The sequence below is a fragment of the Pseudochaenichthys georgianus genome, chromosome 13 (genome assembly GCF_902827115.2).
Source record: "Pseudochaenichthys georgianus chromosome 13, fPseGeo1.2, whole genome shotgun sequence".
Taxonomy (NCBI): Eukaryota; Metazoa; Chordata; class Actinopteri; order Perciformes; family Channichthyidae; genus Pseudochaenichthys; species Pseudochaenichthys georgianus.
Window position 1 is genome coordinate 26,656,583 of NC_047515.1, and position 72,089 is coordinate 26,728,671.

The window sequence follows — 72,089 nt, forward strand, 5'->3', positions numbered from 1 at the left end:
AGATATCACTGTGTAATCATTTGACAGTGTAGGGAATACTTCTGGTTTTATTATGAAAACTTCGAGCCGGAAATACTGTTTTCACCCACGCTAACTTTACATGGAAGTTGCCCCATATACAGTACACGTTCTCCTGGCGAGACCTCAAATCATCTTCGTATATCTATCAAACTGTAGATCCTACACATCCACTGGACGTGGATTATAAAAGTACAATATACACTTCTCGCTAGAAATCTAATAAAAAAGCATTTTAATGGCCAAACTATTCCACAATTTAGGATTTTCCAGAGAGGGTTATTTGTGAATAAACGACCCTCCGGAGCGTTTGCAATCGACAGGAGCATGTTGTTTCTTACATGACCACTAGAGGGGCTACACTTTAAAACGTGACTGGGTCGTATTTAGCTGCTGAACAATCGACCTATATGGTCGTTTTTTGTAGGAGGACAGGCTGAGATATTCTGAACAATATGTGCTGTTGTATTTGCTGTAAAGTGTCTCTACTGTAGGCTATTTTTATTATATGTACAGCACTTTGGCTCGACCAAAAATCGTTTATAAATGTGCTATATAAATAAAACTTGATTTGATTTGATAAACGTAACCATGTTGTAGCCTGAGAAAGGCTAAACCATATCAAATAATTCATTTATTAACTACATTATCTCATTTAGCTGTAACTTTTATAAACAACAAAAAATACGTAGGCCTATTGACCAGTTGTTGAACCAGGGACCCTGCGGTCGTGAGTCAACTGCTTTCCAGCTGAGCCACAGCCCCACACTGAATCTCCCTGAAAACACTGCACAATATTTATTCCTGTATTTATTCATTTATTTATTCATGTTTTTATTCCTACATTTATTTATGCTTGTATGTATTTATACTTATGACATGTTCCGACCTCTATATAAGTGAGGGTCTGAGCTCTCTTAATTCCATCGTGTCACCGGGCCCGGGTACAGGAGGGGTTATATTGTTCTTATTATACATCCATGGGTAATATGAGCGTTGTGGTTCAACCGATCTGAATCGCTTCCTGAAGCAGTCACGTGGTATCGACAGGCAGCGAGGCTTCGTTTGTCATCGATGACGTCACTGGCCCAAAATGATACAAGCCTCGATACATGCTTCACAAAAAGCTTCGGGGATTACTTGACACACGCTCCGAAGCCTCGGCGCAATACGTAACATCACCAGTCATCGGCTTTTTTTTTGTAAATTAAAGCTCGCTTTTTGTTAATATTGCATTTGGGTCCTACCTTTTCCACGCACCCTGACAAAGATGTGTCATTGGCCTTGTAAGTAAGTATTTCTTCTGATTGTTTTTTTTAAGTCCGTATTATGCTTTGTGGGCTGTTATAATAAACACAGGTTTCTAACTTAAACCTAACTGCTTTTTTCATTAGGGTTTAAACTTCGGGTTTTTGCTAATGTTTGTATATCATGCAGTCGTCAACGATTTTGCCAATAGATGTAATTCCTTTAAGCATATTTCTTAGAGGTAGTATATTTACATTTATAATTCTGGAACATCTAGATGCTATCAATTACGACATGTGTGCTCTTTTATATAACTCAATAGATGACATTATAGGGTGTTTTGCATTGTGCACAATTGCGGCCTTTTTTCAGATTATAGCTGTGTGGGCTCTGATGGCAATGTGCTTAAAGATTTCCATTGAAGCTCCGTACAGAAAGCATGACAGACAGGCCTTAATAATCAGTGCAGCGGTGAACTCACCGATCAATGCTGATGGCACAGAGATTGAAGATGCTGGCTGTACACATCATCACATCCAGAGTGACAAAGATGTCACAGTGGATCTTGCTAAAGCGCCACTCTCCCACTACCTGTAAGAAAAAACATCAACAAATAGCAGTTTACAAAAACAGTCAACAGAACAAAGCCACTGCACCGTAAGAGGTAACACCTGTGATGATGCGTTATACTCCAACAAAAAGCAATCCTGACAGTCAAGCCTTCTTGTATTTTTTTCCGTATTATTTCCTCACCAGTAACATCAGAAATAAAGGGCAAAACTGAATCATAGGAAGAAAGAATAAATGAGGTAAAAATGAAAAAGCATAAAAAAAGATCTGAATGCACCGAGTTGTGAGTGGCATCTGATGGGAAAACAAATTAAACAGACATACTGTAAGCAATCTGATAAACTGCAGGAGAAAAACAGCTGGCATATATATATTTTGCAGATACAGACTCCAAATGTTCTGTTACGTTTATTTTACCAAAAGAATCCTGACATCCTGGATATTGACTGATTATCTGATTTGACTATGCAGTGACTTACTGACATATTTTCAATGACACCAGGTGGCTTTTATTTTTGATTTGTTCGTGTTCGTATCTTGGTTTCACTCTGATCCAGGATCAAACCCCAATATAAACCAACATGAGTGATGCTTTGAAAGGTCTAAGCCCACTCTGCACTACATCACACCTGTTTCCCCCTAAAAGGGTAAGAGAGATGAATGTGTCGGGGGAACGACCCCGACCTCATGTGGCAGATTAATCTTTGTCACTAGGCAATGTGTTCATGAAATTAAACGCCACGTTACATTTCCTATGTCATTGCTGGTGTCTACAACACAAGTGGTGATAGCAGAAATATCTGACAGCCTAATGAGCGCCCTTCTCCCTGTTGCAACCTCTCCTCTCTTTTTACATTCTTCCTGACCTTTTGCTCCTGACATTTGTCTTCTTAGTATCTCTACACTACCTTCTATTTCTAGCTGCCCCTGCCATCACTCAATTTCTTGTTCTTGATCTTTATAGGACGATCTGCTGGTTCCTCCTCTCATCAGCTCCATGAAAACAACCATACTTTTTAACCTCATCAGTGCTGCAACCCATAACAATTTAAATGCCTCATAAGAGATGAAAACCATTTCAGCGCCTCACAGTTGAAACACCACTCGTTTTCTATCAGCATGGAAAAAGCATTCAGTGGATATTAACTTGCTTGTCTCAGGCAATAAAATCACAACAAATATATGCTAAAATAGGATAATTATTATGAAATGTTTACTGTGGGTTTACAACTCCAACGTCATTTATAATTTGATACTCTGTATGTGCATCGCAAATCATAATTTACAATGTAACTGTGGTATGATTTAATTTTTCAAAGGTAAGGTTTGAGGAAATTGAAAATCCAGTGATGGGTGCTGGGGAACTCAGTAGAGGCTTATCAATTCTTAAATTTCCCCTCCTCGACTCCTACCCTCGAGACTTAGTCCCGCCCACAGGAGATGCGAGCGGAGGACTGAGGAGGGGAACCGAGGAGAGAGAAGGGGAAGCAGCAGGCGGTTAGAGAAATGAGAACTCCTCTCCTCTGAGCAGTGATTTTAAAGAGACGTCCATCAATGATGACAGGAGGCACAGCAGCCCTCTGTCTGATGGACAGATGTGTTCATGACGACATCATTTACTTTGATTCATTCACAGTGCGGTATAATGAGACAATAACAGGCTACAGATGCGGACATACACACACATATATTTATATAAATATATACAATTTAAAGTATGAGAGCACTCTCATAATAACGTAACACAATCAGAGACTGGATATATTACTTAAAAGTAAGCAGAGGACACCAAACCAACTGAGACCCATCTACGCACTGTACAACACACACACACACACACACACACACACACACACACACACACACACACACACACACACACACACACACACACACACACACACACACACACACACACACACACACACACACACACACACACACACACACACACACACACACACACACACACACACACACACACACACACACACACACACACACACACACACACACACACACACACACACACACACACACACACACACACACACACACACACACACACACACACACACACACACAGCTCCTAAAGCATAATCAGGATACAGCCGTTGTGTATTTTATTATGTGAAGCACTAAATGGTCTTAGAAAAATATCGACTCTTTGTTTGTAGTTATCTACTAAACTAAAGCAAATAAAGAGAGTAGGCCTGTTATACTGAGTGATATATATTATACACACTGCTCTGCTTTCTGCAGGGACCTCACAGCTGTTCTCACTGTAAACGATGAGAGCAGTTTCGAAAACAATATCCAGGGGATGCATGCAGAGCTGTCATTGGCTGAGATAAATCCGGCCGTGCGTCACGCCTCCACCGTTCCCGGAAATGCATCCGCGGAGGATGCATTTCAAATAACCGTAGACAACCCTGTCTCCTAAAAATTACGTTCCCACAGAACTAAACTGCATTCTCAATTACGTTTAGCTAGAAACGTATTTTCTCCCACGTTACGTTAGTTATGAACGTATCTCAAATACGTTTATTTTCTACATATCTTCTAGAAACGTATTTTCTCCCACGTTACGTTTGTTATGAACGTATCTCAAATACGTTTATTTTCTACATATCTTCTAGAAGCATATTTTCTTCCACGTTACGTTAGTTATGAATGTAACTTAAATACGTTTATTTTCTACATATCTTTGCCATTTATTGTCTTGCTTATAATAATGATAATTCGTTATTTATAAATATCATTTTAGAGCACACCTTTGAAATCGACAATCGGGCTCGATATATATAGTTAAATTAAAATCAGTAGGCGAGGCTGTAATTTCGCTAGCTGTTACTCTCATGAGCGAGGCAGAACATAATAGTTTTAACATGCCAAAAAGCTGCTGTGTCGTTTATTGCACCTCAAACATTAAAACAAATCCAGAGTTACGTGTTTCTGTACTTCCTCTAAGAAGAAAGGACAGTATCAGAACAGAAGAGCTCTGTGACTTCAGGCTTGATCGCCGTTCAAATGACAGCGCTGGTTTCCCCAAAAGTGGGCGGGGCTGTAAAGTGAAGTAGATTTACTCTCATCTATTATTCAAAACCATTCTATTTATTCTAACGTAAATTACATGCCAGTGTTTTATCTTTTATTTATTTGTTTTTATTTTAAATCGTATAATGTCTGACTTTTTTTCCGTCTGTGAGGAAAAGAAATGGGGCTCAGAGCCTCAAAATACTGAAATCTGTATTTTTTAAAATCTTTTCCTTCTAATTTATTATTCTTTTCTAAATAACACACTGTTATTTACTCAACAATAACACACAATTATCCTTGTTTTTATTTATTCATTTAATTCTATAATCTTGGGCTTTTTAGCCGTAAATAAAGTCACCGGAAACAGACGGGACATTTTGAGCGATACACACCACAAACCCACTAAACTGATTACCCAAGATCCTCAGCTTGAAGCTTGTTGATTGGATGTTTTAGCCGCAATGCACGCTGGGATATGGTGTTGATATTATATGGAGATATGATATCCGACAACGAAAAATAAAATAATACCTAATTCAGAGTGTGCTTGCTTTTCTCTTTGGAAGTCATCACATAACGGCATTGTAATACACGGTTCGGCTGCATTAAATATTACACATCTGCCGTAATTCTTTATTTATAGAGAGAGACAAACAGGAGAACTGCTGCCAAAACTGAATACTTGACGTGGATCATAAATATATCAACAATTAAACAACATCTTCAATTTCTTTTCACAAAATACGCCTCCTTGCAGTATCAATAGTAATTCGGCTGACTTTTATATTTGATCCAATTGGTATATTGGTTATATTTACACCATAACGGTGCACAGCTGATAAAAAAGGACTTGTAGTTTTTAAAGATATTACTGATTTTCTTTGAATATAAGAATCTAAATACTGAGTTGAGAGAATAGTCAGGGGATTTGGGTGATGGGAGACACACCTATGGAATCACAATTTCAATAGCTTACTATTAAATGAAGGATAGCCTATGCCTTTCTGTCTGTGATGTTTTACAAATCAGATATTAATGTGAAGAAGTAAAACAAGAGAAATAGTATAGCAATATCCTGTAAAATTATGTAAAAACATGAATAAAATTACACATCTTCAGATGTTATACATAAGTGTCTACACTAATAATACAAAGTTATTATTAGTATGCTGTGTGTACCTTGTGTGCACCGCCTAGTGGTTAAAGCATGTTATTGAATTATTTTTGTTGAATAATCTTATTTGATCAAAACAATATTAAGAGTACATACTTTCATAGGGGGAAAGTAGAAGGTCAATGATAGAAATATAGAATATAAAAAGTCAAGAAGATACTAAGTGATCTCTACAATAAAACAGTTTAGTGCTGGATGTTCAAAGATATTAATAGGAGGATGTGCAAAACAGAAAAACGAATTAACCTTTATTAACACATTAAAAAATACTTTAGGTTAAGGTCTTCTTTTAAACAAGAAAAAAGCTCTGGGGGTATCTATCTACAGATGAATATTAAGCCTGACAAAGTACTTAACGTCTAAAATATTGCTTTCCTGCAATGTTAACTATGTTGAAACACTTATTTTAAATGATATTATACACATTAATTATACTCTTATGTATGTAGATAGAATAAGAAATGTGCAGAATATGACAGTTTAATGGTGGAGGTATACAGTACACACATATTGATAGATGTCTGTTGAGGAACCTGCGACCCAAGTTGTGTATAAGATCAATACACCTTAGAAAACCTTGAAATCTTGAAAGGGATATGCAAAATAGCCATTATACAGTTTTTAATTAACTATTAGTAGAGAATAACGAGTAATGAATATACTTTATAAAGATCTGCAGATAAATGTTTAGTCTTCTCAAGCACCAACTATCAAATATCTCTCCTGATTGTTGGCACTTGACAATCACCTTCCCTGAATTGTATTCAGGTGTAACTAAAGTCTGCTTTAAGGGTTGTTTATATTCCACATCATTAATCAGAATCTGCAAAGTAACTAAACTAAATGTAGTGGAGTAAAAATACCAGGTTAACCTCTGAATTGTAGTGGAGTAGAATAACAAAGTAACAATGAGCTGTCGTGTGGGTATATATTAATGCTGCCCATTATGGATACAAGCGATTTTCACCCATTTAGTAATTACATGTTTTAAATGTGTACACACCAATGTGTTTCCTATCGCCTAAACCTCCAGGGCTGTACACAGTTTAATACTGTCAACTTCTACATTTGGGAAAAAACGTCTTTTAAAACTACAATTCCCAGTAGAGACGTGCCATAGAGAACATGTTGCGAAACACAATAGCCAGCATGTGTAGTTCTGGGGGGGGCGTTCGAGTCCAGTTTTGAATAGTCTGCCGTGGTTTCGTTCCATTTCAAAGAGCTTGACGCTCGGCGTAACCTTGGCGCAACATCACGGGGTTTGTCAACGGGACTGTAGTCCCAAACGATAGCTGGGGATTATGGGTAGTGTAGTGTCTTGGGCCATCCTAAATCTCGAAATGTCCCGTCTGTTTCTGGTGACTTTATTTACGGCTAAAAAGCATGCTAAAATGCCCAAGATTATAGAATTAAACGAATAAATAAAAACAAGGATAATTGTGTGCTATTGTTGAGTAAATAACAGTGTGTTATTTAGAAAAGAATAACAAATTAGAAGGAAGAGATTTTAAAAAATACAGATTTCAGTATTTTGAATCTCTAAACCCCATTTCTTTTCCTCAAAGACGACAAAAAAAGTCCGACATTATACGATTTAAAATAAAAACAAATAAATAAAAAGATAAAACACTGGCATGTAATACGTTAGAATAAATAGAATGGTTTTGAATAATAGATGACAGTAAAATCTACTTCACTTTACAGCCCCGCCCACTTTTGGGGAAACCAACGCTGTCATTTGAACGGCGATCAAGCCTGAAGCCACAGAGATCTTCTGTTACTGTCCTTTCTTCTTAGAGGAAGTACAGAAACACGTAACTCTGGATTTGTTTTAATGTTTGAGGTGCAATAAACGACACAGCAGCTTTTTGGCATGTTAAAACTATTATGTTCTGCCTCGCACATGAGAGTAACAGCTGGCGAAATTACAGCCTCGCCTACTGATTTTAATTTAACCATATATCGAGCCCGATTGTCGATTTCAAAGGTGTGCTCTAAAATGATATTTATAAATGACTATTATCATTATTATAAGCAAGACAATAAATGGCAAAGATATGTAGAAAATAAACGTATTTCAGATACGTTCATAAGGAACGTAACCTGGGAGAAAACATGTTTCTAGAAGATATGTAGAAAATAAACGTATTTGAGATACGTTCATAACAAACGTAACGTGGGAGTAAATACGTTTCTAGCTAAACGTAATTGAGAATGCAGTTTAGTTCTGTGGGAACGTAATTTTTAGGAGACAGGGTTGCCGTAGAGGCTGTTGTCACTAGGCTTGTTTTTGAGACACATTGCGGCTCGTCTCGAAAGTAGACGAGAGTAGCCGATCGCAGCCGGGGGAGGTGTCAAAAAGCTCGCCTGAAGTCGGACAGCTCCGAGTCGGCTTCTTCTTCTTCATCTTCTTCTTCGCATTCTTCTTCTTCTTCTCTCGGTTTTTTTGGCGGATTGCAAACAACTTTAAGGTGCATACCGCCAGCTCCGGAGTCGGCTTGACTCGGTTTGCATTTATAAAGAATGCACACATGTGTTTAATCGTTAATGTCAGATATGTACTAAGTAAATACATTTGTTCCTGCTCAAGATTAGATTCAACTTTATTGTTATTGCACAGATTACAGGTACTGAGACAACGAAATGCAGTTTAGCTTCTAACCAGGTGCAACAAGCAGTAAAGTGAAAAGTAATGTACACCATCTACAGAATAAAATATAGAATGAATTGAATGATGAATAAACAGTGAGGGGTATGCATACACTAGATATCAGCCTGTGAGCAGTATGAACAGTGTGTATGAATATGCTAAGATATATAAAGTATGAAAACGGTAAGCAGTATAGTATAAAATATATAGATATTAATTTCATGATGATAAACATTGTGGAACAATGATGAAAAATGGGAATGGATGTGGCGACATAAAACTGACACAAAACAACAACACACTTTTGCCAGCCAATTGGAGAGTTTCATCAGCAGCACGTGGTAAAAACCACCAATGAGCGCTCAGCTCGAGATACCAGCGAGCCGTTTCCCATCAAGCATTTCGCTTCCGCAGCTCGTGGAGAGCAACTGCGCCAACTCGCCTCGCCTCGCTCTCAAGGCTGCGGGCGTCTTTGTCCCGCGAGATTTCAAAGTCTCATGTGGGCGAGCCTCCAGAGCAAGTCGGACAAAATGACTAACCATCATGCAACGCACTAGCAAGACGTTGATCGCAACTGCGCAGGTCTGCGCAGGTCTTGCTTGTCTCAAACAAGCCTACTGTCACTACCAGATCCGTCCCCCTGCCCGATCCATGTATGTATAATAAGAACTGGATACAGCGTGGGAGGCGGGGCCTCATTCATTCCTATGAGAGTTGCTCCATAGCCGCGTTCACACTGCGGTACTTTTCCCACAAAGGTTCATGCGAACTTAGTTCATGCAAACTCTTTAGTTCGCATGAACTACAGTACAGATCGCGTTCACACCAGAAAAAGTCCCTGGGGGAGGATTAGGCAAATGAAGCCGCTGACGTCACTTCTTCTTCTTCTGCTTTGGGTTTACTGGCAGGCCGCAAACCACTTCACGGCGTATACTGCCGCCCAAAGTCCCCGGCCGGAAGTCCCCGGAGTTGGGGACTGGCTTCAGTAGAAGCTGCTGGGAGTCCCAGCAGCTTCTACTGAAGCCTTCCGAGTAAATCGCCAGAACGCCGACACCTCCTCATCTCCACCGCTCCCATGTCTTATTTTGTGTTGCCATAAGTTAGTCTCTCTGCATTTCTGCGCTGGGCTAATGCTAATGTTAATAATGCTAATGCGAGGATAATAAAATGGCGGCTTCACAAAACTTTTTGGGAGTTTTACGGGGCGTGGTTTGCAATCCGCCCAGCCAATCAGAAATATAGCTCTTTTCTCACAAAAGAGCCGCTCGAAAGTCCCTGCTAGAGAGCAGGGACTTTCGAGGGGGTAAAAAGGTTCGCATGAACTACTTTTAGTAGGCTACCGGCTCTTTTTGGTGTGAACGCGATCATGAACCTTTGTGGGGAAAAAAAGTACCGCCGTGTGAACGCGGCTAATGGCGCATGATGACAAAATGGCCCAACTTTTGAGAGAGCGAAACGTCACAGATTACCCGGCATGCCTGAGAAGTACCCATATGTGCACTCATAGAGCATGCGCAACTTTAACCACGCCGCCCAAAAGGCTTGTTCACATTAAGCACGTGAATTTGCGTACACGTAACAGCACCGCGCTTTCATGACAGCATGGTACTGGATTTATATTAACGAGGCGGCAGTTAGCAGCTAGCGGCTAGCTAGTAAATTATGCTAAATTACACATCAATCGTTATGTACTTTTATATTACGCTGACGTCAGGATCTAGTGATATCCAAGCAACAGAGCTTCATTTAGCATGATACTTGTGTGGGTTGTACATGAAACCACTTGGTCATATATAAAAATGTATATGTTGAAGCCTGTTATGATCAATTGTGAGTTCAAACTTTATCTAAAAAGTAAAGCTGATGATGGATTACTGTGGTGGAGTTAAAATAACAATAGCCTATTTCTTTTTGAAATGTGATGGAGTAAAAGGATAGTAACTGTGATTATTCATGTTAAGTAGCCCACAAGTAACTAAAACAATTGCAAGTGCAATAAGAAGCTACAGGAACGTTAATCTACGTCGGTAATATTAACTTTATTTAATACAACATTTACGGTACAAGATTTACATCATACAGCCATGTAGTATAATATTTTACAAATGATGAATTACAGCAAACATGTGCAATATATCCATTATTACAGCTCTGTGGGCTGGCAGTAAGGCGATATGGTCCGTTGTTATTGTGCATCCATGGGTAAAGAGAAACTCATGTAGTACTGAACACGTAACATGAACGTGCCGGGCGGCGCGGTCCCGTGGGTTTGATGCGCGTTCATAATGCCGAGGGAAATAACTCTCAGAATAACGTTATTAGCACATTTTTACAACTTGAGGAACGAATATTTTTAACAAAGGCTATACAAGTTGTCATACTGGGTAGTTAATTTAGTTTAAAAAAAAATTATCCAACGAGTTACAGACCACTCTTTCCCAATGTAAGTCAATGGGAAAAAGTGTTTCCGGGCCCAGCAACCTAAAAGAAGTGTAGTACCGCCGTTTGACCAGCACGAATATTCTCATCAGACTCCGGCGCACTTCCTGGGGGCTTGGCCCGATCGGTACTGCGCATGTGCGAGATGGTCCGCCATATTGGACAACTCCCGACGGCAACTCAAGATGGACACTTGACACAGTGGCTTTTAGCAAAGCTCAAAAAGAAAACTCGAGAGAGATGAGTTATTGTTATTACAATGTGACTTCACTATTATTTAACAACTCTTTTTATTGGGTTGTTTTATTTGGGGTTAAGTACATTGTCAGAATAAGTGAGAAATAAATGTAACTTCTTTTAGACAGCTATATGCCGTATATATATATATACAGTAAATATGTATTCAGTATGATAGCTGTCTAACAGAAGTTAAATCAATTTCTCACTTATTCTGACAATGTACTTAACCCCAAATAAAACAACCCAATAAAAAGAGTTGTTAAATAATAGTGTAGTCACGTTGTAATAACAATAACTCATCTCTCTCTCGTTTTATTTTTGAGCTTTGCCAAAAGGGCGCGGGGCTGCGCTTGGAGGACGTGGTGTTCGGCGACGCGGGCATTACCCTCCTGTGTGACATTTTCACGGGCCTGACGCGGCGTGTCGTCCCTGCCAGCTGGAGGCGCTCTGTGTTCGAGGTGGTGCACGGCCTATCACACCCCGGCGTTAAGCCTTCGGTGCGCTTGGTGGCCGCGAAGTTCGTCTGGTATGGGCTAAAACAGGACTTGAGCACTTGGGCTGGTGAGTGCGTGGCTGGTGAGAGCGTGGCTTGTCAGCGCGCTAAGATGCACCGCCACACGAAGGCCCCTTTGGAGCGTTTCCTGGTGCCTGAGAGGAGGTTTGACCACGTCAACATCGACCTGGTTGGTCCATTGCCCTCCTCTCAAGGTTTTTCCTACCTCCTCACCATGGTGGACAGGACGACCCGTTGGCCGGAGGCGGTTCCTCTCGTGTCAACGTCAGCTGCAGACATTGCCCGAGCTTTCATTGCGACGTGGGTGTGTCGTTTTGGCACCCCGTCAGACATTTCCTCGGACAGAGGCTCACAGTTCACGTCCGAGCTCTGGAACGCCGTGGCGAGTGGTCTGGGGGTTAAGCTGCACAGGACTACCGCTTATCACCCTCAGGCTAACGGCCTCTGTGAGCGGTTCCATCGCTCCATGAAGGCGGCCCTCAAGGCCGGCCTTACGGACGGGAATTGGGTCGACAAGCTGCCCTGGGTGATGCTGGGCCTGAGGACTGTGCCTAAAGAAGACCTGCAGTGCTCTACGGCTGAGATGGTATACGGTCAGCCGCTGACGGTTCCTGGGGATTTCCTCCCTAACGCATCGGCTCCCTGGTCGGCGTCGGCCCAGCGAGCTTTCCTGCAGGACGCCGCTGAGCCCTTTGCTCCGATCCCTACTACTCAGCACGGTACTCAGGTGTCCCGGGTTCCCGCAGAGCTCCGGCGGATTTAGGACCTGTTGTTTCGGTCGCTCCTCTTCCGGGATGTTGCTTCTCCGGCTCCCGTGCTCAGGAGTCGTGGGGGTCGGCGCGTCGTTCCTCCCCGCCGCACAGACTTTCTTTACATGTGAATTCTGGGGGAGGCTTGTGTGGTGCCACGTGATGGGACATAATTCACCTCTGGTTATTGTGTTGCAACACGGACCTGTTAGAGAGGGCACCAGAAGCCAGGTTCATTCATGCTAGCTTCACAACAAGTAATAAGCTAATGTCTTAACCTGTCTGAATGTTCTTTGATAATAAAGTGTAGAGTTCCATACTGAACACACCGCCTCCGACCCTCATTCATCGGCTCTACAGTATCCACATTTTAACTACACCCAATCCTGCTACAGCATGCTATGATGTTTAAAAGGGCAAACGTTTATTTATTTTTAAGAGTATTAAATCAACACGAACTTTGTTTAGCATTCAGCACTATCATTTGGGCTATGTTGTTATATAGACTAGAATCAATTGCTCATTACAGAGTCAGTAAATCTTCCAACAGTTTTAAGCTACACCTTTTTACCTTGTCTTTTCACAGGGACAGAGGAGGAAACACTGACCCTTATTAAAGTGAGGGTCGAGAATAACGAGCTTTTCACAGGCCGAAGGCACACTGCCAAGAAAGCCTGGGAGTGAGTGACATTTTCCTGGTTGGGAACATATGATCCTTAGCATTTACATATTGGTGGTTACAATTTGTATTTTCATATTGTCTGCTGAACCTGTGAGTTTAAATATCGATTGCTTTGATAGATGCACCTGTTGCTGCAGACCTTATTAATTGCTGAAACATCTCTTTTATCACTCAGGGAAATTCTAAAGGCCCTTGGGCTATTCGGTTCTGTAAGCCCCACACAGATCGGCAAAAAGTGGGAAAACTTGAAACGAAAATACAAGGTAATTATGTTGTCATTTTTTCATTTACTCTTGTGTGTCTGTAACCATGGTTGTGTCTGCTCAGCATGCTGATGTATAACTTTACCTCTTGTTTGTGTTTTTGTAGGAGTTGAAATGCCCCCCAACCGGGACAGGGACCGACAGGGGAGAGGCCACAGCAGCCACATGGCCATATTTTACGGCCATGCATGACGCCATCGGTGGGAGGCCATCCATCGACCCTCCCACCCTGATGGACTCGGCCATTGCTGCTTTTGCTGGCAGTGGCTCAACATCCACTGAGGCTGTCCAGAGCCAGGCCACAGTGGAGGATGAGGAGGCCGCCAAGTCTGGCTCGGACAGCCAGGAGGATGTTGAGCCATCCACCTCTGCCGGTCCCCCTCCCCGAAAAGAAAATGCCGTTTATTGCAGTTCCTGGAGGCGGAGGCGGCCAAGGAGGAGGACCGCTTCAACCGCCAGCAGGCAGCCAGTGAGGAAACCTCCAAAAGATTCCTCGACTTATTTGAAGCGTTAGTTCGAAAAGAATAATTTCCGTTCTTTGTTTTTCGTTTGGTTTGGATTTGTTATATTGTTTTGTGTGAAGTTTATGAAAATATTTAAGTTTGGAATACAAATTAAGTTTGTCGTTAAATCAGTAGCCTTCTTTACAGTTCGAAATACAGAACAAAAACCAACACATGTTTACTGAAAATATACAAGGACATCCTTATTTTATACAAAGCTCAATATGTTATGATTGTGACATGACTAAAAAGCCAACGTTTTTAAACTCATTGTGCAACCCAAGGTATACTAAAACTCATAATGACCACTTTAATTTCTGAATTGTAAATCTCCTCCTCATATTCTGCGCCTAAACCAACCGTGTGTAAATTATCCAAATGCAATATCAGGGATGTTTTATTAATAAATCAATACAAATTGAGTCAAGTTACAGCATCGCTCAAGCCCTATAAGTAGCTACAATTACTAACACATGTATCTTCTTTCTTTTAAAGTTCAGTCAAAGCATACCAATATTTTATGACTGAACATGACTCGAGCTTCCTATTCACGTAATCCTGGCCAGTGGGTCCGGATGGGGTCCTGATGCATATGTGGCACCCGTCTATTGCACCCACACAGGAACTGAATGCCGGGCTGTTGGCCAATTGCTGGAAGCCCTGCCCAACCTCCTCCAGCTCTGGACCAGCAGGCAGCTTGATGAAGGAATGCCGGAGAGCAGCGATGTCCTCCACTCCCTGGTGGACCAGTCTGTGGACCGTGGAGAGGGGTACCTGAAAGGCCCGGGACACCACACTGTATGACAAACCGTGTGCCAGCCAGTACACGGTCGTCAAGACAGTCATGTGGTGTCCCCAGGCCTGTCTCCTCTCAGGCCCCAGACACCGCATCAAGGCCTCCAGGGAGTCTCTGCGGATCCTGAAGTCCTTCAGCAGGCACCCATCACCCTCGAAGTACAGTTTAAGCAGTGGGACACTGTTCAAACGTTTGTACATGCTGGGAGAGTGTGGTGCTGAACCTACAGGAAGAATAACATGTACAGAGGTCAATACCTTTATCCAGCAAACTAAACTCCTTTATCCCGCAATTTAAACTGCACATAAATATTCTGTCATAAGGAATAAAGCCATGGCTAAATCTGGCACATTTGATGGTCTCAAGTGCTCGTGTTAACTAATGTGCATGGTCCCTTCTTGAATAAATAATCCAAAACACAACTGTCTCTTTGACAAACATGCTTTTTCTCTGACTCTCTGGCTTAGGCCTATATGTGTCATGATTGTCTTGCTACAAGTAGTTGGTAATTGTTGTATTCCAATTAAAAAAGCCAGCTATATTTCAAACATTTGTAAACAAACACTCATAAATACCTCAAGATGAAGCAGGATGGCATTGCGCATTCTCGCTTTCCAGCGCTGGGAACGGCGTCTTTCCTCACGGGATTTTGCTTTCTGTAGCTCGTGCCACTGCCATATGGCACACACTATTGTGGTCTTCATTCTCAATATTGAGAATATAAATCAGAGGTGTGCCTGGAATTGATTAGAAATTCGGTGCAGGTGTTTTGTCAAAGAGGTGTGACTTGATGACTTATCATGTCATTAAGCCTATAGTTTAAAAAGGTAAACATACTGTGTATAGTGTATAGACAGTCATTGGGTTTTTTAGGCATTTGTGTGTGTGCATGTGTGAATATATCAAACGTATATAGCACTTTATTGGGTATTTTCATACTAATATTTTAGTGCGCCACAATACAGAAGAGATGCAGGCCTATGTGTTACATTATACATATTCATACATTCTTGACATACTATGCCTTGTTGCAAATTGAATTAAAAGTAAATATGTGGGGGAACAATGTTCAGCTGATCTAACAGAGATTATAAAATACAGCGCTGTGACAAAACACTCGACAGCTGATGCAGCTGTTGTCACGTAATAATGAACGGACGTCGCTTTAATATGACCGCTCAGAGGAGAGGAGTTCTCATTTCTTTAAAAGTCTGCTGCTTCCCCTCCTCTCTCCTCGGTTCCCCTCCTCGGTCCTCCGCTCGCATGTCCTGTGGGCGGGACTAAGTCTCGAGGAGGAGAGTCGAGGAGGGGAGTCGAGGAGGGGAAATTTGAGTATTGAGAAGCCTCTCATCAGTGTATCCTCGGTTATAGCTCCTCCAGAGAGCCTCCTCGACGCTCGATCCTCGGTGTGCATTTAGAGAAATTAGATGTCCTTCAAAATGGCGTGCTGAAATTCATTTCCGGTGGTAGGAAACTGCAGTTTGAGATGTCAGATGAAATTTGGGTGAAATTAAACTAACTTACTCTGCTGTTTCATCTAAAACTCAGCTGTCTTTATGGCATTCATAATAAAAACAATAAATGCCAAACTCTATAACTACTCGACCTTTTATATCTAAAATGCAGGAGCATTCATAAACAATTTATTATGTACGGTGAAGACAAGTATGCTGTTAACAGCATTCCAACTATCTGTTATTCTACTCACGAAAAGTTTATTATTATTCCGAAGGTATTTTTCCACGCTTCTCCTCCCGCATTGAACATCGCATAAACTCCGTTCAAACATCAAAACATTCAGCTCGGTCGGGAATCGATGGCTATTACCTTTCTCATTCATAACTTTCATAATTCCAGAGATACATCCCATAATTCATCACATTTTTAACATTGAAGTCAATGGAGGAAATCTTCAGACTTCAACAAATCTTCATGCTACTTCAACTGCTAACTTTTCATTCATACTTTCACTCAGAAACCTCATTCCAACTTTAAAATGTTACACATCTTTCTGACAATATTCGTGTAAGACAACTTTTAAATCTGATTCTTACTTTTAGAGATATTAAACATTGTTCAGACCTTGTTAAAGAGGATTTCTTCAGATGTTAACATTAACTAGAGTGCGTCACAGGGTAAAACATCTTGAAATTGGCCTTCATATATTTTTTTAAAACTGCCATAATTCCCAAACCCTACATTCCTGAGACATCATTTTAAATGAAAAAAGTAGGAAAACATCTCATAGCTTGAAAAATGACAAATAATTAAGCAAAAAATAATTAAACCAAATGTCTCTTGAGGGCATGAGGTGACAAAAACGTTCAACATTCCTCCATTAAAGCCCATTGTAATTTAAGGCAGATATTTATATTTCAGCAGCCGCACACCTTTAGTTAAACTGCCTAAAAGGCCACATTATTAACCCGAAACTACACAAAAATTACACTTCAGATACTCAACTTCCTTGACATGCTTCACGTTTTGAAATTTCACAGATATCTGTTACGGTTGTTCCACAAAACGTTCACATGTAAGAGGTTTATCTCTCGTTCAGAACAATAGAAACCTTTGATCTCTGCATACCTCATTAGCTCAAATATAAACACCTGTGTCATGGAACACGATGATGTCATCACTCCAACTGACATGCTCAGAGCAGCAGACTTCAGATAAAGGTTAATGGTGCTGCCCTCAACAGCTCTACGTCAATTATGGGGTGTCATCATCATATGCCGAAGAGGGAGAGAAGAGAGAGAGAAGAGAGAGAGTAATGTAAACACGGTTTTCTCATAACTTCAGCGAAAATACTCCAAAACAACCTTCACAGGTTTGGTAACAATGCATATTATGGGGTATCATCAAACTGCCGTTGCCATGGCGACAGACAACTCGCCATGAAACAGGATGCCGCTGTAAGTCCAATTGACACGGTCCAATCGTCCCCCAATCTTCACTTGTATATCACCGGTCCATACCTCAACAGCTCTACGCCAGTGCTTCTCAAAGTGTGGTCCGCGGACCACTGGTGGTCCGTGAGCGCCCCCTAGTGGTCCGTGAGTATATTGAAATTAATTAAAGTTTTCCGCACTCTCGCGGGGATATCTCCGCAATGGAGGGAGCTTAAGTTTCACTTTCGATTGCAAGATATAGCCCAGATAAACACCTTCATCACACATGTGGCCACTTGTTTGTACCATTTGCAGGCGATTTGTAAAAAACGATGTATTTTTAGATATTTGTGGAGTTAGGTGGTCCGCGAGTGTTTTTTTTATTGGTTAACTGGTCCTTGGTATGAAAAAGTTTGAGAAACACTGCTCTACGCCAAATCTGAGATCTCACCATATGCCGTTTCGCCATAAAACATGATGTCGCTCCTATGAAAATATTTAAAAAGTGCTCAAACTTCACATTTGTGCTAACAGTCCAGCCGTGAAGACATCTACGGGACAGTTTTGAGATTTCTTCAAATGTCGTTGCCATGGCAACACAATGCTCGCCATGAAACACGGTTTTCTCATAACTTCAGTGAAACTGCTCCAAACGTCCCAAAACTTCACAGGTTTGGTAACGATGCAGCCATCAACGCATCTACGCGTATTATGGGGTGTCATCAAATGTCGTTGCCATGGCGACAGATAATTCGCCATCAAGTTAGTTCAGAAGTTTGCAGTTCAAATATTCTGCTGCTTTTCCAAGCCTTACTTTCTTTTCTTCTCTATACACATTCAAGCCCCTAGTGTTCATGTATCATTTCAATCTAAATTATTCACTTTCTTCTTACACATTACATTTCAGCATAGCAGTTTAGTGTCAGCTTTTCAGCATAAAGCATTCCCACTAGCAATTTCTTCAGGAATCGCATTCTCTAGTTGTAAACTGCACTTAAACTGGATTTACTGTCTGATGTTTAAAAGACTCGTAATTATTTGCAATAATTCAGTTTTTTAGCCTGGCTTATGTTCCTTCAATATGCTCTCTCTTCTCCCACTTGGCAGAAAGCAAAAGCTGCAATAATGAATGCTAAGTCAGCTTTTGATAATAAAGGGCGAGTTAAATGCCCTTTTCCACACTGTGTGACTAAGCTCTAACTAAAGTTCATTATGATACATTATTAACAAGATGAAACTAAGTCATTGCCAAAATCAACGAGGCTAAGATTAAGGAAGTGAAATATCTGCACATGGATATAGAAGAAAACAGTTTTTCTGTATGCAGTTAGAATTGGTGTGTTATTTGTAGTAGGGAGACAAACCATAGACACATTTGTATCCCACGCTGAACACTAAATTGTTTGATTGTTATTATTTGAAGATGTACATCACTCTGATGGAAGAAGAATATACAGTATGAACTCTGTCAGAGGCAAAACAAAATTATATTCAAGCACATGCTGTCTTGAGCTCTGCACAATTTGTACACATAATTAACAGTGAACTGTCATTATGAGCAGCTCAACCTGTCAAAAGGGGTTGACTAATGTCAATTTAGGCTATATACTGTAGACCGTTCTCTAAAGTCTGAGAAAATAAACCTGAACCTAAAATGTTGTACAATGGAGTTTGAATGACGTGAGCTTTTACAAAGGGTCAAAGTAAATGATCATTTTGATTTCCATTGTGGTAAATGTAGGATTCTTGAGCTGGATTACATTTCAACATATTGCAGTCTCTGTCCCTTTGATTTTTTTCTGACTCGTGATGCCTCTAGCCTTATGAACTAAATCCCTGAACCACTTCTTTAATCCACAATTTCTGATGCTTGCCCTGCCCTGGTTATGGTTATAAAACATTGGGTTTCCACGAAACACAAACAGATCACAAATCAGCAATATAAAGTTACAGGATGTAGAAGTTTTAAATTAGTGTCTGAAAACATGCTGTGTCAGAGGAATTCCAAGGCTCACTCAAATTGAAAGTCCACCTAATGCCATTAAAACACTTATGCTTTCATGGACACGCTTTCTTTTGCTATAATATTTAATTAAAAAGGTTTTATGGTAGAATTTTGGAGCATTGATACGATGCTGCACTGAGACATTGCAATTCCACTTGATCGTTAACGAAATACTTTAAAGTGGTCCTATCATGCTATATTTGAAAAATATATTGTAGGGCCATACCTATATAAAAATTGTTTTCAAAATACCAAACAGATCACCCATTGTAGCCATGCCTCTTACTGCTCAAACCCCTCTTTTGAAGCCCTGTTAGAGAAACGCGGATCTTGGGTCCTTAGCTTGAAAAAAGAAGAAGAAGAGGAGGCGGAGCTAATGCCTGATCAGAGTTCTACCGGAGATAAAGTTAAATTTGGTTGTGATAAAACGCCATCCTGTTTAAACCACGTCAAGGATTATTTCTGAAATAGTATAGAGCTCAAATGCCTTTTCTCTTGCAGGTTTATCACAAGGTGAGTTCTTTTTTTATTTCCTGCTTTTTAAACACATGTGCTCGACAGTACAGGTTAGCTCTGAGTGTTAGCGAGGCTTGCTAATGTAAACAAAAACCAGATTACGTCCAAAACACGTCAGGCATTGATTCTGATAGCAACTTTCTGTGGGTCCGCCGGCACCGACGTCCCAGCGGATGGAAATCGTCACAGCGGATGGAAATCTGTATCCGCTCGTTGTACACCAGTTTTTAAAAGATTTGGGTACGGAGGAAAAGAGAGAGAGTTTTATTTCCTGACGCTGCATTAGTTCCCCGACGCACCGGGGATACATATTTATGTATAAAAGACATCACAAAGTGCATTTTGCATGATAGGTCCCCTTTAATGTAGGCACCTTACTCTGCCCACATCAAAAGAGTAAATGTTTGTGATAAAAAACAAACACAGCAGGTTTCTTACTTTATGGATTAACAAGCTTTAGGCTAATAATTGGTCCTAATGATCACACACATAAAAGCAATGAAAAGGTGACTTATTACACTTAAAAAAGTAATAATATCTCTGAAAGATTACTGTTAAAGAGTGACACATTTCCACTTTCCACTGTGCTGTAATAAACATACATGGAGTCAGGAGTTTTTTACTTGCACTGGATTTATATATAAATCCATGCTGTATGCATAATTTGCTTTGTTATTTTCTAACCACAATATTCCCAACTGAAATCTGTCTTAAGGTAACTTTCTTGGTATCAAATGAGCCTCTCTGTTTTGTTGACAGTATTCACATCTGTTATATAGGAGATAGTATAGAAACAAGAACTGCTTATTATACAACAAGTCTGCACACCACTTTGCTTTGTCTTTGGTATAGTATGTACACAGTATACTTGTGTAAATGTTGTGTGGGTGTTTGTATCTGGTATCCTACCTCCAAGTAGACGACCCATGGCATAACCAGCGTGGCCACCAGAAGGTCGGCGACCGCCAGGCTGACGATCAGGTAGTTGGTGGTGGTCTGAAGGGCCTTCTCTCTGGACACAGCAATGCATACCAGCACGTTGCCGAAGACGATGACGAAGATGAGCAGAGTAAGCAGCATGGCATAGTAGTTGTAAGGGTGCTTGTGCTCTTGATCTGTTTCGTTGAAGCTCCATGTTCCATTATCATTGAAACTGTCATTGTAGGCATACTGGGTTAAGACATCCATTAGCTGTGAGTGACGAAGGCCAAGAACGGGCCCTGCAAAACATGCAGAAACACAGAGAGAAAACAGCATTTAAATGTAGCTGCATTCATGTGAATGTTCACAGTAACAGTTTATGAAGAAAGCACACATTTGTTGGGACAATCTGTATTCCTGCAGTATTTTTGTCTTAATCTCTAAAACCCCGGTGGACCAAGTTCATTTTAGAATATTCGGGATAATCCAAAGGTGTACAACACAAAGTAGAAGGTATTTACCATATTTCCATAAAACTACAGCCCTGAAAAAGCCCTGACTTCAAGAAAAGCATTAAGTTAACTGGCAGAATTTTAAATGCATCCTGTAGTTTCTGTGGCCTTTAGAGAAAAACATATTGTGATTTCCAATGGGTATATTTCCCCAGTGCATAACGTAGCACCAATGCTGAATATTAATGTGCTGGTAAATGTGCTTTTCCTTCTTTTTGTAAGGAAAGAGGTGCTGCAAAAGGAATGATACTCAAAAAGAGATTTCAGAACATTTTAGAAAAGATACACTATAGAGTTTTCTTGTATGCAAATACAGTTGCTACAGTTATTTGCACTTTTTGGTTATATTTCATAACTTTTGAGATACAGTACAACAATATGGGGAAATGTTCCATAGCACTACAAAAAGTGATAGTGTTACTTAGGACATGTACAGTAGTTGAATATCAGGAACAGGTTTGCATCCAAAAACAGCAATTAGTGCTGCCAAAGTGTTCAGTCTTTAAAACAAACAAACAAACCCACAAAAAAGGGGAAAGATGTGTTGTTGTCTCCCCTTGACAGACATATCACCCGAATATCGGAAACCCTCATTAGCAGAATTGGTCCGGAAAAACACAACACAAGAGCTTCTGTGTTATCAAAGGAATCATAGTCAGCGCACCCGTGATATACATCCATTTGAAATGACTAGAAAAGCATGACTTTGAAACGGCAGTTAATTTTCTTATGACTTGCATTTTCAGACAGGAATACCATTATAAGAACTTCTGCTTAGCCAATATGTTACAAAACAGCCATATTGCATCAATATGCACCATTACTGTAAACACTCGAAGGACCTTGTGACAGTCAGTAAAACAATGCGTCATTGCGACAAGAGATTCTGATTAACATATTTACTGAGCTTCTGCAGCCATCAATCTGCATTTTGCTTACAACATCAAATACAATGTGAGGAATGTGATTACAGCCTGGATATTCCTGCGTCTGTTTATTTAATCATTTGTCAGTGTCATCAAAATGAAATTTTAAATTGTAAATTGTGTGTCAACCTCACAAAGTATATAGTTCATTAATATGATCCTGCTCTCTTTTTGCCACAATACTGTGAAGCTAAAATGAAAGCAACTTAATAAAGCTGTACGTATAATCTCTGTGTACGTCAGAAATACACAAACACATTCTATTTTGGAAACTATTGGCAGTGCCGTTCCCTCATAACTGTATAGATTCATGTTTATGTAATCCTCCACTTTCCCAAATACATTTGTGTTCTCCATTGGTGCTGCAGCAATGTCTCCACTCTTGGTCAAATAAGTTTTCACACAGAAGGTGGCCTGTAAAGCTATAAAGTCCTGGTACGATTTTGACAACACTTTCAGTTCTCCCATTTAGCTAATTATCTTCAATTAAGGCCCTTAATTGTTGACTTTCAAAACATAAATAAATGACACTAAAATACACACTGCTTTTGGCTGCTATCATACAGTAGTTCCTCCTCTTCATACCGGCAGCGTATGTGGCAAAGACAGAACCTTTTAGTTCAACCTTTTTTAGTTGTTAGTGTGTTATTATTTATTAGCTCAACCACAAAACAGAACAACAAAGTACTGTCAAAAAGAAGAGGACATTTTTTAAATAAAGTTGCGACTTTGGGAGATATCATTGATTTTCTACATATCTCCTTTACCATTAAGATAAGGAAAAACAACAGAAAAAACTGTTTTAATGTAAATGGTTTTTTTTTAAGAACACATGACATTTTAAGCCATGTTTTGGTTTAAGTCTTTGAGGCAGTGGATTTCTCCATGGTGACCTCAATGAAGAACATATATATCCCTCAGGGTTTTTTTTATATTGTAGATGTTTAGAAACACACTCTGCCCTTCGGCTTTGTTTCACATTCTTTATCTTAATATGGAACTCTTTAACTGAATGTCGTAGCGACATTTATTATCATTTTTAACATGAATCGCTTCGCAGTAACTGTGAAATGTATAAGGCTTCATTTTTTCAAAATGCTTTTGTGCCCTTTCCATCATTACATAATGATGTGTATTTGTCCAGAGGTATATGAAAATCTTGAATTTGAAGGACCTCGAAAATGTTCAGGTCACGTTTTACTGGTGAAGGACGGACACTTAGCTATCTGTGATTTTTTTAATAGGGTCAGGTACATGCAACTTACAATACATCTGAATGTCACTGCACTGATTAAATTATCTTTGACTTTCAAAAAGGTTTGCACACTAATTCTAACATTGAATGTGAATTTTCATTTTAGAGAATCGATACAAAAAAGTGAGTAATAGAGGGAAATACACAAATAAATACATACAATACATTACAACACTAAACATCTACTATTCAGCCCAGAACACGGCTGAATTCATTACAAACGTTACAAAAGGAGGCTAGAGGAGAGCCTCAGTGCCGAGAGAAGGATTCAGAGAGTAAAAGTGAAAGAAGAAATAGAGGGTGCGGGTGAGCAGAGAGATCTCCTGTTGGGACTCATAAGCATTGCTCTGGGGCAGCAGTCTCTGTGTGTACCCTGCAGATGCCCTGTGCTGTCTAATCTCATTTATTTGCCCGCAATACTTCCTCACTTACAGTACATGAGACTGTTCTCATTGCTGTCCTAACAGCGCGTGCTAGCTTGTATAAAGCAACCTCTGCTCTCTCACTGCTGCCTTCAATATCTTCCATTATTTAAATGGCTCCTCTGTGACATGGACATGATTATCATAATAACAATGTCCTCCTCAGTTGAGGTCAGATAGAGGTCAGGGTGCATCCCCCTAAACAGATTCAGTGTCTTTCACTAGGAATCCCCATCAGAGCCCATACTTGCTGAATGCTAAAACCTGAACCGTTGTCCATTATTTAAATGAAGTGTCGATATTGTAATAGGCAACTGGACATTCAAAGAGTCTAACACCAACAAAGATCAAACCCAGGGTCATACCATTCATTAGGAGCAGCTAATGTTGAGGGCACCTGGCCAAGCCACAGGATAGACTTTTCTTGTGACATTGGCGCCCCATGAATGCCTTTTTCTTGGTGTCATCCATATTTTGATATTTGAAGCAAGCAGACAACCCAGCCTTGCGAGCTGCACTGCAATACTGACAGTGCTTATGCAAATATACATAAATGATTTGGTCTAACCCAAATGATTGTCAAGCCAGCCTGTGTTTATACCACAGTGCTGTTGATTATAGTCCCTGATAAAAACAAATGTATCACGTTGTGAGGAATGTTAGCACACATTTTGTTCCAAATGATCCACAATGATAACCAACTGGGTGTGTAATTATGTTCAGTCTCTTTCTTCAGAACAATTATATAGAAATAATCAGATCTCTCAAGGAAAAAGTAAAGATGCTAGGCTGCAAAATCATTAAATAACAAAGAATGTGAAAGTGAGTGTCGTCATTTTTTGTCTGGTTTTGGAAAATCATTCTTGAATTGTCTTTTACAATATTATAAATGGGAAATATGTGTGGTTTAGTATCCCTCTATACAAATGTATTTCAACTTCAATGTCTGTCAATATCTAGTTTAAGGTGGGATCTTTTTAAAAAGGCAATGCCTGTCAAATGTGGGGTTCCCCAGGGTAAAATGCAGGGTTATCTGTTGTTTTTGTTTTAAAATGACATCAAATGTAATTGCAATAATTATTCTTTTGGGTATTTGTTCCATCATAATAAGGCCACTTAAGTGTCACACAAACAGAAATAAATCAAACAAGAAAGACTAGTTACAGTGAGTGAGATATATAAAGACCAGATTACAGAATCAGAAGACAGGATTATGTTTTGTTTGGATAAAAGTTGAGAACATCCCCAAACTGTAACAGAGCCAGAATGCTAACAACAAACATAGTGACAGCGCAGCGTCATACTTCATGAATGAAAAGTAAACTATAAAATATTAGACAAATATGAAGAAGTTAAACTTTAAACATCCATGACTTAACCAGGATAAAAGCCACATAGTCTGCACCTGCAAGGTGAATACAGCTGGTAAAAGAAAAAGTGTTTGAATGCGTTCATTAACAGTTTATGATATCACTGCCCCGTCTAAGACACGAGTGGATCTGACTTTAATTGCATTTGAGTGTTTCTTCAACTTAACGTGTTGCTTAAAATAATACTTTGGCATTCAGTATGTGACAATGTAAGTGTTGCATGTCCAGATACGGCTCAAGAAGCTGACTCAGATAAGGAAATATATGATATGTAATATGTAATATGAATGATAATGGGACACATCGATGTCTGCACTCAGTGTCGCGGACTGCTCCGGAGCATAAGTTACCATGGAGATCTACCCCGGTAAGAAGTGAACCAGCGTCGTAGGACCGGAAACCCAGAGTTAACCCTGAAGTTACCTCGCTAACCGAAAATCCGGCTTCGTAGTACAGGGCACAGGAGATGCTTAATCTACTAGATGAAAAAGATTTGGATCAAAAACATCTGAAGAAACACAGACAGCCAGGAGAGAAAGAGAGGTCCCAGGACAACAGATGGTCCAGTTCAGAGAGGTTTAGAAACAGAACAAAGAGGAGAAACTATGGAGCACACAGATTGGATGCTTGTGTGCTTGTGGAACAACAAACAAACTAGGTTTAGAGGTAAACAGCCACCAATCTGCCAAAATGTGATGTTAGCAAGAGAGGAAGTAATCGGAAATAACCGAGATACTTTTTTAATTTAAAGCCTTAACCTGTTGAACCCCACCCCAGCATTAAAAAAATATTATTACAGCAAACAGCTACAGTTACCATGGTGATTTATCCAGGTACAAAGAGCGCCCCCTTCGCAACATCGGAAACTCTGGCTTTAGGATCAATATAATTGGCTTAACCACTATTCATACTTCTTAGTAGTACTTTAATATTTTACATTAGACTTAAAGATAAAATACAATTCTAAGGTTAACCTAGGTGAAATGTAAATTATACACCAATTATAAAGCAACAATAACAGTGAACAATGTAGTGATTTTGATCAAATAGTCAGGTGCAATTAATAGAAAGTTTACTCTCAGAGTACAAATTGTCTTTTACTTCGAGAAGGTTTACGTGTTGTTGATCAGCAGTTTATCTAATAATTTTTTTCTAGGTGCTGCAATTTCCTGCTGTGAAAAGACACCTTTCCCTCCCGGCTTTAGAACAAGCATGCACTTCTGAAACAAATAATATGGGGCTAAAGCAGTAGCGTAGGCAAAAATGTACTTTAGGGTGGGCCTGTAAAAAATAGGGTGGGCCAGATTTTTCTTCTGCGCATCAGAAGCTAACAACAATCCCCACCGGTACCGGTGGCAGATTACTTTTAGAATACTTTTGGAATACCTTCTTTTTCTATAACAGATGGGTATGTTTTGGGGAACAGGAGACACGTATTTTACTGTTTTAATGGCTTATCAAGAGCACAAACAACATCTTGGTGTCATTCTGGACAGCTCTCTCATCTGCACCACACATAAAAAACATCACCCGGACTGCATTCTTGTACTGTCTTAAAACCTTTCCTTAGAATATGTTATGAATTGTAAGGTGTCCTTGGGTGCTTTGAAAGGCGCCCCTAAATAGAATGAATCATCCTTATTATTTATTATTATTATCTGAAATGATGTAATAACTTTTAAAACTTTTTCCAGTCACTTGCCCCATGCATTCAGCAGCAGCAGGCCATTCACTTTGATTTTATCCCGTTATAAATGTCATCATTTTGACAATAAAGAAATGCTACATAAAGTTATCTTGCACATTTTATCTAACCATCTCCGTTTCTAACTTTCAATATATTTTAAAAGAGATCTCTCCCTCTAATCTGCGTGCGGGGGCGGGGCCTCACAGACATGCTGCAGCGCTGTGCAGTGTGCACACAGTTCTGCCGGTAATGAATATTACATTTTGTGAGGTAACTTTTCCACCAATAATTCCAATAAGTATTCCAAAATGTATTCACTTCAGGTTTACGAAAGTAAATGTAATCAGATTACTTGTTTTTCAAATGTAACGCCAGCTGAATACACTTGATTTTTGTATTCTGATTACGTAACGCCGTTACATGTATTCTGTTACAACCAACCCAACCCTGTGTAGATCTCTCCGGACTGTCCACCAGCAGATGAAAAACACCCACCTCTCCGCCTCTTCCCAGGGACGAGGGAACCGTGCGGCAGAGTTTCCGTTAACATTTTTTTTTCTTCTGACAGCCCAGCAGCAGGAAAGGTGGGGAGAGAGAGGCGGGGCTATTTCATCGTTATCAGAAAATGATCGTATAGATCGCTGCTAGATGAGGGCAGTGGGAGCTCTTCTTGGAGTCTGGCTTTTAAAAAGAAAACAAAGTTCATTAGTGAACTTTGAGACATCATTTATTTTGCAGGCAGCTCTCTGCCTGTCTCACGTTATTATGGCGTGCGCTGGAACCAACAATCAGTTTTTACCGTAAACGAGTTCGGTTCAGTGGACAAAGCACATACAACATTAATTAAACTCGATATTTGTTCACTTGAATTTCACTTTGAATTATTGGATATTCTCAATGGGTGAATTCATTTTTTTATTATAATAATTAAATAATTAAAAAAAAATTAAAATTAAAACATTTAAAAAAAATTAAATGACACCGAAGCTTTCTCAGGGTGGGCCAATGAGTAAACTGGGTGGGCCTGGGCCAAGACATTATTGATAATAATTAACATTATTTTTGGAGTCTCTTGATGTGTATTGTTCTTTGAAGCTCCCAGTAACAAGCCATAATTTCCTCTTTTTTTTTAAGGCCAGACACTTCCATCCTGTCATCTAAGAAGCTGCATGTGTCGTCTATAATAGCAAAACCGTTAATAGACCACTGGTAGGAAATCTCTCACACACAAACCCAGAATTCAAATGGGAGCTTTAATGTGGAGTGCAAAATCACAGATAGAAGCAAAGTGGGTGTTCTTCCTCTTCATGTCCTAATGAAATAAATCTGCAAAGCAAAAAATGTGCGGCCTAGCGCCCCCCAGGCGCCAAGCCTCAGATGATTTGAGGCCAAATCTCATATTTAGACTTTTTTTTTTTTTTACTTAGAATTGTAACGCAATACATGATTGTCACTAAAAGCCTTGTCTCTACATTACAATAAAATATAAAAAATAATTGATTAATTAGAATACAAATTCAAGTTAGTAGCTATTAAAGGCATAAAAAGACAGAAATGTATAATTCTTTCTTTAATAGAAATGTTTCTTCTGCCCGTAAAGTGTTTACTTCTGACAGAACCAAACAGCATGAGCTTCAGAACTAACGATAGTTACGGCTGTAACTACGGTTCTATGAGTCCCGGATGACCGCCAGAGGCGGTGCTTTAGCACTGGATATGTCCATCGCGCGCATGCGCAGCTCGAGTACCAATAACAACAAAGTAACCTGTGACCCACGTGACACCGGCTATATCAGCCGGCATCGTCAGAGGATCTGTTCCCCGAATCTTCTCGCGAGCACACAATCATTCTGAGTGACAGGGAACTCTGGCGGTCATCCGGGACTCATAGAACCGTAGTTACAGCCGTAACTATCTTTCTATTTCGTCCCTACTGACCGCCAGAGGCGGTGCTTTAGCACTGGATGACTTATACCAACAATGTCATGAAGAATTTTGATATACTTTATTAATCCCTGTGGGGAAATTGTTGCTCACCCTTGCTCACCACTGGAAGCAGCGGAGCTCGGCAAAAGGACCACGCCCAAAGAATGGGGAGTGGCGACATTGACCTGATGACAACTGGAGAATGTGCCAGAAGACTCCCACTACGCCGTTGCGCAGATGGTCTCCAGGGGCACCCCTCACAGGGCAGCCCAATATGTTGAGATGCTCCTTGTAGTGGCATCTCAGCCTGTGGGGCAGCCACTGGTTAGAGGGCCTAACCTCCTTTAGTGCCGCCAGGGCAAACTCAAGAGTTGCTCCTCCTGCCGTATACAGGCAGTAGCCTTGATATACACCCTTTGGGCACCCCCAGGGCACAGCAACTTCGATGTGCCGTACTCCTGAATGTCAAAGCGTGCCAGCTGGGCAGGCTGATTGAAGTGGGTTTGTGGAAGGACCCCGGGCGGGAATGCCACATTTGCCCAAAGGGCAACGCCTGAGAGTCTCACCTCGGGCATGTATTGTTTATGGAGAGGACATGCAACTCCCCGACTCGCTTCCCTGAGGCTATGGCAAGCAGAAATGCTGCCTTCGTGGGCAGCCACCTAAGCCCCACCTGGGCCAGGGGCTCGAAGGGAGGAGATGATAGGGCATCCGGCAGCAAGGGCAGGTCCCAAACCGGAGCCCTCGGGGTGCAAGGGGGACGCTGCCGTAAAGCCCCTGTCATAAAGAGGGACACCGACCTGTGGCACCCCGCCGTGGCGCCGTCGACCCGAACATGTCGGGCAGAATCGCAGCCACATAAATTCAGAGTGGAGTGAGAACGTCCACCATCTAGAAGGGACTGTTGTCTAAGCAACAATGTACATGCTGTCCCCAAGGAACACGCACATTCTTGCCCCCCAGTTGGGGTAGAAAGTGCGTGAGTGCAAGCTGCACGGCCCGAAGCTCTAGCAGGTTGACCTGGCGCGCACTCTGCTGGGCAGACTGCTGACCCTGAACGGTCCTGCCCTGCCGCACTGCACCCCACCCTGAGAGACATGCACCTATGGTGATGGTCTCCTGGCGGGATGGGATGGCGCCCATGGGCACGCCTACCAGGAGATAGGCCCTGCCCCTCCAGCGTGACGGAGAGTGGAGCAATGCTGCGACACCCTGACTTCACTGTGCCTGTGCCACTTGGCGTCCAAGTGAAGGCTGTTCAGCCACATCTGCATGGGGCGCAACGACAGCGGGCCTAAGGGCCCAGCGGCCGAGGCAGCTGCCAGTCTGCCCAAGGGCCGGAGGAACTGAATATAAGGCACCCTCTTGCCCGGCCCACGTGGAAGTAGGCATCCCTCGGTTGAGAACCACTCCACCTGTGCGTATGCAGTAGTCAGCATATAGAATGGCAGCACCTTCAGGAATCTGTTGATTCCTCTGAGGTCCAAGATCGGGCGAAATCAGCCGACTTTCTTGCTCACGAGAAAGTATGCCGAGTAGAACCCCCTGGTTAAGCAGAGGGTCTTACTGGGTTGATTGCGTCCTTGGACAAAAGGACGGACAACTCTTGGCCCAGAGGTAGGGCCCCTGCCGGATCGCTGACGACTGTTTAGACCCAGCTGAAGGCTAGGGGCCGGAGCTGCGGTCCGTACCCCTGGGTTAAGGTGAAAACCACCCAAGGGACGGAAGTACAGACTTCCCAGAAACTGAGCTGCTGCTGGGAAAGCAGCCGCCGACCACCCCCGGGATTTTAGGGCCCAGCCTCCCGGACCCTGGAGCCTCTTGGGGGGCTCCGGTAAGGCTCTGGGGCACAACAGCCCGCATAGAACCGTGCCTGGTTACAGTAGTAACCGCACATGCCGAGCACACAGCACCCGCCGTGAAGATGTTCTCTGCATATCATCCTAGTGCTAGGAGTCTAGTACTAGGAGCAGTAATACAACGATCTAGCGCTACTGCAATCAAACCCTACCGGGAGCGGGAGCACTGCCCTGAGTTAATAGTTAAGCTCAACAGCAAGGTGTTAGCCAAGCGGCTGCTGCTAACAACCAAGCGACCAAGTCAGAACACAAATGTTAAGACCAGATAATAGCTTCTAAGAAATAGAAAGTACTTACCTTACTTTCTGCATCTAAACGAAACACGGGTTTAAAGTATGACCCTCTGGGATTCCATACTTGATTGAATGAGGGACGCAGCCAAGCTGGGACTCAAATGCTAATGATAGCTCGGGCACAACGCCACAAGCAGAACTTTCAAAAGAGCATAAGGGCAACTTTATGGGAGAGGAAGCGGGAACACTGTCGTCACCAGAAAGTCTAAGCCACAAACAATAAGACGGTAATCAGGACAACTTGGCTGGGAGAGGGTGCGGAAACACAGCCATCACCAGCAACAAGCTGACACCAACCTGTCTGTCGAGGCTCTGCACAGCCGGCCACAGCTCCTGGAGGACGCGTTTAACGACCCGTAGCTCCGACTGTCAGTCGCGAAGCTGCACGCGGCCAGCTGTTTGCAGAGAAATCCCTCAGATCAAACGTTCAAACCTGAATGCTGTAGGCTACAAAAACGTAGCCACGGTACCCTCACGCAGCGAGAAGATGAAAGGAACAGATCCTCTGACGATACCGGCTGATATAGCCGGTGTCACGTGGGTCACAGGTGACTTTGTTGTTATTGGTACTCGAGCTGCGCATGCGCGCGATGGACATATCCAGTGCTAAAGCACCGCCTCTGGCGGTCAGTAGGGACGAAATAGAACCCAAGTTCCCATCAGCAAAAACACGTGGGTTTGCTATCCTGGCTCCAAAATAATGAGCTCCCCATTGACATCAGGACGGCAGAAAGCTTACACACCTTCCGGCGCAGACTGAAAACTCATCTCTTTCGTCTCCACCTCGAGCGATAGAATTACTAACAAATAACTACTAACAAAGCACTTATATACCAATAAAGGACTGGCTTATCTATAGCCAGTTGAGTAGCACTTGAAATACTTGGCTCTGTGAAACCTGATGTACTTATATGATTCTGTTTTCTTCAAGGTTGTGTCTTCCTGGTCGAATGTACTTATTGTAAGTCGCTTTGGATAAAAGCGTCAGCTAAATGCAATGTAATGTAATGTAACTACTACCACAACTTAGTCACAAGAAAGGCTGGTCAAAACCAGAAAGGCAATTCAAACAGGTCATCTACCTATACTATATGTCCAGCAGGCTATACGTTCAGCAAACAAAGGCACAAACCCATGAGGCACAATTTAGAATGGAATTGAGACAAAACGACTGCATGGCTGATAAGGAAATGATGTGCAAATGGGTGGGGAAATGGACGAGGAAGCTCAGGTGAGGGGGATGAGGTGATTGCAGGGCAGAGGGGAGAGACTACTCCTGGGATGAATGGAGGAATATCTGAGGGAATCTGGTCAAGAATAACACTAATTGGGTCATTGTGATGATTGTAAACCACATATGTCCAGTTGCAGAATGGAAGCTTGACAGTCATCGAAACAGTTATTATTAATTACACCACCAGAATTATTTGTGGTAAAAGATACAAAAGCTACTGTATCATGAGGCTAACATCAATGAGAGACTGCATGCAATCACTGTGCACAGCTGGTCCTTAAAATTATTGATCACAAGGCATAACATAATTCCAACCGTCCAATTATTTAAGAATTGGGAGTTAATTCAATCATTGTGTAAGCTGGGAGCTCTATAACTGAGAATGCTTTCTCTTACAACACAGATCAAATACACAGAGATATAACAAGTAAACTGTGAGCAATTTTAGCTACAAAAGAGTATTTCCCACGTTATTCTACAGTATTAATGTGAACGTTTAATTGCAAACAGCTGGATTACGAGCAGCAGCTACAGTGTTTCCATCATCATTAAACAGATTGTATAGTGCTTGAGCCTACCAAGTGACCTCTTAATTGTGAACAGTTGACCTGTGTTGCATACAATCCTTAAATAACCTCACTTTCTACCCACAATCCCTCAGTCTCACATCCAACCGCATCCTCTTATTCCCATGTGACCCCATCACTGATCTATGAAAGCAGGAGGCATTATCTGGCTATCCTGGATTTCCACAGAAGTGACAAGGATTTTCTCTGCAGACAGGCGAGGACCCCGGCTTCAATTGCCCGAAACAACAGATAAATAACAGAACAACAGATAAAAAAGCACTAGTGAGGGTGTTTGCTTTGTTCTTGTTACACAGATGCAATGTAGCATATGTCTTTTTTCTCTCTTTCATCAGATAAAGTGTACAATTACGTTCCAAGACCAAATAGAAAATGTTATTTACAAAAAGATTGACAAAAGCAGAGACATGTTTGAATAAATAAAGAGATTAAATGTTTTCATTTGTAAACATAGATATTAATGTTTCTATTTTTATATTATATTATAAGATTATAACTGTTACTTTATCTTTAACAGTATGCATATATGAGTGATGTTAGTTCTAGTGTGTTTCATAGTTTACTTTATGTTATTGATGGAGATTGCAGGCAACACATTATGGTGTAATTATTTTTGTAATAATGGGGCAATTACAAAATAATAAGAAGGTACAATTATGATATCATTGGGGAGCAAAATGGTCATGACAGTTTCTTATAAAAATCCAACCATAATTACTTTTTAATTCCTCCATAAATACACCCATTGTTGTCTATATTATTGTACCCTAAAATAATAGTACTTCTAGCATTATTTATGGTTAGCAACATTAGGCTGCTTCTTACAGAGCAACTGTTTTGAAATAATAATAATTGAATCTCCTATAAAATATTGAACGTCTCTGAACAGGCATCAGTCTGTGAAAAACGAATTGCTGTTGAGTGCTAATCTCCTCCAATCACCAGCGATTCAGTCATCAGTTTATTAAACCTTGTAGTAAACCGCACTGTTAATCTTACAATAAGCCCCATTTAATCAACAATTTGGTTGTGTTGAATCACTGCTATTCTAGAGCCCTGAAATATGATTGTCACACACACACACACACACACACACACACACACACACACACACACACACACACACACACACACACACACACACACACACACACACACACACACACACACACACACACACACACACACACACACACACACACACACACACACACACACACACACACACACACACACACACACACACACACACACACACACACACACACACACACACACACACACACACACACACACACACACACACACACACACACACACACACACACACACACACACACACACACACACACACACACACACACACACACACACACACACACACACACACACACACACACACACACACACACACACACACACACACACAACAACAGAACTGAAACACACCATTTACAATAGTGCCTTGAATACCACAAAACACATTTCAAAGTTACTATACTATTGTTTGAAACGCTCCGTTAACAATGTTTTCTGGGTTTGGAATGCGAGACATTTTCATTTAACACCTGTTTTAAGGGCAATTAAAGATACATTATTCCAACTGGAACCAAATAATCTATTAATAAATGTAATTTGTGTAGATAATATGGCGGTGCTAATGTTCTCTTTTCATTTCTAAATTATTGCCAGTTATGTATACCTGAATTCTTATAGATTTGTTTGTGTGACACGGTTAAACGGACATCCAGTTCTAATGGTACAGATAGGACATTTAGATTTTGCTAACCATGTCCACATGCATCATTTAATCCTTTACAAATCCCAGTACCTGCATATGCAAAGGGAAAGTAAAACCTCAATCTGATATCTCTTGGTCAATACTGTCAAAGTGTTTGATTCCACCCTGCGATAGCCTTCAACCTAATTCGTTTTCTATCTACCACATCCCCTCTTAGAAGGGGGCCAGAATCATCAATGCTGAATAAGTCAATGGCTATCTTGTGAATTCCCTTTCTCGTAAAATAGCTTTTGTTACTGTTTGAGTGAAGAGGCAACTCCTAACAATTTCCAAGCCTCTTTCTACAGGCTTGCTATGTATGAAGCTGCTATGTCTTTAAGTGTGCTGAAAATAAACCTGCTCATTCAGAGTAGCAATTACAGTGTCATTATCCTGGAGTTCCAATTATCCCTCTTTTCTCGCTGCACATACCAATACGAAATATTTTCTGGTAAAATCCTTCTTAAGTAAAGGTTCAATCAGTTTTGTTTGTCACCCTTTTGAGATGGGGCAAGACAAAATGGATAAGATGGTGAATGATTCAAAAGACATATATTGAAGACGTATTTGTCCTTTCTATATGAAACATAAAAAAGCACTCTTGCAGCCTCACTGTTGTGCCCTTAGTGGTACACCGATATGTTCATCAAACAGCTATAGTAGTAGAAGAGTTACAGTTTCAAAGACAGTGTTTGTAAAGATGATAAATCAATTCTATTTTTCAGGCAGTGTGCATCTCCCTAAGAAGAGGAAGAGAAATAAGAAGAGACAGCAGTTTATTCTGTCAGGATGCTGAGCTACAGCACTTGACATATACAAAAGTACAAAGGGACCGGTCGGTAATTTATTTGACTGACGTATGCAATAACCTGTATCACTGAAAATGGCATTCAGAGCAGAAATTGTAACTCTGACAAGGGACTTGGAATTTGGAGATCCTGTCAGAAAGAGGTGAAAATAAATCTAATATGAGGAACCAAACAGGAAGTTACAAGTCACATTGAGAGAAAGGAAGGAAGATATAAAGGGCTAAATAAAAGGCACTGAGACCAAATCCCTCTGGGCACAAATTCCACCTATACATCAATGTTATTGATACAGTACGACATAAAGGTTATTGTAGTGGCAATTCCAGCCATTACCTTCTCAAATCAAGCCATAAGGGTAAAAATGGTAGAGCATCCGCCCACTGGAAAGAGAGGAGAGGGAGGTTGGTAACAAGCCTCCATTGTCCTCATTAGGTTGTAGGGAAGCTCTAACCTAACAACCGGTCTTGTCTCTTGTGAGACACATGCACACACATACGTGCATGTACACACACATACAAAAAGAACACACACCTAGCTACTTTTCCATTACAGGCCAACAAACATGTAGGAACGGATGCAGGTGTACACAGACATCCATACACAGCTTCCCTCGACAGAGGCTTGTAAACCCCGAGTAAATCAAGTGCTTCTGTGAGCCCCACTGTACCTGTCTGCAACAACGGTGCTGTTTATAGTAAAACATAAAAGGTGAGGTTAATAAAACTGGGTTGTTCATGTCCGATGCTTGTCTGAACTTATTGCACAGTCATCTCAGTCATCTCCATAATCCTGTATATCCCTACACTATCCTGGAAGGTGCTGTTGGCTGTGGAGTGAACACAGATGCACTGAAGCAGGCAGATTATTTGCACTTGTGATTAGCAGATCAATGTGAAACCGTGCCAACATGTATCTTTTTGTATTTCTCCCTCCTCCCTCTGTGTTTGGCAAAGAGATACAGTCGTTTTTTTGTCATTATCAGTTTGAGGCTACATAACAGCATTGTTATCACCCACTGTGAAATAGGATATTATCCGTTGCCAGGTGAAAATGTTTCATAATTTTGACCTTTAATAAAACCGTTGTCAGCTTAAAAATGTGAAGCAGAGCCATTTACTTTAATTAATGGCCATGCAAGGGAACATTAATCGGAAGAGGAACAGTATGACCCAAACATTATTGATAGAGCTGTTATTTGTCACGATCTGTCTGTGTTGTATTTAGTCTAGATCTGTCTTTGGTTTTCTGTCTGCGTTGTGTTTTGTCTTGTTTAGATCTGTCTTTGGTTTCCTGTCTGTGGTTGCGTTCCAATAGTCCATTTAGCTTAGGAACCTTCCTAACCAAGTGAAATGACCCGGAAGTACGTCACTGGCAGCCATGATAAGTGCCGTTCCAATTCTCTAAATGAAAGGAAAGGAGGTTTCAAACTTCCTTTATAACCTCCTTTAGTTTAGGAACCACTGGACCTCTCTTGACGAAAGGAGAGGAGAAAATTCTGCCCCACAATGCATTGCAGCCGCAGCATTTGCCGTCAGTCGGCCGTTCACGGAAACAACCGATTATGACCGAGAAATGATATCATGAACGTTACGGTGCTTATTAAGCACTTTAAAACTTATGTGGTAAGTTGCCAAAGTGCTTTTTTCTGAACGTTCATCAGTATTATAATCAAAAAGAGAAATATGAACGTTAGTTTTTACTGAAATGATCAAATAGTCAACATTTCACAGTCTTTACTGAGCTGTGTGGAGTTTGGTCAACTTTTAAAAGATGTTTGAATGGTGATATACACAGTGATAGATGTTAAGGACTAACGTTTATAATAAATACATTTGTATTGATTTTAAGATATTTGCATAGTTCATATAATCATACGTATTGGGATCATTTGTATTAATGTGGACCGGAGGGGGTGACGAGCATAAGTTTCACTTTCCTTTTTTATTTCAATTCCAACTTTGGTCATGAAGAATATGTTTCTCTGTTGTCCACGTTCATAAAGTATAAAGCAACAGCATCAGAGCACGGTGCAGAGTCTCTAGATGAGTCCGTCGTTCTTATTAAACATCCATGTTGTAGTCCGCTGTATAGAAAACTGTAGTTTCCATAGTTTCCCCAGAGCAGCAGACGCACATTCATGACGTCCGCTGGCGCATCATAAACACGTCGGATAGTGAAAGTGCATTCGGATTCTCTAAAGTACCGCAGTCTCTTCTCCTAAGTCCTTTTGAATTATCCTATCCACTATCCCTTAACCCCGTGACGTTTCACTCAGAGGTCAAGGAATAGGAGATAGGGTTAGAATTTAGGAGCTGATTTTTGGATTATCGGAACGCAACCTGTGTGTGTGTGTTCCCTACCTGTTCCCTCCTACCTGTTTTCTTGATTGTGTTCACCTGGTGCCCCTGTGTTTTCTCCTCCCTCCTCACCTGTCTCTTGTTTCCTTGATTAGTCCTGTGTGCATTTAAGTTCTGTTTTTTCTGTCTGTCATTGTTGGTTCGTCGTTTGTCTGTGACTGTGTTCACAGGGGAGTGTTCTGTTTATCCGTGTTATCCTTGAAATAAAGGTATTTTCAGTGTCATCTGCATTTGGGTCCTGCCTGTTTCGCTCACCCGTAACAGAACCAACCAACCAAGGATGGGCCCAGCAGATCCATTTGAGCAGGAATTACTGAGTTTTTCCTTTTCTTTGGATTACTGCTCTGATCGGTGGAGGGGAACGTCCGGTGTTCAGCAGCGAGAGGCTGCTCTGGCAGAGGCGCACCAGATGGCTATTGAGAAACCAGGCTTAGTGAAATTCTTACCTGGCTGGATTTTGGACTTCCTCTCGGTGTGTGATTCCCGGCCTGCTGGCCCCAGGCGTGCTGTCCCCCTGCCTCCCGGTTCCCAGCCGGACACCATACGTCTCTGTGTGTTCCGTCTGGAGTCAACCCCTGCTTCTTCCCCATGTCCTGCTCCTGTCCAGGAGCCGTTCTCTGGAACTCGTCTGGCTTTCGGAAGTCCAGGCTAGCAGCCCGAGCCCCAAGAGCCATGGTTCAGGCCCCAGTTCTGGCCCCAGCAGCCATGGTTCCAGCCTCAGTCCTGGCCCCAGCAGCCATGGTTCCGGCCCCAGTTCTGGCCCCAGCAGCCATGGTTCCGGCCCCGGTTCTGGTCCCGGCAGCCATGGTTCCGGCCCCAGCAGCCATGGTTCCAGCCCCAGTTCTGGCCCCAGCAGCCATGGTTCCAACCCCGGTTCTGGTCCCAGCAGCCATGGTTCCGGCCCCGGTTCTGGTCCCAGCAGCCATGGTTCCGGCCCCAGTTCTGGCCCCAGCAGCCATGGTCCCGGCCCCGGTTCTGGTCCCAGCTGCCATGGTCCCGGCCCCGGTTCTGGTCCCAGCAGCCATGGTTCCAGAACCCGGTTCTGGCCCCAGCAGCCATGGTTCCGGCCCTGGTTCCGGCCCCAGCAGCCATGGTCCCTCCTCTAGTCCCAACTCAAGTCCCTTCTCTAGTCCCTTCTCCAGTCCCTTCTCTAGTCCCTTCTCTAGTCCCTTCTCTAGTCCCTTCTCCAGTTCCTCCTCTAGTCCCTTCCCAAGTCCCTTCTTTAGTCCCCTCTTTAGTTCCTTCTCTAGTCCCCTTTCAAGTTCCCTCTCGAGTCCCCTCTCCAGTTTCCTCTCCAGTTTCCTCTCAAGTCTCCTCTCCAGTTTCCTCTCCAGTCTCCTCTCAAGTCTCCTCTCGAGTTCCCTCTCGAGTCACCTCTCGAGTACCCTTTCTAGTCACCTCTCGAGTCCCCTCTCGAGTCCCCACTCAAATCCCCACTCAAGTCCCTACTGAAGTGCCGTTGGAGGTTCCGCTGGGGGTCCTGCCAACTCCATTTCCTGTCCCGTTGGGGGTCCCGTCCACTACTCTTCTGCCAGGGGTCCTGCCAACCCTATGTCCTGTCCCGTTGGTGGTCCCGCCGACTGCTCTTCTGCCGGGAGTCCTGCCAACCCTATGTCCCGTGCCGTTGGAGGCCCTGCCGACGATTCTTCTGCCGGGGGTCCTGCCAACCCTATGTCCTGTGCCGTTGGAGGTTCCGCTGGGGGTCCTGCCAGCTCCATGTCCTGTCCCGTTGGGGGTCCTGCCGACTACTCTTCCGCTAGGGGTCCTGCCAACTCCATGTCCTGTCTCGTTGGGGGTCCCGCCGACTACTCTGCTGCCGGGGGTCCTGCCAACCCTATGTCCTGTCCCGCCGACTACTCTTCTGCTGGGGGTCCTGCCAACTCCATGTCCTGTTCCGTTGGAGGTCCCGCTGAGAGTCCTGCCAATCCCATTTCTTGTTCCATTGGAGGTCCCGCCGTTACCTGTCTCGCCGGGGGTCCTGCCAACTCCTGGTCCTCTTCCATGGGGGATCCTGCCGAAGCCTGTCCCACCGGCTCAGGTTCCTGTCCGGCCGACACCGGGTCCTGCCCGGCCTCCGGAGCTGTCCCGTCGCCGCCTGCTTCGTCCCCTCGAGCCAGGCCCCCTGAGAGCCGCGGACTTCGCCTTCAAGCCCGGCCCCCTGAGTGCCGCGGTCTTCGCCCTCGAGCCCGGCCCCCTGAGTGCCGCGGCCTTTGCCCTCATGCTCGGCCCCCTGAGTTTGCCCGCTGTGGCCTTCGCCCCTCCATGGACTCTGCCTTGCCCCCGGGCCGTCCGCCCGAGACCCCCTCCATGGACTCTGCCTTGCCCCCGGGCCGTCCGCCCGAGACCCCCTTCATGGTCTCTGCCTTGCCTCCGGGCCGTCCGCCCGAGACCCCCTCCATGGTCTCTGCCTTGCCCCCGGGCCGTCCGCCCGAGATCCCTTCCGGATCCTCCGCTGTGCTCCTGGGTTGTCAGCCCAAACCCGTCCTCCTGACCCCCTCCACCCACCCTGGTGGCCCTAGTTTTGTATCACTATTTGCACATGCAGATGAAGGGGCCTGTTATAGCATGCTACAAACGAATGAGACTGGAAATGTATAATTGACACATATTAGTACACTTTAAAATCTGATTTTGAGCTGCTTCCACCAGTTCTGCAAGCATAAAGAAACGGACCACAGAGGATAGGATGCAACAAGTAAGCCTGGAAAAAGGTCACAAGGCCTGATGGATTGGTAGTGACAAAATATCTTGTGGTGGTCATTTTTACCAGGCAATTGAAAGGAATTCGTGTTTTCTCATTTGCTTTCAAGCTGCTCTGTGATCGCTGAGAGGTGGTCAAGACGGGAAATCTATCTACAATTGGAAGAAAATAAATATTACATTGGTGATTTAAGAGGAGAAGATGGAATATAAAAGAATGTATTCAATCACTGCTTCCAGTAAAAAAGCGGTAAGAAGTGGTGGGTGTGTAGGGTCTATTACTGTAAGTGGAAGCTTTCACTAAAACGCTCAAATGATTGGTATTGAAAATTGTAATCTACCTAACTATGAAGCAAGAAATGTCTGTGTGTGTGTGTGTGTGTGTGTGTGTGTGTGTGTGTGTGTGTGTGTGTGTGTGTGTGTGTGTGTGTGTGTGTGTGTGTGTGTATCTCTCCATCTCCTCCTTTCAATGGACTTCACCCATGGCAGGTAATGCTTGGAACCGAAAGACGAGCAGTGTTCAAGCTGTTCAAATTTGAATGTTCAACACATACTTTTAGGAGTCAAGCAACCGGCCGTCCCGAACAGGCACGCAATCCTAACAGGCACCCCCCCACAACACTATAAGCAACAATACAGGGAGCTTGGCAAACGTCCCTTCCAAACGGCCCACACTAGAAACTGTTGATACTGATTTAATATCAATCCCATGCTGACTCAAAAATCTGGATGTATTGTTGACAATGCGCCAACAAGCTATTAGACTCAATTATTTTAATATAAAACCCTTCACATTTATATATATATATATATATATATATTGATTTATAGAGCAATGTTTGAGTCACACCTGCTGTTGTCTGACACCTTTAAGAACTATCCTGCTCACTTACACTCATGTATACAACGTGTAAATAAAAAGGTTTAATTGGTTTATCACAACATTCAATTGGTGGCCCTAACATTTAAATGAGAGAGTCCCTTATACTGCCAGATGCTGTATACTTCAATTATATGTATCCTATACACTGTGAGCACAGTATTATAAAAACAGTCAACATATTAGATCGGAGATGACTTATCACCTATTAAGTATTACCCACTCATCTTTTGAAAAACCTTACTGTCAGTTTTTTCAAATACGGGGTGCCTGGAGGCTTTGCTATTTTCAGAGATTAGCAGTTCCTCGTTCCTCGTCTTGTGTTGGACAATAATTTATCAAAGCTACGACCAAAAGGTCATACAGACAGGAGAATCTATGCTTGCTTTGTTCACCCAACAAAACACTAAGACTCTTGAGGAAAATGTCAAGGAAGCTGCCACTGAGGGGCTGTTTAGTAAAACCCAGCTTTCATTTGGTACTTGACACAAGAGCTTGAACAATATAGTTCAAAGTGATGCGTGATTCGTGTCACGGCACGCTTGTATCTTACACATCACCCCACTCCATCTCACTTTCACCTTTTTAATGTTTGTCCTTTTAAAGACTGATTTTCAGAGTGTTTGAGTGAGCTGTGTAAATATGTTTTCTTTGTACACCACGATGGTCTTAGTGTTTCAGGCACCATCTGGTGGAGTTCAAATTATCTGGTCTTAGTACCACTAAATTAAAGTCCACAGGGAGAAACTCTTAAATGGACCACACTTTCAAATTTCAGCGTATTCAGACCAAACACACTCTATATTGAAATAATTGGGAAGACATTTCCTTTCTCTAGGGACAAGCTGTTGCTTCTTTCTACTTTTGCTTATAATCCTCATTGCTTCCCCTCTCCTCTAATAGACACCCTGTCAATTGCTGCACATAGTTATTTCAAACATTTTACCTTTGATGTTATATCAAGCTCTACAGGAGCCATAACTAATTAAGAAATGTCCAATCCAATTATATTCATTGTGTGTATGTATGCAATGCACATGTGTCTTTAATGCACCAATTGTGACTGCTCGAGAGGGTGTCTTATATCCTCTGATAATGCAGCCTTACTGTAGCTAAAGCACGTTCACACCTCTCAGTGCATATATTGTGTGTGTATAACTTATTTTTGTCTGCTTTTTACGGCAATGTAATTATAAATGTGATGATGCATTTGTTAAGGTGTTAGTTATTGTCAAGTGTAACTGCACCATAAAGGCAAATAATACAGTGCTGTGTGAGTGCACCTCTCCATGAGGATGATATAATATATATATAATAATTACTGTTAAGAAAGAATTTTCTATGAAACACACACACAAAGAGAGCACACTTATGGCAACATAATACAAACCCCTCATTTAGGTTACAATCGTAACTCGAACACAATGCAACATACTGTATATATACACAATCTGTAGTAATGTGTTTATATCATGGACGCATCATTAATGCACACACCAACCTGCCACCATAACTTTGAGAATATAACTGTAACATGGAGCATTATCAGATCCTGATGGATTTCTTATTGGCTTTAGGACCTAATTGACTCCTCCATCCTTTCAGTGATGGTGCCAGTCCCTAGTGTGTGTGGACGTATTTGACATGCTGGGGAATGGGTTTCAGGAGAGAAGAGAATGTAGGCCAGTCAGATACATTCACATAGATCCAATACCATTACATTATTAACTGCTCAAAACACAATGGGGCTGCTGAGCCACATACAAATACAGGAGGAGATGCACTGGTGTTTTGGTGCTACGTGTGCATTATGCCAGATTATTGTGAAACCGCTGCGAGTCGGAGGAGTCTGCTGTGCGGTTACACTGGTTGTTATTTTGAGGTCATTTTGGGTTTTAGTGCATCAGTTTCCGCTGAAAATGTAAACTATTTATATTTCATGTTAACTCACTTATGTTCTAGACAGAACCGAACAAAAAGGTCACCAAAGCTCTCTTATCCACCATTTCTTAGCCTTTTTTGTTTATCATGGTCCAAACAATGTTCCCTCTTAGTTTTTTGTATTCCTCTTCAGGTTACATTGACATAATTACGGTTAACATCTACTGCTTTTAAAACTCTGAGACTGCTGTAAGAGCGGGGCTTTCCGGGATTTAGTGTATACTAACATTACTATATTACATAATACCAGGGGCGGCGGGTACTGTAGGCTAGGGAAGGCTAACGGCCCGTCTACACTACAGGCATCAAACAAATCTTGAAGCTGGGCGTGTCTGAGGCTTGGCGATTTCTCGCGCCCAAGGCGACAAACAACCAATCAGGAATCTCCCGCCCGCCCCCGGCATACAAAGCAATAGCAATATTAAAACGAAGTAAACTGGATATAAAATCCCCAAACAGGTGAAAACCTACCAGTTTCATCCACTGTCTCTGCCACCTCCCTCCATGCCTCGCTCCTCCGGTTTGTATCCCGGTAGATCAGGGGTGGGGAACCTCCGGCCTCCGGGCCGTATACGGCCCGCGAGACAATTTGGTACGGCCCTCGAGGTAATTTATAAACACACGCAAAAAATAAAAAAATGAAAGAAATCTAGACCGCAAAAAAATTAAACAAGCGAGTGCCTGTTTTTCCTAGCCAAGGTCAGGGTCCTTGAACACAACACGAGCCTAACGTGTCATCACGTGGTATATGTCTCGACTGACAGGGGTGCAGTTCTGACGGAGAGCACCAGAACGCCACTCCAGCACTTCAGAAATTGCAGTACCGATAAGTCCATACTCATGCCGCAGTTTCTGCGTGTCTGTGTCTTTAGTTGAAAGCCCAGTGGCGATCTGCTCATCTCTCATACTGATCAGACAGTCAATAACTGTGTTGTTATCATTAGCATCTGGTTAGTTAGCTATGCTAACGAATATAAGAAGCTTTGTCTACAACCAGTGAGGTAAAGGCACATCTTTATATGATCATTATAGTTATAAAAAAAATAAGAGAATAAAGTAAACAGGTATAAAATACTATATGACAGTTATTAATAAAGAAGAATACAGTTTGAAAGGGCAGTGATTTGTCAAATATCCATAAATTAAAAGAAAATCTGCTTACAGTTGTGTTTGGGTGTTGAGAGATGTGTCCATAGATCTCCTAATGTTGCTCTCAAAGTGCACCAGATTGATGCTTTTAACTTCAACATTTAAAAACAAATCTTCCCAGGGGAGCACGCCACACCCTGCACGTGCATGCATACGCGAGTCATGGTGAGATATCTGGATTAAGAGGTTGCTTTTTCTTTGCACAGAATGAAATGAATGGGCTGTGATTTTAGTTTTTTTAAGCAGAGGTCAATAACTTGTACGGCCCTCTGAGGATATTGTAAAAATTGAAATGGCCCTTGAGAGGAAAAAGGTTCCCCACCCCTGCGGTAGATGAACAGAGACTGATCATACAGCACCGGGTGATTCACTACCGCTCCATTTTTTTGAATATGAGGAAATGACCTGCGTAGTCTCTCCCAGCATACACGCGGTTTGATTGGCTAGCGCTTGTACTGTCAGATTTGCATACGCGGGATTTGATTGGCTGATGCCAAGCATCGAGCCGATAGATGCTCGTGATGCTTGCAAAGCCATGCCATGCTCCCCACAATGCAGTTCGGCGAAGATTCAAAATCTTCTACGTCACCCCATTCAAATGAATGTGCGAAGCGTTGAAAGCATTTTTCGATGCCTGTAGTGTAGACGGGGCGTAAGCCTTCCCAAATATTTGTGTCACTGCATCCTGGTAAAATAAAAATATATAATGTAGCCTATAATGTTTGTGTCTTTGACATTAGCGCTGCTATGCAGCCAGTTCAACAGACCCTGGATATGTTTGAGTTATCTTAACTAACCCTAACAAACGAGATCTCGCTAAGCGGTCCTTCGACGTGGTTATCAACTCGGTAAATCAAGCCAGGGTTTCTCTCTCCAGCTGAGAGCGCGTTCACGTGAAAGGGGCGGGGTTAGCTACATTTTACCAATCACAAACAGGGACAAGTGTATTGACAGCGCAGCGTCATACTTCATTAATGAAAAGTAAACTAATATTAGACAAATATGAACTTTAAACATCCATGATTTAAACATATAATCCAGGATACAAGCCACATAGTTGCACCTGCAAGGAGAATACAGAACAACTGGTTAAAAAATAAATAATCTGCAGTGTTTGAATTATAGGTTTGAATGCGTACAACAGTTGTATGATCACTGCCCCACACATGAGTGGATCTGACTTTAATTACATTTGAGTGTTTCGTCAACTTAATGTGTTGCTTAAAAGAATACTTCTGCATACAGTATATGTGACAATGTAAGTGTTGCACGGCCAGATACGGCTCGAGAAGCTGACTCAGATAAGGAAATATTGTGATATTATATGATCGATGATCTGATTGATGATGTGATATGAATGACAAGCGACACTTCGGCGTCTTCTCTGCATAGGTTACGGCAGTTTAAACTGTATTTCCTTTATCCTGTAATATGACTTGATAGATTTAAACTCCGCACACTGAGCTCTGATTGGTCAGCAGGCGGTGCTGTCATTGAGTTGATCTCTTTTCTATAGACGCCGGAGGCGGGCAGCGTCAGGTAAAAAAAAAGTTATTTAGCCTTCCCAAACCGGAGCCTCACGCGCCGCCTATGCATAATACCCTGACATTTCTGAAAGCACCACATATAATCATCTCAAATCATAAAGCATCAAAGTATGCAAGATGCCAATTAACTTCATGGCATCATCATGGCATAGAGGACTTTATTATTAAACATTGGCTTTACTTTCCCAAATGGGTAATGCCAGAAGAATGCTTCTACAAATAATAACATTACGAACAAAAAATATGTTACGTTTTGACATTGCAGAGCTTTTTGTAGCATCTTGTAAACATAAACTAATGCTTCAATTTGAAATGATTTGTTACTTTATTCTAATGGCTTGACCCCTGTAGCACATATGGAGAATGGCTTTTTTTGTGAGTGTCTGTTTATTAAATGAGGTTTTTATTTTCAGAGACAAATTTGGGCGATACAAGCCTGTAAACAAACAGGTTTGTAATTAAATGTAATCACGGGCCCAGGCTGAAACACGGTGTTGTTTTTGTTGAGTACATGTCATCTCTCTTGGGAGCAGTGTGCTGAATTGAAATGTCACTATTGACTGACCAGCTGCATCAAGTGATTTGGCTTTAAATCCCTTAACTATTGTGCTAATAATGTGCCTTATCCACTTAAGACTGTACCACTATGATGTAAATATCCTCATGTAGGCTTATCTCTCACAACGTAAAGCTATAGCAACGTCCTAATGGGTGTTGTCTTTTCCTGATACTAATCCATCTAAATCATGACGAGATAAATATCAGTTTTTTTTAATTAATAGTTGTCTGGAGGCAATCAGGAGATTTGATTCAATTGTAGCTGTCTGGCTTAAACAGCTGGACTTGACAAGCGCTACTTCAGGCAGCCCTTTCGTCGCTGTTTACTTCACAAGGTGTGACACATCACAGTCAGGAAGACGTAGAATCCATATGAATGAACATTGTGTCTGGAAAACTGTCACTGGACAGACAGCAAATTGACACTACATTCAGTCTCAGGAGTTCCCTTGGTATTTGAAAGATGCAAACACTTGGAGCAAGCATTTCACATTTCTCCTTTAAGAAACCATTCCAATTGTTAATTGTGGCCATGTTGAGCTAACAAACCCAACTGTCCCTGTCCACTGGTGGTCCTTTTTGGTGAAAGCACAAATTCGGTTAACAGAATTGAGCTATCCAAAAGACCATACCTTAGTTGCTGACCACATGCCAAAACAGTTTGACATGAGCCATCTTGTTCCCAATCACATTTTTCCTTTTTTCAAATGTTGTCTTCAGTTACTGACTGAATATCAATATCTGCATCATCATTATCACCATTCTCTTCCATCTGTTTGGGAAATGGCAAACTAAGCATATTTCAACAAAAATAAAACAATGCAACAACATCATGCTACATGTTTTATTATACATGCAATTAAATACATACATTACTTAAAGGCCACTATCAACTCTGTGACAGTATGACTGATAGGTTGTTAGCCCACAGGTTTCAGACAGCTGCAGATAAACCACCCAGGTCTGTTCACCTAATTTATATTGCCTGTTAACTTGTGAAAGCTGCTCAGCGAGGGTTGATAGGATACATGACGGGTTGTTCAGCCAGAACAGCACACACCTGCCCTGCACCGAGCCCTGTGTCGAGGACGCGCTGCCCCTGGAGAACCTAGCACTAATTACAAACTGGAAGGCACAAACAGATCTCAAATCAGCTCCGTGGGTTGGAAAGGAGAGCTTGACACATTGTCACATCTCAATAATTAAACGACAACTCACTTAGAGCACTTTTGCTGGGCTCCTAATACGGCGGAGAGCAAATGTTTGCTTTCAGTTGTTTTACACCGGAGACCAACCCGGATCAATACTGACAACAACATACCTGCTATACAAATAAATCTTCCCGATAATGCGTCTGTGACACAAACACTGTTGATGTGCTTTCGCCCTCACACTCGCTCATTCACAGAAACGGTCTTAAAGTGTTAATTTGCAAATAGACAAATATTTCGAGTTTGGATTCATCTTAAAATAGTCCCACAACAGCAAATTCATTCTGAAAGTTAATAGTTTAGGGAATCACACCCAATAAATCACTTTATATCACCCCATATATCTCAGTAGGTATAGGTTTCACTGGACCACCGAACCCTGCTGGATAGAATATGTTTCACATATATTCACAGATCCAAGCAAGATAATCTTATTTTTGCAAATTTGGCGCATTACACAGGGAAACAAATGTGTCTTACCTTCACGCCATAAGTTTGACTGAATCTTTGTTTTTACGGGTTAGATCCAAGCGCACCCCAGTTAGCTCCTACTGAATCCGTCATTTGCTTTACACATGGTTTACTCTTTGAAATGGAAACGAATCGGTGCGGCGGTTTGGGTCCGAGGCATTAGTACAGGCTGTTGGGGGACAACTACACTGGCGATGAGAGCCTGAACATAGGATGCATACAAAACATAAATAAATAAAACTGCTTTAAATATTTAACTGTTTCCCGGTTATTTGGCGAAAACCTCGAGGAAAGCGTTTCTTCCCTCTCGATCTCTAGAGAAGCACGCTGAAACCGTACGGTGTCCGTATGATGTCCAGGAGCTTTACGCACGGAGTTACCTTCGGCACTGACTGAGGAAGGCGAAGACCCACAGACTGTGGAAAATAAAGGCGGGGTTACATCTGTTTAAACCCTGGAAGGGACGTATATTTCCTTTACGGTCACCGTCCTTGGGGGCAGACCTTGTCACCTTATGTTTTCCTGACATTTTCAGTACTGCGTGCCAATTTACGCCACAAGCTGGATCCAAAGGATTCCATCCACTGGCGGACGAGAGTGGACGAGATTTGAAAAATAAATAGTTTGCTACTAATTTAGTACAAATTCATTTTAGGCGGTGAATCGTGATAGACTTAGTGCATGACGTGCATGCATGGAAAATGGCAATGGAGTGGGAATAACACTACATTTGTACCCATATACACATATTAACAAATCTCTCTCTCTCTCTCTCTCTCTCTCTCTCTCTCTCTCTCTCGCTCTCTCTCTCTCTCTCTCTCTCTCTCTCTCGTTATAAGAATAATACATATTATATTGAGGATAGTAATAATCATCATCATTATAATGATAATTAATAATCATTATTATTATTATTAATAATAATATGATATACTCGTATACCAGTAATCATTTAAAAACCCTTGTCATTATTTAATAACTGGCCTCTCAGTACCCAGCACTCTGCTTGGGTTTTGTATTTAGTTTACATGTGGTCATTTTTAAATGCAATTAACTAATTGTTAAAATAGAATAAAGTTACTGTAGGTGCCAATCGGAACAATATTCTCAGTCCTCAGTCTCTGCACATACTCTATACAGTACAAGTGGAGAAGAGTTTGATTTTAAATGCAATACTCTTGTGTCAGGACACACTCTTGACTTTGTTCCCGATCAAAAAGGTAATCTGAGTGTCAATATGATTGCTCTCCACACTACAGCCCAGGTATTTGAGAACAGATACAAGAACATATGATGCAGAATTGTTTATTTATGTAGTATGTCAGAAGTAGCACAAGAGCATTTTCAATAGCAGCACACATTTCTCACATTTCATAAACTGTATAATAGCAAATGTAAGAAAACCATTGCTGAGTGATGAAACATTTATGTAGAACCACTGGCAGAATTGTTAAGTGTATTAACTCACATTCATTGTGTTTGAATACATTGTCTTCATTTACTGCAAACAATCAAAACCAAAGGCATTTTGAGAAAGGAAACAAAGTAATTATAGCATGATTAACTAAGACAGCCACAGGGAGATAGCAAAAAGCTCAATTGCAACCCCCCAAAATCCTCACAATGAATGAAATATTAGACACTAGTGATACTACCTGACTGTGGCATATTCCTGTGTGAAGCTTTGCAAAGTGGATTTCCTCAATTCTGTGCTCTTGTGGTGACATCTGCTCTCAAGCAGATAGCAATATCACAGTTTAGATTTCTGATTCGCACATGAATATATACACACTAGGATTCATACACCATTACAGTAACAGTACACATACAAACTTGCACCGTCCCTGGGCTTGTTGTGGGAGGCACAAACACATATAACTGCTGACTGCCATAAGGCAACATTGTAGCCTGGTGCTGCCTGATATGGCCTCTATCAACTTCAGTTGATGAGTGTATCTTGGCAGCATGCTAAATAAATCAGAGCAACTTAGATGATGGTGTTTAGTTCATGCTATTTCACACTAAGGCTTCACCCTTGTGTCATGCCAATAACTGTTGAAATCCACCAAGGAGAGATCCACAATATTGCGTATAATCTGAATGTCTGAGGGTAAATTCACTTCAGCGATGGAATTCTTTTTCATCCTTATGTCGAACAGTACTTGTCGAGACAGATTAGATAGACACGCTCCTCTCTCAGCCTGGCCCAGGCACAGAGCCTCCACTGGTAAGCGGATGCCGACTTGAGGTGAGCCGGGGAAAGGCACACACCTGGCAAGAAGGAGGACACGACTGTGACATAAAGGGTTCTCGCTCCCTCTTACACTCACACACAGCACACACAGCCTGTGCCCTACATTGACTAATCCTGAAAATGAATTACAGTTTATGCACCAGGCATCATCACTTTAAAGTTCACCTCACCTATATAAAGAATTGATGATGTTATTACTGGTTAGCACTATAAGTATGGTTGACATCCTCCACTCATAACACTGAGACTCATTCCCTGGCTGGCACTCGCTCCAGACATACTGAAGTTTTGGCCCAGCTGCCAGTTTGGATGAGGACATGGACACCACAGGTACCACAGAGATGAGTTAAGGAGTGATGAGGACACTTTTTGTTATTGAAAGCATATAAGCATAAACATAAACCAACAATGGATTGATGCTATTAGCAAAGAATGTGCAGCCAAGGTCTGATAGTGCTTATTCCTCTGTGCCATATATAATAGCTCTATTGTTGTCCAAAAACACTACGAAACAGTGAGCAACATCATTGCACTGGGTATTGTGACATACGCATTAGTCATGTAGTTTATATAGAGCCTGTCCCTGCACAGAATATATGTTCTTCCCCAACTAAAATCGGTCCACAAAAGAAATACAGTAAACACATGTGCTAAATGCTACAGTTCCCAGGGGTTTTAGGAAAGTGTACTTTATGTGTAGCCAGTGGCTTGACTCAGATGTAATTTTCATTTTTCCACTCAGTCACCTGACAACTCTGCCCAACCTGATCTCACCAGAATGCGTGACTCCACCACGACTCCTTAACACCGCATTGCGTGGTAGCACCATGCATGCTACATTTACGTGTCGGCACCACGCAAACAACCCAATGTAAAGTGAATGAGGCTCTTTTGTCGTGGTGCACACACGCATTTCTACCCGCAGTGAGCTTTTATTCTATAAAACGTTTTTAAAATCTACTTTATAGCTTGTAGTAACTCACGGGAGGCTTCTTTTATTTTATTTGTATTCATAATAATTTTAATTTTTCGTCAGAATGTAAAAATTACATTAGTTACGTATTTTTGTTCTCAAAAAACAGTGCATTGTGTGTAATACAACTGTGATTTTTACTAAATTAGTTAGTTTTTAAGGAAGGCCAGAGCTTCAGCTGTGTCAAATAGATTGTTCCCTTTAGTTAACGTTATTTAAAAGATAATGATCATGTCCCCTTTATTGTATTACGAGCGTCCATTCCCATTGGATAACGGAGGATTTTTCACCCGGAAGTAAGTATTCTCCTTACTGTCGATTGATTTTACAGTGATATCTGAACTACTCATCAACTCAAAAACACCAAATTATCCTTGTTAATTACACAACATTGATTGGTTTAAATTGTGTACAATGCTTTTGTATTTTTCCCCTTCGATTCGGAGAAACGAATATTTTTTCTGAGCTTTTGGATGGCAGAAGATCCATAATCCTCAGCTATCGTTTGGGACTACACCATGTGCTTAGCTTGACAAACCCCGTGATCAGTCCTCAAGCTCTGTGATTGTATGTTGGAGTGGCAGTGCGCAAAGTTTACACGGAGCGTCAAAAAGCACCTTGAAATGGAATGAAACCCATCGACAGCACACTATTCAAAACAGGAATCGAACGTGTCCTATCCCCCCCCCCCCCCTTAGGTCGCAGGGTGCTCCAATAGTGCAACACAATAAAACAGATACACAGAAAAAATAGTGAAATAGTGCAATAAGAGTCTATAAGTGATTGGAATCTTTTTATTTTTTTTATTTAACCTTTATTTAACAAGATAAAAGCATTGAGATACAATCTCATTTTCAATGCTGACCTGGCCAAGAAGGCAGCAACGTTACACACAACCAGTGGCGTTTCTATATGTACAAAAGTGGTGGGGCACAAAAAACTCAGATGTCTATATATAAGCTTCTGCAGAGAGGTTCATGGCTGGTGAGGCACTGGCACTGACTCTTCAGGTTTACAAATATATTAAATCAAAATATAATATTATTTTCAAAAGCTTTTTTTGTCTGATGCTTCAATTAATTTTAAACAGACAGTTCAACAGAAGGATACCCAAAAAAATGTAATGTTATCATTTAAATATTGAATTGTTCTCTCTTAGTAAAATCCCATTTTCAATAAAATTGCAGTCTTACCTTGACTTGAAGATTAAGTCATAATGCCTATCCTTCTGGACAAAAATCTCTATTACTTTTTTGTAAAAGTCCTCCTTATCTTCTTGTAGTTTCAAAAGTCTATCATAAATCTAATCTAATCAATAGATTTTTGATTCGAAAATGATAAAAGTAGGGTAGACATGTGGATATTATCCGGCTGAATAAAACGTACATTTATCTAACAGCTACGTTTCCCACAGATCTTATTTTGAGCTATTTTCTAAAATCCTATGGAGAAATCTCGTTGCTTTTTTGTGGAGGGAAGCCATGCGCAGCTTACTTCCTGGTTTTAGGACGCCTCACTGCAGCTCTCTCGTCTCCTCTTCACACACCACACTTTTCGCGGCACACGTACTTACAGCCAATCAGCTCTGAGTGATGTGAGATGACGTATGGTGGGGATGGCAGCACTTTGCCCCTATGGTCATTATTTTTTGCCACACACATTAAATAGGAAAATACTCTGAGCATGCGCAGTGTAGTTTTTGCAGTCACCGTTCACTTAGACCAGGGGTGTCAAACTCAAGGCCCGGAGGCCACATTCGGCCCGCGACTTCATTTTATGTGGCCCCACAAGAGCTTGCAAAGAATATAATATGTTTATTATACGGTTACATGCTGCAGAAGCACGTTGCCCATAAACTACATGTCCCACAATGCATCTCAAATATGACTTTTTTCTCAGAATTTGCCTTTTTTTCTTCAAAATATGCATTTTTTCATAGAATTCCTTTTTCTCAGAATTAGATTTTTATTTCAAAATGTCACTTCTATTTCTTTTTTCTCCAGAATTTGGCTTTTCTTTTTAAATCATTTTGGGACATACGCACAGAAAAGACTTGCAATCTTTTGCCCTAGACTTCTGCTTTCAGACGTAGTTAATTATGAAGTTATTACCCTATCCGATGATAATCCAATGCAGAGGCAATGATGTAATATAATACATTATTTTATATATATGATATATTTATATATGTATTTTTATATAGTCTTAAAGTTACAACCGGCCCTTTGAGTGCAACCATAATGCTGATGTGGCCCGCGATGAAATTGAGTTTGACACCCCTGACTAATGCCCCTTTCACACCAGCGCCTTTTCAGCTCCGGCTCGGAGCTAGAGCCTGAAAAGCGCTGGGTTTTCCAGTTCACACCGGAGCTGCGCCGGCTCTTAGCTCCGGAATCCGCTTCATTTCCAGCTCCAAAAAATTGTCGGTCCAGAGGCAAGAGCTTTGGAGCTAAGAGGTGACGTCGCTTACGTCTCTCTTACGTCGAGGCGTGCAGGAAACTAAACCCACCTCCCATTGGTCGACTGTTATGCCTGCCTACAAGCAGTAGTGCCTATAAACACACTTTATAAAGTCAGGCAACACTAACCAGGCTTCGTGTGATTCTGTTTATTTGTGCCTTACTTTGACCATCCGTTCACTGTTATCGATCATTGTGGAGAGAGGCAGACGTGTTGTTTTGTATTATTGCAGCTATCGGATGCAAGTAGTCAGTTTAGCTTCGGTTGCTATGCTAACATCACCCGTTTTATACCAGAGAAACTTTCATAACAGCGTTGTGATACCAAACAGTGTCAATTCAGACTGACACACATTCACTTAGGCTAAGGGGAACTGGGGATATGCATCAGCTGCTTGTGTGAGTCGGACAGTGAATACTTTAGAGCGGCCGCTGCAGTGTGAGCTACCCGGGAGCTAACGGGAGAATAAACTCCTGTGGAAGAGCAGCCAGCACTGCAGCGGTCGGTAAATGCTGCAGAAACACATGAATAAACAATGAACCACGGCACTCTGGAGAAAAGTATAAGGTTGGAGAAGTCGTTATTCAATTTATTCTGGCTTCGTGTGATTAAAAGCAACACGATCATCGACCCGACGCAGTTGTTGTTGTGAGCTGCCGTTGGGGGGCAAATCAGCGATGTAAACGGTGATGTCATGACGCAGCAAGGGCAGCTCTGGGGCGGCAGTGGGCGGTGTGCACAGAGCGGGAGCTGAAAAGGGAAAATGGAGCTGAACCAGAAAAGCTCCCGCTCGGAGCTAGAAACTGAAAAGCGCTGGTGTGAAAGCCGCATTAGACAGTCAGAGGGAGGGGCAGGATCAGGTTTTGTCCCACATGGCTCTAAACAGCTCAATAGGCACACACTGTAGACACTAATTAGAAGAACACATACTAAAACAGCAATGTACAGACGAATCAGATGATTAAACATGATCTTAAAATATATTTTATATATGTTTTAATTTATTTTTTGCATTTTGTTGTAATCATTATTTTAATACTTTCTGCTGACACTAGGTGGGGCTGCCCCTAATGACCAGTCGCCACTGCACACAACACATAACACACACATATAAAAGAGAACAAAACTAAGAAAACAAAAGACAAAAAAGCAGTCACTACATTGTGAATATGATATATTAGATACATAATTTCTAAGTAGCAGCCAGATGAATGTTATGGATGTTGTTTCTAAATTCAGGTGTTTAATAGTCTTATGGCCTGGGGGGTGAAGCTGTCCCTGAGTCTGGTGGTTTTAGTCCGGATGCTGCGGTTCAGTTTGTGGCTGGGGTGATGGGGGTCTTTTATAATCCTGAGGGCTTTCTTTAAGGTTAATGTGGTGTTTTTACTCCACTACATTTATTTTAGTTACTTTACAGATTTGGATTAATGATGTGAAATATAAACAACCCTTAAATCAGACTTTAGTTACACCTGAGTAAAATTCAGTGAAGGTGATCGTCAAGTGCCAACAATCAGGAGAGATATTTGATGGTGCTTGAGAAGACTAAACATTTATCTGCAGATCCGTATAAAGCATATTCATTACTCGTTATTCTCTAATCGTTCATTAAAGACTGTATATAATTGATATTTTGCACATCCCTTTCAAGATTTCAAGATTTTCTAAGGTTTATTGACATAATTATCATATACACAACTACGGTGTAGTTATGCAATGAATGCAAAACTTGGGTCACAGGTTCCTCAACAGTGCATTACAAGACATCTATCAATATGTGTATACCTCCACCATTAAACTGTCATATTCTGCACATTTCTTATTCTATCTAACATCTTATAAGAGTATAATAAATATATATAATATCGGTTAAAATAAGTGCTTCAACATAGTTAACATTGCAGGAAAGTTGATTGTCAAGTTCCAAAACAAACCATGCAATATATTAGATGTTAAGTACTTTGTCAGGCTTAATCTGTAGATAGATACCCCAAAGCTTTTTTCTTATTTAAAAGAAAACCTTAGCCTAAAGTATTCTTTAATGTTTAAATAAAGCCTTATTAGTTTGTCTGTTTTGCACATCCTCCTATCAGGCACTAAACTGTTTTATTGTAGATATTATTTACAGTATCTTCTTGATATTTTCTATTCTATATTTATATCATTGACCTTCTACTTTCCCACTATTTTGTATGTACTCTTAATATTTAAATGTTTTCATCAAATATAACACATTCAAAAGTGCTTTACAAAAATGAAAGACATTAAGAAAAAGGCATTTTAAACAGTCATTAAAAAGCAACACAATCTACCTGCATTGCATTACTCTAAACGTGAAATAACGTGCTTTAACCAGTAGGAGGTGCGAGTTAAAAAGCTGTCAAGTTTACAGTGTTAACAAAATAAAATATACTGCTGTTTTTGGTTTAGTTTACGACGGATATATTTAGTTATTGTTTTGATATTTGTAACACAAAAGCGATGGAAAAAACCCACAGCAACACAGCAAATATGGTCTTAACATGACCCAGAGGTCTAGTAGTTAATAAAAAACAATAATATCAAAACAGATTATTACTACTAACTTTATTGTGAACTACGATAGATGTGTAATATTTAATGCAGCCAAACCATTTATTACAATGCATTCATGTGATGACTTTCAAAGAGTAAAGCAAGCACTGCTGAATAAAGTATAATTTTATCTTTTACGAAACGTTTTTTTTTCATACATACATGGAATGCAGTTGGAGGTCAACCAATCACAGAGCTTGAGGACTGATCACGGGGTTTGTCAAGCTAAGCACATGGTGTAGTCCCAAATGATAGCTGAGGATTCTGGGTAGTGTAGTGTCTTCTGCCATCCAAAAACTCAGAAAAAATATTCGTTTCTCCGAATCGAAGGGGGAAAATACAAAAGCATTGTACACAATTTAAACCAATCAATGTTGTGTAATTAACAAGGATAATCTGGTGTGTTTGAGTTGATGAGTAGTTCAGATATCACTGTAAAATCAATCGACAGTAAGGAGAATACTTACTTCCCGGTGTAAAACTCTCCGTTATCCAATGGGAATGGACGCTCGTAATACAATAAAGGGGACATGATCATTATCTTTTAAATAACGTTAACTAAAGGGAACAATCTATTTGACACAGCTGAAGCTCTGGCCTTCCTTAAAAACTAACTAATTTAATAAAAATCACAGTTGTATTACACACAATGCACTGTTTTTTGAGAACAAAAATTCGTAACTAATGTAATTTTTACATTCTGACGAAAAATAAAAATTATTATAAATACAAATAAAATAAAAGAAGCCTCCCGTGAGTTACTACAAGCTATAAAGTAGATTTTAAAAATGTTTTATAGAATAAAAGCTCACTGCGGGACGTTGTAGAAATGCGTGTGTGCACCACGACAAAAGAGCCTCATTCACTTTACATTGGGGTTGTTTGCGTGGTGCCGACACGTAAATGTAGCAGAATGCGTGACTCCACCACGCAATGCAGTGTTAAGGAGTCGTGGTGGAGTCACGCATTCTGGTGAGATCAGTTGACTCTGCCAGACTCTCAATAACTAGTCGATGGACTGCCAAAGAAAATTGTGCAGACGTCATAGTTCCTCATTTAGTTTATCTTGCGGTCTATTAAAGGGGACATATCATGCTTCTTTGAACAATATATTGTATCGCCATACCTATATAAAGTATATAAATATAGTTTTTTTTCAAAATACCAAACAGATCCTGCATTTTAGCCATGCCTCATTTCGCTCTATTTGCTCTTTCCAGCGCTGTTTTTGCAGGGGGCTGATTCTGTGAGCTGCAGCTGACCACGCCCCCCTGCAGGAGAGGGGAGTGTGCTTTGAGATCAGCTGCTGGGCTGTCAGAAGAGGGGGAGAAAAAGAGATCTCCGTCCTCCGTTTTTTATTCTTATAGAAGTAAGAAGATAAGTGATGGGGCAGAAACCCTCCTTTTGACGCAGCGGTCCAGACATAGACATCAAACGGCGACACATATTCAGTTGCCAGTTACTTTGGCATTAGTGCAGGGATATCTAGATACTTTCCAAGGTTTGACATAATGAATTGTGCTACTTTTAAAGCAAGCAACGATGTTTTCAAATCTGTAATCAAAAAGCTCTTCAAAAACTCTATCGAAGCAGTTCCTGCCGTTGCTACGTTAGTTCAAACAGTAACAACGGACTATTTTTCTTAGCGGATGCATGTCAATTTAAATCAATACAACAATTTTTTAAATCAATAAAATCATTTTCTAAATCCATAAAAGCATTTCAATTAATATTGGGAGTCATATCGTTACTTTGTTGAGAATGTGGCCATGTAGTAAGCGGGATAATGTGCAGCGACGCGGTCATTATGGGGAAAAGAACACCGAAAGGCTGATCAGGAGCCCGACGCGAAGCGGAGGGATCTAGATCGGCATGAAGGCAGAGAAACCAATATGAACCAAAACATAGAATAATGCACTACGTTGTTGTTTCACTGCAGGTTGTGGATCATCTCCTCCTTGGCAATAAGATGTGTGGTCTAGATCTAGATCCCTCCGCTTCGCGTCGGGCTCCTGATCAGCCTGTCAGTGTTCTTTTCCCCATAATGACCGCGTCGCTGCACATTATCCCTTACATATGATTATATAGAGTCATTATTCATTTGTTTTAAAGCAGGAGGCGCAAACGCTTGCCTCGAGGAGGGAGAAAAAGTGCCACAGCAGAGAACAAACAGAAGGGCAACCATGGCAACCATGTGCGGGAAGTCTTCTTCGCTGCTTTTGTGGCAGACTACAGCGCCACTTACAGGCCTGGCATATGTACTACAGCGTCTCCAGCGCTTTCAAGCTGCAATGGCCGGCCGTGGCCCAACCTCTCATTCCCCTGATAGGTGGAGAATTGACCACTAAGTGGAGCACCCCTTTTATGACGTAGAAAAGAATTCAAATCTGGATCAGTCTGTATCAGATCCGTTACAGCCCCTTTTTTTTTTAGAGATTTGGGTATGGAGGAAAAGTGAGAGGGTTGTATTTTCATCATAGTGTAAAACAGTGTAAAACTGCTGCCTTTTCTCACTTGTTCCTTTTAGTAGGCTTTTAGTGCTTTGCTACAACTGGAAAACTTACCACAATCCTTCATTAGTTGAAGAAGCTACTTGGCCTAGAAAAACATAAACAACAGATAGATATACTGTGGGTGGTTAAGAGAATCACAAAGTGAGAGCGAAGAGAGAATACAATTAAACTAAACTATAACATGTTGATAGGTAATTTACTAGAATATAAATGACAAATTTATTATTATTATTACATCGATTCATTCAAGAAAAAGCATAGGACATTAAGGGCAAGCTGCGTAACAAAAAAATCAAGATGTGTATCGTGTCAGAGAAAAATAAGTGTGATGCTAATGTGGAAGTAAAAATCTAAATTAAATAAAGGGAAAACCACTGCGAGACTGAGAGACGAGAGAAGCTTAACTTTTTCATTACTTTCACGGATACTTGTTTTGCTTGTACACTCAGGCAAAGTAATTATGCATTTTTTGTTTCGATTATAGAGGAAAGTGGTATCCAATGTCCACACAAGAAATTAGCTGCTGTCTGCTTCCAGGATTCATGTTTATTTCATAGGCCTGTTTAATTGTACATCTTCCTGTGCAATGAGTGATTGTATTTTGCTCATTACAGTTGAGATAGGATTTACAGCATTCATGGCAACCTTCCATCTATTTTAATTGTCACATTTTAATCAGATGGTACAGTACAGCAGTTTTGGGGAGGAAGGACGAAGCGTGAGGCCAAGATGGTCTGAATATACAGTAGGAGGAGGGGGAAGAGATGTAAGATACATAACTTTTTCCGGAAATCTATAATTATATAGTTTCCAGTTTCTTCGCAGATACTTCCTTAATGAAAAGGATCTCATGCAAGGCTTTGTGAGAACCGGGAGCTAGAGAGGAGTTAAGACGGAGAGAACAGAAAGCAGTCTGAGAATTGTGAAGCTCAAGGTCACCCATTGCTGGACCTGCCAAGCCGAGCAGCATGTTGACAGTATGACAGGGCACTGTGGAGCTGCCTGTGCATTCTCAAACAAGTGTTTGTCTGTAATTCATTCTTTTAGAAGTTTTCATTTATCCCGTTCCCTGTGTTTGAAATGATTGCAGACTGATTTAAAATTGAAAAAGCTTTTCCTTTGGTGTGTTGGAGTGATTACACACAATGCAGAGGCCAAATGGAGAAGTAGCTGTTTACAGTTTGATTTAATCTAAAATCAATTCTTGTTTACGCTCTTTCTTTGTACTTGCCCGTTGTTGGATTGCTTTTTATTACATTTTTGCTCAAATAATGTGTTGCATATTTGATATAACTATCTGTTTCCCTGTTTTAAAAAAAAATAATGGGTCATAGATGGAACACCCAGAGAGATATGGCGGTATCCTGGCTGATACAAGGGAAGATTTAATCATATAGTTGAACTTCGAGATAGAGCAGACAGCCTATTCTCGAGATTAACAGCAGATACAAATAAAACTATTACAGTCCTGCAGAACATAAACAAGCCAACTTCATGTGCCATGTTGTTGTTGATGGCAGCCACAGTGTTGCATGTGACTTACTGGCTAGATTGTGCTGCAGATTGAAGACTTCCTGCCCTTCAGAGCCCTCACTGCTGGTTTAATCGGTTATGTGTTTCACTTAAAGATCACGTATCATGCTATTTTTAGGCATATGTTATGGGTATCAGATATATATACCAAACAGATCCTGCATTTTAGACATCCCTCATATCCCTCTATTTCAGCCCTGGCCCCGCCCCCTTTTGAGCATGCAGGCACACTGTGAGTTCTGTGAGAGCAGGCTGTCTGATCTGCTCATATGCAGCTAGATGCTGCCATGATTAAACGCCATATCATGTTCAAAACCACTTCAAGGATTATTTCAGAAACAGTATAGAGCTCAAATGCTTCTTTTCTTGCGGGTTTACCACAGGGTGAGTTCCTTTTTTTATTTCCTGCTTTTTTACACATGCTCTCTCCAGTACAGATTAGCTCTGAGTGTTAGCGATGCTTGCTAATGTAAACAAAGACCAAATTACGTCCAAAACACATCACGCATTGTTTCTGATAGCGATGTTTCTGATAGGGCTGTGGGTGTAAAGCGAGTCCACATTTACGACATTACGTCATATCGGACACAATTCTGGTTCAGCTCCGTTGGACCCCCATTTTTAGAGATATGGGTACAGAGGAAAAGAGAGAGGGTTTTATTTTCTGACACTTTGTGAGTTCCCTGGCACACCGGGGATAAAATACATTAAAAAGTGCATTTAGCATGATAGGACACCTTTAAACTCAGATGGTTGCCTGGCAACCTCACAGCGACAACAAGACTCAATAATTGCACAATTAGACATACAAGATACAACATGTTAATTAGTGAGCATGAGATGAGCTGGAAGGTGGATTTTGTTATCTTTGGAAAGGGTCAATGTTTTCAGTCTGTATGCCAAGCTCAGCTAACTGTGTCCGCTTATCTGTAAAGAACAGATGTGGAGAAGCATTGATCCTCTCATCGAACTCTGAAGGAAGTTATTATGTTTCTTTCCCAACATGTCAAACTATTAATTTAACAGGTAAACATGCTAATGTAGTCACATTGGGATGTATATACCAGCATTTGTGGCAGGGTAAAGATAATACACTCAAAGTATGCTCCTAGTTGCAACGAATAGTACATGTATGGACTGTTATGAGGTTAAAATAGGGTTTAAAAGATCATAGTTTACATAGGCCTACATACTATTGACTAAACTAAACAATGTCGTTAAAATCTGTAACATGTTAGAGAATTGCCTGTTCTTACTTGTTCAGTTAGTATATAAAACAATGTGAATGTATGTGACTTTCTGTTCCTTTTAGTGCAAAGCAATTCATCGTGAACATCTGCGCTGGATTTACAGGATTTGCTGGATTTAACGCTCTAAGGCAGGGGGGTCAAACTCAATTTCATCGCGGGCCACATTTGAATTATGGTTGCACTCAAAGGGCCGGTGGTAACTTTGAGACTATATAAATATATATAGATAATAAATATAAAATAATGTATAATTTTACAATATTTCCTCTGCATTGGATTATTATCGGATAGGGTAATAACTTAATAATTAACTACGTCTGAAAGCAGAAGTCTAGGGCAAATCATTGCAAGTCTCTTCATTGCGTATGTCACAAAATGAGATGCATTGTGGGACATGTAGTTTATGGGCAACATTCTCCTGTAAAGCGGCACGTAACATTATAATAAACTTATTATATTCTTTGCAAGCTCTTGTGGGCCACATAAAATGAAGTGGCGGGCCGGATTTGGCCCCCGGGCCTTGAGTTTGACACCCCTGCTCTAAGGGTTCTAGTGAAAAGGAATCTAACTTCGATACAACCAACGTTAATATTTAGGCCGTCTCCGATACCGACCTCCGGTGCTGATAAGGCTTCGGTGAACGGCCGTCCAATCTTTTTAGGACTAAACCCCCCAGAATCTACACGCAAGATCAACGTAATCTGTTTAGGGGGGCGTTTACAGCCTGGCCTCTAACACCAAACTGCCCGTCGTATCCCTATTTTAGGCACTCCAGCCACGGATGCAGTGGCGTAGCCACCATAGGGCCAGTTTACTCATTGGCCCACCCTGAGAAAGCCTCGGTCTCATTTAAAAAAAATATATATATTATTTTTTTTATTATCATTATTAAAAAATGTATTCACCCATTGAGAATATCCAAGAATTCAAAGTGAAATTCAAGTGAACAAATATCGAGTTTAATTAATGTTGTATGTGCTTTATCCTCTGAACCGAACTCATTTACGGTAAAAACTGATTGTTGGTTCCGGCGCGTGCCATAATAACGTGAGAGAGGCAGAGAGCTGCCTGCAAAATAAATGATGGCTCGAAGTTCACTAATGAACTTTTTTTTAAAAAGCCAGACTCCAAGAAGAGCCCCCACTGCCCTCATCTAGCAGCGATCTATATGATCATTTTCTGATAATGATGAAATAGCCCCGCTTCCCTCTCCCCAGAAGAAAAAAAATGTTAACAGAAACTGCCGCACGGTTCCCTCGTCCCTTGGAAGAGGCAGAGAGGTGGGTGTTTTTCATCTGCTGGTGGACAGTCCGGAGAGATATACAGAGGGTTGGGTTGTAACGGAATACATGTAACGGCGTTACGTAATCAGAATACAAAAATCAAGTGTATTCTATGGGCTCAGAACAGTCTCATAATACACACATGCGCACAGAAGGATTCACACTTGTATTTCATGATCCGCAAAAGGATTCACACTTGTATTTCCGGGTCCACACTTGTGTTTTTCAATGCACACACAAATGTATTCCGTTTCATATACATGTAAATAAAATCCAAATACAGAAAATGTATTTTTGATCCTCACATATTTGTTTTCCGTTTAAATCCTCTGAACCTGCAAACACAAACCGCTTTCTGTGCACGGATCGCTGTGCATTCGTGTGTGGGTTTTTTGAGACTCCCCTGACGGTCAGCCAATTCGTACTTGTAATTATTTCTATCTATAGCCAATCAGATGTCTCCTCAATTCTAAGCCAATCACATGAGCGCGCCCCCACGAGGGTAGATTTCTTGCGTTCATGACGTAGCGCTTCATGTACGCATTTTGCGCAGTCCGGGGCTGACAGCTCCATGGAGCCTGCCTGCAGGCGCTAATCTCAGGACACCCTCCACTCTCAGTACAGCGCCACTTTCCGAACAGGAAATGCACGCAAATACAAGCCTTTATATTATTAAGGTACAGCGCCACTTTCCAAACCATTGATGAATGCTTGTGTACACAAAAACGGCAGGCAAAACCGTTTTAAATGTGTGTTTCCTGTATGGCGAATACAGCTGCTTTATTTATGTCTGTATGAAGTTGTTGTGAGTGTGGAGGGAGCAGCTACAGGTTAGCTTAGCCTAATCGATCAGTGCACTACGAAGCCAGTGCTCGACATTGACCTGTTAACGGGGGAGCCCTGCCGGTCATTATCGGCCGATATTCACTCTTAATAGTTTGATCGGTGCTCTCTATAAAGGCCGATCAGGAGAGCTAGATCTGATCGATATGGACATAAACGCGAGTGAAGTGTAACCGGACGCGAGAGAGAGATCAGATCAGACAGCTGCTGAGTCTGATGGAGACACGCTGCTCTGCATGATCACCTGATGCTCCGCCCTCTGTTTAGCGAGCTGACCGGACTGCGCAAAATGCGTATATGAAGTAATCTTACCCTCGTGGGGGCGCGCTCATGTGATTGGCTTAGAATGAAGGAGACATCTGATTGGCTATAGATAGAAACAATTACAAGTACGAATCGGCTGACCGTCAGGGGAGTCTCAAAAAACCCACACACGAATGCACAGCGATCCGTGCACAGAAAGCTGTTTGTGTTTGCAGGTTCAGGGGATTTAAACGGGAAACTAATAAGTGAGGATCAAAAATACATATGTAAAACTTTTTTCTGTATTTGGATTTTATTTACATGTATATGAAACGGAATACATTTGTGTGTGCATTGAAAAACACAAGTATGGATCCGGAAATACAAGTTTGAATCCTTCTGTGTGCATGTGTGTATTATGAGACTGTTCTGAGCCCATAGTATTCAGCTGGCGTTACATTTGAAAAACGAATAATCTGATTACAGTTACTTTCGTAAACCTGAAGGGAATACATGTTGGAATACTTATTGGAATTGTTGGTGGAAAAGTTTCCTCACAAAATGTAATATTCCCGGCAGAACTGTGTGCACACTGCACGGCGCTGCAGCATGTCTGTGAGCAAGAGAGATGCAGCGTGTCTGTCAGGCCCCGCCCCCGCACGCAGATGAGAGAGAGAGATCTCTTTTAAAATATATTGAAAGTTAGAAACTATAGGTTACTTACGTAACTCCAGCCTCAGAGTAACATGAAGTGAGATGTCTCACTATGGGATGCGCCTCATCGCGGAGCAAACAGAAGCATCAATCTCATTACGCCAAAACTTTTTTTTTTTCTTTTTCGTCAGGCACAATGAGTTTACATTTATACAGTCAATATTTTTATTTATTTTTCCCCTTTCCCTCCCTCCCGGTCCTAGCTAGTAAAATAAATAACTAACTAAATAAATAAGATAGATACCTGTATAGGTAAAAGTAATATAGAAGATAATATTAAAAGAAAATGTATAGATAAGGGAATAAAGAATAGTAACAGTAATACTTGTACCCATATACTCATATGTATACCCACATGTACACATACACATACATACACGTACCTACCTACCTACATACATACATGTATACAAAGACAGAACAAATAAATACAAATAAATAAATAATATAAAAAGAGACACAAGAAAAAAAAAACAGAAAAAAAAAACATACATTCGTAGTTCCCCCTCTTTCTCCTTAATGTAGTGTCTTAAGTTCAGCTATGTAGGCTATCATAGAGCCCCAGACAGATTCAAATAGTTTTGAGGAGCCCCTCAGGTTATATTTAATCTTCTCCAAGTTCAGGTACAACATTAGATCTTTAAGCCATTAAGATGCTTTAGGTGGTATAAAAGATTTCCATTCTAGGAGTATTCTTCTTCGTGCTAAAAGAGATGCAAAGGCTATACTGTCCTTAGTTTTCCTCTTCAACATTCGGTGGCCAGGTATTACTCCAAAAATTGCAGTTTCTGCACATGGTGTCAATACCACGTCCAAGGCCTCAGTAAGGTGATTGAAAATGCTTGTCCAGTATCCTTGTAGGCGAGGACAAGACCAAAACATATGAGTCATGTTTGCTGGTGACATGTGGCATCTGTTACAGGTGTCCGTAACATTTGGATATATTTTGGAGAGTTTAGAGTTGGTGTAATAGATACGGTGGACAACTTTTAGTTGTATAAGATTGAGCCTGGCACAGGACGTACTATTGTTCACTCTCGCTAATGCGCCATCCCAGACCTCATCATCTATGGCTTGGACTAGATCCTCTTCCCAATGTTGTTTGATTTTACCTCTGGACAGTAATTCTGTCCCGAGGTGCATAACTCCCGGTACCTGTGTCGCTCTCAGAGAGAGGAGACGTCTGCCGCTCCAAGGGATCAGTTTGTGTGCCAGTGTGTGTGACTGGAGACAACGCAACCTCCCCTGGCGGTTCATACACGATATCGTGTTGTCTGTCCTCACGAGGACATGGTGTCCTCTGAGAGAAGGCAGGAAGCGTTTTAGGGTGGGGAACACCGCTAAAAGCTCCGGGTAGTTTACGTGTGCCCGCTGGAGGTCTCTGCTCTAGGGACCTCTCACCGGGCGACCTTCGTAAATACCCTATCAGCCTGTCTGACCTGCGTCCGTGGTGACCACCTTCCGTGAAAGGACAGCACCCGTAGGCGCGTCCCGCACTAGAAAAGTCGGGTGTAGTGCCACTACGCATTACATAATAACCAAAACTAATAGTTTTATTATGAGGCCCATGTTGAGTGGGTGCTTTACGAGGACATTTTTCCCCGTAATCTGACTCCGCTCGGTGGGCATTATAGATTAAACCCTTCTTTCTAGTCAACCCAGAATATGGGTTGACTCTCTCTGGGTTTGTGAAAACAGATAAAGTATAACTGTTTTGAGAAGCCCAGGCAGATGTCGTGAGTATCTCCTGCTGTATGCTCCTTAGAGCCAGCTGAGATGTCACGCTTACGGCTCCGGCCGGCACTGCGCATGCGCGTGACGGAGGTGCCCTTACAGCTCCAGCCGGCACTGCGCATACGTGTGACGGTGGTGCCTTCACAGCTCCAGTCGGCACTGCGCCTGCGCGTGCCGGTGGTGCCCTGACAGCTCTAGCCGGCACTGCGCATGCGCGAGACGGTGGCTTCACGGACCTGTCAATAATCCGCCTTTTGAGAGGTGCCGTAGCTGCTCTCAAAAGGGGAAGAATTAGCGGGCTGTCCTTTACAGCTCTAGCCGGCACTGTGCATGCGTTGTGACGGTGGAGCCTTCACGACCCCAGCCGGCACTGCGCATGTGCGTGACGGTAGTGCCCTTAAAGCCCCAACCGGTACTGCGCATGCGAGTGGCGGTGGTGCCTTCACAGACCCGTTTATTATCTGCCTTTTGAGAGAGGCCGTAGCTGCTCTCAGAAGGGGATTTATAGTTAACGGACTGTTTATTGTTTTTCTTTTCATTTTTTTTGAGCTGCGCCCTTGGCCGAAGCCTGGATGCGTCAGTGGAAAATGGTTTATTTAAACAACAAAGATGTGACATGTGTTTTATGCGGACTTGAGGATGACGTTGAGGCATCTCTCGAGGCAGCGGGGACACGTTTAGAGCCGGGGAAAGAACTTCCAGCTCTGTCACAGAGGGGAGAAGGAGGGGCTGTCAGGCCGCTCACTTCTTCTTCCTCGACTGCTGGCCGAAATTCTGGGTTGGCTGCGCCTGGGCTGCAGCCGGAACCGGAGATTTTCTAAGCCAACTCGCCCTCGTCTCCTGCCTGGGCTGGGGACTCGGGGCGGGCTGCGACCTCTGCTGTCCTGGTACTTTAAACCTAGCAGGGTTCGGTGCATTTTGGGTGAAGGGCCGCTGTTGCGAAGGGCCGCTGTTGCGAAGGCAGCGGCTGGACCCTTCGAGGGAGACAGAGGTGGAGGGTCTCGTCTTCCTTCTTTTTCGACTCGCACTTCCTCTGCATGGAAGCGAGAGTGGAGCCGAAAATCCCCTCGGGAACGATGGGCATGTCAAGCACATCTTCCTTTTCCCGGTCTGGGAGGTTGGTGAGGTTGAGCCATCTAGCTCTTTCCTGCACCACCATGATCCCCATTACCTTGCCCGTGGCCTGGACGGCGCAGCGTTGGACACGGAGACAAATGTCTGTGACCGCGGCTATCTCGTCCAGAGTGGCCGGTCCAGGATTGCTCGACAGATCCTCACAGAGCTCCGCTTGGTACGCGGTTAGCATCGAGGAAACGTTCAGAGCCCTGGCGGACAATGCTGCGGCTCTGTAGGCCCGTTCAGTCATGGTCGACTGGAATCGGTCCATTTTGCTGGCAGCGTGGGGTTCCTGCTTGGTGACGGGCCCATCCTCGGTAGGAGGTGGGCTGCCACCAGCGGTTCCATAGGTGGTATGCGGAGCAGGCCGAGCCTCTCCATACCGTCACAGTCAAGGAAGGAGGCACCCTGGATTGAGGCCTTGTTGCTAAAGGGCCGGTCTCTCCACGAGACCGACACCTCATCCAACATCTCCGGGAAGACCAGAAGGAGCTGCCTCTTCGTCCTCGTTGTTTGGGGAAAATGTTTCCCCTCGTAACGGGACCTGGAGGTCTCCTTGGCCATTTCAGGCCACGGGATGTCTAGCCTGGACGCAGTGCGCTGACACACGGCCTGCAGGTCCATGCTTAGACAGGGCGAAGCTGGTGTGCTATCGCCCGGGAGAGCAGCCATCGCTCCCGGCTTTGCAGCCTGAGCCGATGACATGAAGATGTCGTCTTCCTGCTCATCCCATGGCCTGAAGCGGCCAAGGAGACCTCCAGATCTCGCTACAAGGGGAAGAACTTGCCCCAAGCAGCAAGGACGAAGAGGCAGCTCCTTCCAGTCTTTCCGGAGATGCTGGACGAGGTGTCGGTCTCGTGGAGAGACCGTCCCTTCAGCAACAAGGCCCCAATCCAGGGTGCCTCCTACCTGGACTGTGACGGTATGGAGAGGCTCGGCCTGCTCCGCATGCCGCCCATGGAACCGCTGGTGGCAGCCCACCTCTAACCGAGGCTGACTTCGACACCAAGTAGGAACCCCATGCTACCGACAAAGGCAGACCGGTTCCAGTCAGCGATGACCGAACGGGCCTATAAAGCCGCAGCTTTGTCCGCCAGGGCTCTCAACGTCTCCTCGCTGCTGACCGCCTACCAGGCGGAGCTTTGCGAGGACATGTCGAGCAGACCTGAGCCTGCCGTGTGGGACGAGAACGCAGCGATCACGGACATTTGCCTCCGTGTGCAGCGCTGTGCAGTCCAAGCCACGGGAAAAGCACTGGGAATGACTGGGAATTCTGGACATGCCTATTGTTCCCGAGGGCATATTTGGCTCCGCTCTAGATTCAATGCAGCTGAGGTGCGAGTCAAAAAGGAAGGGAGACGGGGCTCTCCAGCTCTGTCTTCCCCGAAGGGTCCAGCCGCCACCTCCAATGGTCCCGCGGCAGGCACCCAAGCTGTCTCACGTCCTGCTCGGTTCAAAATACCGAAGCAGCTGAGACCGCAGCCCGTCCCGGGTCCCCAGCCCAGGCACGAGGTAAGAGGGAGCTGGCCAAGAAAATCTCCGGTCCCGGCAGCGGCCGCTCAGGCGCAGCCGACCCAGGTTTTCAGCCACCAGGCGAGGAAGAAGAAGCGGGCGGCCTGACAGCCTCCTCTCCTCTCCTCGATGAAGGAGCTGGAAGTTCCCTGTTCCCCAGCTCCAGAGCACGTTCCAGTGTTGGATGCTCATGTGTTTTCGGGGTGCCGCCATGCCCCCATCTTCCCGCCGCCTCGAGTGATGCCAAAACGTCATCTTCAAGTTCGCGCCATCAGGGAAATGGACTTAACATCAAAGACAGCAAGTTCCGCTGCCTGTTTGAGTCACACAAACACATGTCATCATTGTTGTTTCAAAATAAATCATTTTCCACTGTCGTTTCCAGGCTTGAAGCCAAGGGCGCAGTCAATACAATTGAAAAGAAAAACAATAAAAACAATAAACAGTCTGTCGTCTCCCCCTCTTTTGAGAGCGGCTACGGCCTCTCTCAAAAGGCGGACAATGGACGGGATTGTGAAGGCACCACTGCCACGCGCATGCGCAGTGTCGGTCGGGGTTGTCAACCTGGGGTACCACCGTGTTCAGACACTAGAGGGACCCATAACACAACAAATAGAGACACTGAGGGCAGACGACAGAGCTGTGACATCTCCGCTCGCTTTGAGAAGCGATAAGTGGAGGATGCTCACAGATTCTGCTTGGGTTTTCAAGACAGTAACATGGGGCTACAGGCTCCAATTCACTGTCACCCCCCCTCACTTCTCGGGCATTCTGTATTCACAGGCCCGGGGAGAGTCGGCCCATATTCTAGAGCGAGAGATTTTCTTGTTGCTAGAAAAGAAGGCTATATCGATAATACCCGCCGAACAGGCTTTTATTCCAAGTATTTCCTCGTTCCCAAACGGGGAGGGAATGGAATTCGGCCTATACTAGATTTGAGAGCTCTGAACAAATATCTCAAAAGATACAAATTCAGAATGCTCACTCACACATCTCTGTTGCGTCTCGTGCGCCAAAACGACTGGTTCACATCAGTCGACCTGAAAGGTATATATTACAGTATATTACCCACACAGGAAATATCTGAGGTTCGCCTTTCAGGGTGTCTGTTACGAGTACAGAGTACTTCCCTTCGGTCTGTCTCTCAGCCCGCGAGTGTTTGTACGGTGTACGGAAGCCGCGATAGCCCCGTTGAGACAACAGGGTATTCGCCTGGCAACTTATCTGGACGATTGGCTCCTTCTCGCACAGTCGGAGCAAGAGGCTATTACGCAGACGAATGTCTCGTAAAACACCTGCTCGACCTGGGTTTTGTAATAAACACAGAAAAGAGCATGTTTTCTCCAGCCCAGACTGTACTATTCCTGGGCCTACGCCTAAATTTGGTGCACTTTACAGCCCGCTTGTCAGCAGAGAGAGTCAAAGCCTTCAGGGCTTGCCTCGCTCATTTCCAGCCACGCAAATATGTTCTCTTCAGATCATGTCTGCGGTTGCTGGGGCTCATGGCGTCAGCCATTCTGGTGGTACGACCAGTGGCGACTGGTCATTAGGGGCAGGTGTGGCACAGCCCCACCTAGTGTCAGCAGAAAGTATTAAAATAATGATTACAACAAAATGCAAAAAATAAATAAAAAAATATATAAAATATATTTTAAGATCATGTTTAATCATCTGATTCGTATGTACATTGCTGTTTTAGTATGTGTTCTTCTAATTAGTGTCTACAGTGTGTGCCTATTGAGCTGTTTAGAGCCATGTGGGACAAAACCTGATCCTGCCCCTCCCTCTGACTGTCTAAGTGAACGGTGACTGCAAAAACTACACTGCGCATGCTCAAGAGTATTTTCCTATTTAATGTGTGTGGCAAAAAATAATGACCATAGGGGCAAAGTGCTGCCATCCCCACCATACGTCATCTCACATAATTCAGAGCTGATTGGCTGTAAGTACGTGTGCCGCGAAAAGTGTGGTGTGTGAAGAGGAGACGAGAGAGCTGCAGTGAGGCGTCCTAAAACCCGGAAGTAAACTGCGCATGGCTTCCCTCGACCTAAAAGCAATGAGATTTCTCCATAGGATTTTAGAAAATAGCTCAAAATAAGATCTGTGGGAAACGTAGCTGTTAGATAAATGTACGTTTTGTTCAGCTGGATAATATCCACATGTCTACCCTACTTTTATCATTTTCGAATCAAAAATCTATTGATTAGATTAGATTTATGATAGACTTTTGAAACTACAAGAAGATAAGGAGGACTTTTACAAAAAAGTAATAGCGATTTTTGTCCAGAAGGATAGGCAAATGGACTTCATCTTCAAGTCAAGGTAAGACTGCAATTTTATTGAAAATGGGATCTTACTAAGAGAGAACAATTCAATATTTAAATGATAAAATTAC

The 72,089-nt window shown here is 42.3% G+C and overlaps 1 protein-coding gene across 1 annotated transcript; it reads right to left on the reverse strand.

The window, feature by feature from the left end:
- Positions 1-1,743: 1,743 nt before the first annotated feature.
- On the reverse strand, positions 1,744-49,090 carry drd2a (dopamine receptor D2a). Its single transcript, XM_071205169.1, has 3 exons — positions 48,702-49,090; positions 21,207-21,488; positions 1,744-1,857 (listed from the first exon to the last, which is right to left on the reverse strand). The coding sequence occupies exons 2-3, from the start codon at positions 21,483-21,485 to the stop codon at positions 1,744-1,746; spliced, it is 393 nt and encodes a 130-aa protein (XP_071061270.1). The 5' UTR covers positions 21,486-21,488; positions 48,702-49,090.
- Between the last annotated feature and the right edge of the window lie 22,999 nt (positions 49,091-72,089).

What these genes read in the sequence shown, in the direction of transcription:
- drd2a (XM_071205169.1), bottom strand. Translation starts at nt 21,485, where the DNA reads ATGGATGTCTTAACCCAGTATGCCTACAATGACAGTTTCAATGATAAT. An exon ending in CATGGGTCGTCTACTTGGAG is followed by an intron (nt 1,858 to 21,206) that starts GTAGGATACCAG and finishes TTTTTCTTACAG; the next exon opens with GTAGTGGGAGAGTGGCGCTT.